The sequence below is a fragment of the Neolamprologus multifasciatus genome, chromosome 18 (assembly GCF_963576455.1).
Source record: "Neolamprologus multifasciatus chromosome 18, fNeoMul1.2, whole genome shotgun sequence".
In the NCBI taxonomy this organism is placed as follows: domain Eukaryota; kingdom Metazoa; phylum Chordata; class Actinopteri; order Cichliformes; family Cichlidae; genus Neolamprologus; species Neolamprologus multifasciatus.
In genome coordinates this window covers 26,857,580-26,929,668 of record NC_140456.1, presented here as the reverse complement: position 1 = coordinate 26,929,668, position 72,089 = coordinate 26,857,580, and the positions used below count along the sequence as shown (strand labels likewise).

The following is a 72,089-nucleotide window of genomic DNA, read 5'->3' as shown; positions in this document are numbered from 1 at the left end:
CATAATGGATTGACGATTAAAGTTAAAGATAATGATTAGTGAGCTTTGGAGGTGCTGCTGCTCAGTCTGACAGCCTTTAGACCAGGGGTGGCTAATTTATTCCCCCACAGGGCCTTGTGAGAAACTGGGACTGTTGTGGAGGGCCTCGGCAATAAGCTGAACACATTCTGTTCAACATTGATTTAATCTCTTATTAAACCACTACCAGTAAGAGAAGATGTTATAATTAGGCTCTAATTGTGGCCCCTTTGGGAAAATTAATTGCACATCCATACTTTGGATGATTGCCGCAAAGCAGGAACGAGATGATGATGATTTCTGTTTCTACATTACTGCTGACTGTGAACCAACTGTGTAGGTTCATGAGACTAGTACAAATAACGCTTTTAAACACATTTCCAATAACTTTTCCAAGGTGTACTGACACTGTGTGTTACTGCATAAATATTAAACTGTGTTTAAGACAGTCTAATACAACCACTGTGGGGAGTGAGGCAGACAAACTGATAATATAATGATCATGAAGATGGAGTGTTTGCATGTGTATGTGTGTAAATGGGAAAACTGACTGCAGCCAGCAAACACTGGAATACAAATAATGCTTAAACGCTTTAACGTCAGTGATTCGGCTTAATCGATGGCACAGGTGTCTGAACATTATTCTTTTGCTTTTAGGCTTGAGCTCATTAATAAAGTGGCAGGTGCACGGTGGCGTCAAAGTTCTACAAAAACCTACACGATACACGAGCAGACAGGAAATTATAAAAGAGAAAACGTTGCAGTTTGATTGGTCCTTTAGTCAAGAACGACAAATATTTAAAGAACTTGTTTGCAGGGGATTTATATTAAAATGTTTGTCACCGTCAGCTTTCATTAGAGCTGAGTAATTATTGTTGGTTTGATCGTGATAATCATAAACACGATCACTACCGAGAACTTCACATACTACATTAGAACAGGCACGTGCAGGGGGGGGGGCTAGAGGGGTTTGAGCATCCGCCCCTTTCCTGATGGGTGCCCAAAGTGCCCTTTTGTTGAGGCAACTTTTTTTTTTTTTTAAAAAATGTATTTTTTTTTTTAATTTGTGTGTGTGTGCGGAGTCCTGTCTGTGCCCCTCAACAATAATATTTAACTATTAATCACAGTTTTGCTAAATAAAAGGATCTGGCTTGCATCAGTCACATGATCACATTTAACCAATGATCGCCCTGATGGCAGAACGCGCTGGTTACGAGCCGGGAACGAGCTCACAAAGAGCACGCGCATTTTTTGCGGTCCGGAGCTGAAGGAGAAACACAAGTTAACTCAGAGACACAGACTGATGCGACAAAACCAGTAAGTAGGTGTACAGCGTACACTGTAGTGTATAGCACACAGGAGTATTAGCTTATTATGTACATGTTGGTATGTTGAAACAAACGAGCGTGCTGCGTGTGCAACAGCGTGACAAACATTACCTGTCCTTTTATTAACTGCAGAAGTAGTGCTGGTCATAGCTGCTGGCTACCTGTGTATGGCTGTCATGGGTCTGTAGCTCTGTCCACCGTTTTAGGGAACATATTAAGTTTTAAAGTACGTTTCTGGGCTTTTCCTGCCTTTCTGGGGGGATTATATTTCACTAAAAAACGATCTAATATGCATGTCCACATAATTATGCATTATTATAATTATAATATATTAAAAAACACACGCTGTATTTTAAAGAACATACATTAAGAAGCAGCAAATTATTGTATCTCTACAGTTTAAAAATGTAATAAGCTTTGCCCCTGCACAGAGTGGATAGTGAAACAAATGGAATCATCATAAATACATTATTTCATATTTATTACTTCCCCCTCCTCATTGCTTTATTATTGTAGCTCTAGTAATAAATAATAATGTAAGGATTCTGGATCAGCACCATGATGCCCATAGTATATACAGTATTCTGAAGAAGGTCTAAAATGTCACTGTGTGTACATGCATGTGTGTGTTTTATTTAGATGGATTAAAAAAATATATATTACTCATGATATAACAATATCCAGACATGGCTGGTAAGGACATGAGGAGGAAACAGTAGGAGCTGTGTGAGGCTACTAAAGGCAGGGCTATAACATTTTTCTGTCATCATTAAATGCAAGAGTTGTTAGGTGTGGATAATTAGATTATAGTTAATTGCAATAGCAAGTTGTGCCTTGTTCTCAGATAGACAGCAAGTGGAGAGTGATATATGAAATGATGGGATGGAAGGAAGAAGAGAAGCAAAGAGTGATTCACAGGCAGAGCCTAAATTATTTCTCACAGTTTTTTGTTGCCTTATGGTTCCAAGCGCTGTCACCAATCTTTGCATTTTGTTATTATCCCATGACACTTGTTTAATCAGCTACCATCTCTCCTATGGACTTTTTAATGTCTACAGTCTCAGATCAACACAGCCCTGCCCTCCAGCACTATCCACAGCAACCCCTCTACAGCAACATTGTACCCATCAGGTAAAACATCGGCTACGTTTGCTTTGCCTTGTTGCCCATATTAGATTCTTGATGAATGTGTGTTGTTGTTATTCAGCCTGGTTCAATGTGCCCCTTTTTAACTTTGAGCACCCGCCCCTTTAAACCTCTCTGCACGGCCCTGCGCAACACCTATATGTAGTATTTCAAAAGTTTCCTTAATCTTTTAGATGTTCAACATCTTTGTTTGGTGTCTATTTTAATAGTTTGGATTGCTTTTTTCTTATAAACTCATAGGAGCAGATTAATTCTTCCTCAAAAGAAGTTAAAATAAAAAATTAACTTTTTTATCAATGTTATGTTTATTTTCCATATATTAGCTGTACAGTCCTTATACTAGCTTTTACAACTTCAGCTTTGTCTGAAGAAACAATACAGGAGGTTATTACTTCCTGCCGTTATCAAACTCTTGAACTCATCTACTTTGGTTTGAACCAGACGATACACAGCTCACTGTTCTCTGTCACGCCACGGTGTGTATTTGCATACCTACCAGCATCTTTTACCTGTTAATGTCTCAGAAGCATTAGTCTTAATACTAGTGTCCCTTTACATTTGTATCTCTATTTCTACACTTCTTGCTTTGTTGTCTGTGGTATCTCTGCTGCTCTGACAACTCAATTTCTCTTTAGTACTAATAAAGTTTCTCTGATCTGACAAGACTAAAAGTATGTGTCATACTATGATTTACTTATAAAACTAGCTTAATTTTGCATGGATGAATGGAAATCACAGTTGCTTCAGTTATACTTACGGTACGGCAGAAAGAAAAGAAAAGCAGTAAGGATCTCAGCCACCTTGTTAGGATGCACACTGCCTCTCGCTCAGTAACAGTAGAATGAGACTTCTTCTATGTCTTTTTCTTATTGGCGTACATCTGACAAGAATCATGGGTGAGAATCTTTTCAAAGTAATGTCACCTTAGAAATGATTTTTCTTTTAAACACACATCAAATGTAACATTTCTGTCCTCTCCCCCCACTGTACCTGTGAGGGAGAAATCTCAAATCAAATTTGAGTTTTTGCAGCTCCCTACAAGGTGAACAAACTATCGACTCTTTTCTATCAAAAAATGTTTTAAGACTCTTCACTTCTGAAAGCAGCAAAACTCTCTCTCTTCATAAAATGTCATTTTCTCCTCTGCACTTGTTACTTCCTGCACCAGCGGTCTATAATGGCTTATTTTTGAAAGGCTTTTCTGTGCTAATGTACTGTAGCTTGGTTTGGACCACATTTCTAAATCACTGAAGGGTCAGTTTCTAAAACAGTGGCCTCGAGGGCTCCGTTTCCCTCTTTTACTGAAGCATTTTCCCATTTCTCTTCCCACCATCCAAGTCCTCACATCTCCCCAATCAGCTGCTCCTCCTCATTTCTCCAGTTTTTAAAGGAAAAAAAGCTCCCATTTCTTCCTCTTACCCTTCACCACCTTCTCCTGCAAACTCCATTATCACGCTCCCTCCTCCTCCCATATCCTCTCCTGTCATTTCTTTTTCTTTACAATGTGATCTTCTGTAAGGCTTTTTTCCCCCGTGCCTTGACAAAAATTGCAGTGCGTTTGCTAAAGTTTTCTCTTTTTCTCCACTATTAATACACGTCTTAACTAATTACAGTCAAGAATTTGCCATTAGGGAAATCCTTTTTTCTCCATTTTGTAAATTAGTATGTAGAAATTGCTGTCAAAATGCTTGGCTGACAGAAAGTGTAATGACATATAAAAGAGCTTTGTGAGAGGTTTTATTGGCACAGGAATATCATTAAAGCAACTATGCAGGAAGACAGGATACGCATGAATGTCACTGCCTTCTTATATTAAGGCACAATTGCTTTTCAAAAACATGGAGCCGACCTGTTTAATTTACATGAACAGACAGCAGTCGCTGTAGCACAAAAGAAAAACGTAGACAGTGTGGTCTTTTTAACCTGCAGCTGTGTGACTGTAATAACATCACACCCCTTCGTCTTCCTTCCTTGAAGCCACCGCTCCTGCACATTTCACATGAGCACCTGCTCCATACAATATATGCCTACAGAAATCCAATTACATCCATGACTGGAGGTCGGCAGTGGGAGCGTGCACGTAACGTACAAATGTTAGTCATTCATGCGCCCTATAACGGGTCCCTGAAAATTTCACAGCTGATGTTCCCATATTTATGTCTCATTATGCCAAATGACAGGACATACCGCTCGGCATAATTGATTGCATCATGTGATGTTCAAAGCAGTATTGGGTTTAATTTCAGTGTGAGTCAGTATTATGATTTAAAAGGTGAAGCTTTAAACAGCACGTATTGAACTAAGCTAAAAGGGCATTAGTTGTAAAAGGTTAGATAATCCTATAATGACCTACAAGGTCACGGGGACATTGAACACAAGGCTACCTATGGCCATGATTAATTGCTCTTGTGGGCGTCGAAGTTCATTATTGTGTCCACACTCTCAATGGCAAAACACGCTCTGTGTTTTCACTCAGCCACCCAAGTAGACTTGGGAGTCAGTTTCATATACTCCCCCTATGCTTTACTAATCGGTCCATCTAAGGACAGGACACAGTTTACTGCACTGTTACTGAAAATTCCAGAAAACAAATCTGTTTTTCTTTAAAGACTGTCTTCAAGTGAATCCAAATTTTATATTACCAATACTCTAAATCTAGTTCTGCACTGCTCCTCATTGCTATCTGGCATTTTAGCCTCTTTCAGTCCAACTTTTTGTGCTGATTTGCCTGTATTCATGCTGTTATTTGTTTGACCTTACTGTTTTTATATTTTATAGAGTGCCTAAAAAAATCAAAGTATAGCATCAAGTCAGTTAAACTTCTGGGATATTGATCTGGTCATTTAAGTAGCAGAGGCTGTTGTTAAACAGTTTCAGCTGCTTTGGTGTTAATGAAATAATGCCGTGCAGAGAGGTTTAAAGGGGCAGGTGCTCAAAGTTAAAAAGGGGCACATTGAACCAGGGTGAATAACAACAACACACATTCATCATGAATCTAATATGGGATGGGCAGGGCTGTGTTGATCTGAGACTGTAGACATTAAAAAGTCCATAGGAGAGATGGTAGCTGATTAAACAAGTCGCATGAGATAATAACAAAATGCAAAGATTGGTGACAGCGCTTGGAACCATAAGGCAACAAAAAACTGTGAGAAATAAATTAGGCTCTGCCTGTGAATCACTCTTTGCTTCTTCCTTCCATCCCATCATTTCATATATCACTCTCCACTTGCTGTCTATGTGAGAACAAGGCACAACTTGCTATTGCAATAAACTATAATCTAATTATCCACACCTAACAACTCTTACACTTAATCTATAATAAAATGATGACAGAAAAATGTTATAGCACTGCCTTTAGTAGCCTCACACAGCTCCTACTGTTTCCTCCTCATGTCCTTACCAGCCATGTCTGGACAATGTTATATCATGAGTAATATTTTTTTTAAAAATGCATCTAAATAAAACACACACATGCACACACACACAGTGACATTTTAGACCTTCTTCAGAATACTGTATATACTATAGGCATCATGGTGCTGATCCAGAATCCTTACATTATTATTTATTACTAGAGCTACAATAATAAAGCAATGAGGAGGGGGAAGTAATAAATATGAAATAATGTATTTATGATGATTCCATTTGTTTCACTATCCACTCTGTGTAGGGGCAAAGCTTATTACATTTTTAAACTGTAGAGATACAATAATTTTAGTGCAGTAAAATCCAAACTTTGTCTTATTTAAAATATAAATCTAATATAATCTGCTTTTTAATGTATGTTCTTTAAAATACAGCATGTGTTTTTTTAATATATTATAATTATAATACTGCATAATTATGTGGACATGCATATTAGATCGTTTTTTAGTGAAATATAATCCCCCCAGAAAGGCAGGAAAAGCCCGGAAACTTACTTTAAAACTAAATATGTTCTAAATACTTTAAAACTTAATATGTTCCCTAAAACGGTGGACAGAGCTACAGACCCATGACAGCCTTACACAGGTAGCCAGCAGCTATGACCAGCACTACTTGTGCAGTTAATAAAAGGACAGGTAATGTTTGTCTCGCTGTTGCAAACACAGCACGCTCGTTTGTTTCAGTTCGTCAGTTGCCACAAGACAGCTTACCAACGTGTCCATAATAAGCTAATACTCCTGTGTGCTATACACTACAGTGTACGCTGTACACCTACTTACTGGTTTTGTCGCATCAGTCTGTGTCTCTGAGTTAACTTGTGTTTCTCCTTCAGCTCCGGACCGCAAAAAATGCGCGTGCTCTTTGTGAGCTCGTTCCCGGCTCGTAACCAGCGCGTTCTGCCATCAGGGCGATCATTGGTTAAATGTGATCATGTGACTGATGCAAGCCAGATCCTTTTATTTAGCAAAACTGTGATTAATAGTTAAATATTATTGTTGAGGGGCACAGACAGGACTCCACACACACACACAAATTAAAAAAAAGAAATACATTTTTTTTTTTTTTTTTAAAAAGTTGCCTCAACAAAAGGGCACTTTGGGCACCCATCAGGAAAGGGGCGGGTGCTCAAACCCCTCTAGCCCCCCCCCTCTGCACGTGCCTGGTGCAGATCAACAATGGATAATATATCGAGTGCGGAGAGAGTATGAGCGTGCAGCGTTTAAAGCGTGGAAGTACTGACCTTACTTTGAGTTTAATTCCATAAAAAGTGAAAAAAACATTAGTATCCGCTGTGCGTGGGAAGAAAACTTCTTTTTAAAGCGAAAAAAAACCCTAAACTTCCAAGCAAGCACCGAGTGTGCAACAACGTAATGGGAAATTCACAGACACGCTGCCGTATCCTTCCACTGACCGCTGCGGCACACCTGCACCAGGTTAAGCCTCCGCCTGCCCTACTCCTGCTTTACAGGTGAAAATAGAGCAACAGCACCGCTAGTCTTTGATTTTATTTATTTTCTGCTGTGTTTTACTTGCATCTATTTGAAAGAGTGAGTGTAAACACAAAAAAATATATATATTTTATGTGCTGGAATGTGCAGAAAATAAGTTTAAATGTTAAACAAATTTCTTCCAGTCAGAGAATGTTGCATATAATTTAATTTTTACTTGATGCATAAAGTTAAAAGATTAAAACTGATAAAACAAGTTTTAAAAAGAGACTTTTTCATTTGATTACATTTTGTATGATGGATTATGCAGAAAAAGTAGAATTGGGCTGAAAGATCTATCGCTTTATCACCTATTCAGGTTGTAAAGCGTGTTTTAAAAAAGTAACTAAGTAATTAATTACTTTCAAAAATAAGTAATCAGTAAATTAACAGGATTACTTTTTGGGGAAGTAATCAGTAATTAGTTACTGATTACTTTTTTCAAGTAACTTGACCAACACTGGTGGTGGGAGTATGTAGGCAGTTCCTAATGAACTGATACTATTGACCGCACCCACGCTCACCTGACCTTAATCCAGCAGAACACCTCTGGGACCTTATGTTACACCACTCGGTTGCACCTCAGACTATCCAGGAGCTCAGTGATGCCTGATGTGTTTTTGCAAAGTGTTCTTTTAATTTTTTTGAGAAGTACAATTTCCAGTGAGCTAAATGGGCAACTTTTTTTAACTGCAGAAGAAGACCTAAAAATATTCACAACTGAAGTGTTAATTACAAACCAGTTTGCATTTGTCCATTGCTGTTTCACACTTCTTGGTCTAGAGCAAGCCAGGAGTCAATTTACAAACTAACTGCAGAAGTGACAACTTGTTATTGTCACCATGACTTTCTCTATCTCCCAATAAGAGTTTAAAAAAGACAGCACTCACATGTCGTAAATAAAGGAAAATGACCTCATCATTAAGAGAAAACGTACTACATGGGGAGAGGAATAAAGGGGCAAGAACTCTTCATAATGTGGCTGAGAAACGTGAGGTTTTTAAAGACGTCCTCACCATCAAAGTAATTCAGTAAGAGTCGTCAGTATCATTTGTAGAAGTCAGGACCCATTAGTTTTTCTTAGTATCCTCGTGATAGCAAAACTAGGTATCAGTAAGCAAATGACAAGTGTGTGTTTGTGTGTCAGAGACAGAAATAGGAAGGAAAGAAAAGAAATAGAGGGATCCATGTAGGTAGTGCACCTCCATTTCTCCCTCAGTCCAGTCTCCAGTCCCTCCATCTTTTGTGATGTTTTTCATCTCTCCTGTGCATCTCTCTTTACCCTGTCATCCTGTCACTACTCTCGCTGCTCCACAGCCAGCCGATCCATCGCACACTCAAGGTTCATTCCTGTGCTACAGTGTGTGTGCTCAGCTCCGAGCTAAAGTTTCAACTCCGAACTACAAAGGAGATGGCGAGGAGCGAAAACGACAGGTTTCAAGGAGAAAAATATACCTTTTCTTAAGAAAGAAAAAAGAAAAAGGGGGGGAAGAAAGCAAAGGCAGATACTGGAATCATATTCTCTAAAGCAAACGGTACACAAACACACACTGACACATATATAAATGCACATTCCTGAGGATTGTTTTTTCCTTTGGCAAAAGTTACATTCTTTATCTGCTCTTTTGGAGGCTTCCCAGCTGGGTTTACTTTGTCTCTCTTCCCTTTTTATTTACCCTCTTCTATTGAGATAATTTCTCAGGGGAGTCCTCTCTGAACCCTCTGCTACTGTGACCAACACAACTGGAACACCAGACATAGGGACTGAGAAACAATAATGTACACGCACACACAAACACACCGCTAAGATGAATAGAGGGCACACAGGGCCAGCTCTCATTAGCAAGCAGGACTTCTCTGTGTGCAGCAGTAAAGCAGAGCGTATTTCAAGAAACATGACAGTAAATGATGTAGAAGGAAAAAAGATCAAATATGCTTTTTTATTTAATTTGTGACAGTGTATCCTATAGGCAACTTTGTTCCATTATATTCTGTAGTCCAGTTTCATTGCCCATGAGACAGCCACAACATCAATAAACAAATGAGCCAGTTATATGCACTTTTAAACCCTAACGCACTGGAAACAGATTGTAAACCCTCAGTCACCAAGTGCTCTGCGCTGCAGCTCCTGACACGAATATACAAGATGAAGGTGAATTGATAGGTTTGTGTGATGGATCAATACGGTCAACACGTCCAACGCCTGGGATTTATTTTCTCGCGGCATTGCATTGTCAGAACATCTATAATCACGGTCATAAACATGGCCTCAATGACTCAGATTGATCCGCCACATGTAACAGGGCTGAGGGAAGAGAATATTAATCCACAGCACAGCTGATTAACTTAGATTTACATTGTCTTTATTGATTGGAACCTATATTTAGTTATTTTAGCCCCCAAAACGTTGATAAATACTAAACCTGGAGATCAATTCAACAATAGCAGCTAGTGTCCACCAACTATTTAACTGTCGTTCAGAAATGTGAAGACTGAAGAGTGGCTCAAACCAGCTCTTTGGCATTGCAGTCACACCTCTATTGGCTCAGTAATCCCTGACTTTTTCTTTTAGCATGCTGATGTTTTTGTGTAACGTTTCTCTGCACCTATCGACCGATTTTTCTTTGGTAATCTCATTTGTTTTCTTCATAGAAATAATTTCAGTCAAATTAGGTTCAGGATTTTTAACACTTATTACAGTAATATACCAAAAAATATTGGGCTTACAACCAAATGTAGCTTTTAAAATTTGATGATTCAAAGTAACTAGATACAGTGCATAAAGTACAAAGAAAAAGTCATCATGAGACATCCTGTGGAAAATGCTTTGCAGTCTGTCACACTCTTGAGTTCTTTGACTCACGGTTATCAGCGGAGGCTTTGTGTCTTTTCCCTGGTGAGGCTCTCCTGTTCACTTCACACAGCCTTGGCTCTTGTTTGATGTGGCGTCTCTGCCACTGATCTGCAAGTCGATGCATTGCGATCAGCTGATTGACTCACCCAATTGACCGTGCTTCACTTCTTCAACATTAAAAGCTCTTTGTTTGCACTGGGTAAGACAGTAAGGTGCTCGACGAAATGTTGTAAAATAAGTTTGGGGTTTTCGACTTACCTACTGTCCTAGTGAAGTTTTTTTCATCCTCTCTCTCTCTCTTTCTCTCTCTCTTTCTCCTTCACACACACACACACACACACACACACACAAAGCTGTTTCCTTCATAGACATTACCTGCTCCAAAGGCACAATTTTAAGCAATTTAACGCCTTTCTCTACTGCCAACAGACCGGATGTTGTGCTTCATTTGAAACACTCCCCTCATCCCTTGAAGTGTTTGCTGGGATGTGGTTTCACCTTACCTGCTCAGCGTAGTGATTTCTTCCATTTCCACTGGCTTTGTCCAACCTCTCATGGAAAAGATTATCCTTAATCGTGCTGTTTACAATAAACACAACTCAGGTTTCAAACTACTGTTTACACTCAAAACCTCAGAAAAAGGCAGCGTCTGAAATGTCTCTCACATAAACATATTTTGTCTGTGAAATATGTAATCAGTTTTTGTATGTCTGTATATGTTAGGTGGGGATGACATTTTATTATGAATACCGTACTAGTACTTGGTTGAACCCTGGTTTGCCCTCAGAACTGCCATAATTTCTTGCAGGCAAAGATCCAAAAAGGTGGTGAGAGCTTTCCTCTGAGGTTTCGGGCCATATTGAAATGACAGCATCATGCAGTTGCTGCAGATTTCTCATCTTCAGCTCTGTGATGTGAATTTCCTGTTCCACCACATCCCAGAGGTGCTGAATTGGATTGGTGACGACCAGAGATGGGCAGTAACGCGTTACTGTAATCTGATTACTTTTGTCAAGTAACGAGTAAAGTAAGGGATTACCATTGCAAAAACGGTAATTAGATTACCGTTACTTTCCCGTAGGAACGCTGCGTTACTGCGTTACTAAAACCGTGATTTTTTTTTGCGAGAATGTCTCATGACAGTGTTAGTGAGTGCGATGTTCGTGACAACAGCTGTGTGCAGATCAACAGTGGATAATATATCGAGTGCGGGAGAGAGTATAGAGCGTGCAGCGTTTAAAGCGTGGAAGTACTGACCTTACTTTGAGTTTGATTCCATAAAAAGTGACAAAAATATTAGCGTCCGTTGTGCGTGGGAAGAAAACGTCTTTTTACACCGAAAAAAACCCCTAAACAAGGGTAAACAGAGGAACTCGCGGATTCTTCCACTGACCGCTGCGGCACACCTGCACCAGGGCAAACCTCCGCCTACGACACTGCTGCTTTACAGGTGAAAATAGAGCAACAGGATCGCTAGTCTTTGACTTTATTTATTTTCTGCTGTGTTTTACTTGCATCTATTTGAAAGACTGAGTGTAAACACAAAAAATATTTTATTTTATGTGCTGGAATGTGCAGAAAATAGGTTTAAATGTTAAACTAATTTCTTCAAGTCAGAGAATGTTGCATATAATTTAATTTTTGCTTGATGCTTAACGTTAAAACTGATAAAACAAGTTTAAAAAAAAGAGACTTTTCCATTTGATTACATTTTGTATGATGGATTGTAGAAAAAGTAGAATTGAGCTGAAAGATCTATCGCTTTATCACCTATTCAGGTTGTAAATCGTGTTTTTTAAAAAGTAACTAAGTAACTAAGTAATTAATTACTTTTGAAAATAAGTAATCAGTAAAGTAACGGGATTACTTTTTTGGGGAAGTAATCAGTAATTAGTTACTGATTACTTTTTTCAAGTAACTTGACCAACACTGGTGACGACTTGGTAGATGCCATTTAAATACAGTGGACTGACCGTCATGTTGAGCAAATCGGTTTGATTTCAGTTTTGTTTTTTTGGTGAGTATATGAATTGTAGTCTCAGCTTCCTGTTCTAAGCTGACACGAGTGGCACCCAGTGTGGTCAGCTACTGCTTCATGGCTTGATGTGTTTCTTCAGAGATGCTCTTCTGCATACCTTGGTGGCATATGAGTTGTTGGTTATATGAGTTACTGTTCCTATCAGCTCAAAGTAGTTTGGCCATTCTCCTCTGACATCAACAAGGCATTTGCACTTACACAACTGCCAGTCAATAGATGCCTTGACCATGTTGGCATGGATTTTCTTAATGAACTGAGTAGGTGCCGTGGGATTCACTTGAATTAGATTAACAAGCAGATGAATAGATGCACCCAATGAAATTGCCAGTGTATATATACCAATAGGGCGCAAGGGGTAACTGAATGGTTTGATGAAAATAAAATGAAAGAATTTATTATGGCTTTGCAGTCTCCAGATCTCAAATGGAACACATATGGGAAATTGTTTTTCCTGGTGTAACATCAAATGTGCAAATATCTTTTGGTAGAGCCACAGACATCCCACCTACAGCAGAAGCATCACTGCAACCTTTCTCCAATCCAGCTCTTACAGCTGTGTCTGACTTAATGTCATATCTGTTGTCATGAATGCCTGCTCTGTTCTCTTCAAAGTTCGTAGTCCAACTGTAATATCACATGCTCTTTGGCTACCAACTTGTGATTTATGAGTCATTAGTCAACAAGTACATCCTGGATAATCTTCCGTGAAGAGTGAATGACTGTAATTTACCAGACTAATTGTTCTGATCAATATACCAAACCCATAAAATAAGTTATGTTCATCTGTTGTACCTTCTGTTGTTCTGTGCTTTAAGCTTGCTGTCACTTTAGCGATTACGAGTTCACCATTGTGACGATTTTAGTAAACACATAGTTTGTAGTTTGGGCAAGATTAGGTGACCCTGAATCCTGCAATAGGCCAAGGTTTCTGGGGGCCTCCCGTAATGCACTGAGCATGTCTTTTTCATTCACCTTTTGTCACTCTCTCTGTTTATATACCACTCTGCATTTCACATTATGCTGTTTGTACCATCTGTCATCTGCTGTGACCACCCCCAGACGGTCACAGCAGATGACCGTCCCCTCTCTGACCCTGGTTCTGCTGGAGGTTTCATCTTGTTAAAAAGTCGTTTTTCCTTCCCACTGTCACCAAATGTTTTCTCATAGTGGGTTCTCTGATTGTTGGGGCTTTCTCTGTATTATTGTAGGGTCTCTACCATACATTACAATGTGCCTTCAGGTGGCCGTTGTTGTGATTTGGTGCTATATAAATGAAGCTAAACTGAATTGAATCTTGCTGCTGCTCACCTCCCCTTAGCTATTGTGAGCTCACTATATGGATTTCAGTAAAAACAATGAACAAAACAAGTTAAAAAATAGTTAATTCTTTAGTAAAAAATACATTTATAAATTCCGCAGCATGATCTTCATTTCCATCCATGACAATAACAACCAACTGTACAGTAGGCATTTACAATGAAACACATTCTGGGAAGGCAAATACATCAAAATGAGGAAAAAATATGGCCATTTGAAGGAGAAACAGCAAAACCAATAAAAAATAACGATTTTAAATGAACACAGATTCAGGAAAAAAAACCAAACACATCTGACTGTTTAACAGAAACAGAACATCAGAGTTTCAACACCCCAACAGGAGAACTTTGCTTTGGGTTCACCAAAACACCACAAGGTTAACTTCAGTCCTTCTAATACAACTACAGCAGCTCGGTATGAAGACAAACAACACGTGAACAGACTATGGAGGCAGCACTCACATGCAGCTGTCCTTATGCACTGCTTTCACAGTCAGCTTCACCGCGTGACTTTAAAGGGAAAATGGCAAAACTGGCCCCGAATCAGTGCTTAAGGACAACTTTATCTCACTTTGGGTCAGAAAAACAGTCAACAAACATTTTACACTGAAACACAGCTTTTCTTTTGATTTTTCTTATTCAATTAACAGGATAGATTATAACAGATAAAATCTCTGCTTTTGCTACTGGATGGTACTGACGGACAGGCTGGGAGGTTAGAGGATTGACAGCAGCCCTATTGCACATGGGAGAAAGCTTTTACTGGAAGTTTCTACAATCAGTCCTGTACATCCTTTAAAAAATATATTTCAAAACTTATTTCAAAGCCTCTTAATTTTTCAGGTTGTTATGACTCTATGTTAGCTTTTTAATTCTTTTTTTTTTTTTCTTTCAGTCGCATCCTTGGAGATTTGTAGACATATTAAGCTCTGGTTTGGACCAAAGCCAGAGCATATGTGCAGTCTCACACATGAACACACATATTATGTGTTTTACATGTAATATAATGTAATTCAGAAAGAAAAATAGATATTTTGGCAAAGACAGTTTAAAGAGGAGCACCACAGAGATCACGGGAGTTAACTAAAAACTATGTAAAGCACTGCTTTCCAGCATTGGTTACTTTTGTAACCAATACTTTTGTGTGGTTGGCCACACAAAAGTATTCAGTCTACCTTACTGTAGATTTTCCTTCCTTTCACTGGCATCATCCCCACATACTAAGAATAAATATCAGGAGGAGCCCAACTGTTCCCTGTTAACTGGCTCTGCTGAAGTGACAATACAGTCAAAAAAAAAGAGTGCCATATCATCGAGCAGTCAGTTCACCCAGAGCAGACGCGTCCTCTCAGTTTTAAATTATTACCCCTAAAGCTGCTGACCAAAATATCACAGTTGTGGTCTTAAGTGATGATTATGGGATGGGATCTGCGCCTTGGGGTAAATTTCACAACACCGCTGATATTAGCTGCCGGTGTATTCTGGGTGCACGGAGAAAACCGCACGCTGGCAGGACTTTTCGGTTGATGCGCAGGATTCTGTGTAGGCAAAGTGCTTAGAGGGAAGAAATGAGGAAAGACTAAACCTGCAGTGAAGGAAGTTTCCACTGGATGGGTATTTTTGTTTTTTGCCACATGTGGCAATAGAGACAGAAGAGAATGAAATATTTTTAAAAAGATGGTGTCACAAGTAATGGAAATAACAGTCTCATCTCTGAGGACTATGTTCAAGATATATTAAACAATATCATACACACATGCATGCCTCCTCATAAAGAGCATATTGTATATACCCTTGAATGTAGGTGTACAAGTGTACAAACTTTTTGTCTTGAATTGTCTTGATTCAATGCTTATCTCCATATTTTCACTTTCCTTTAATGGGCAGAATAATCTCCTGTACAATATAGAGTTGTCAGCCAATTAAATGGCTTATTTTATTGTGCTTGGATGTTTCAGAGGTACTGTGTGAGCTTTCACAAATTATTTTCCAAGTGATGCAATAGCTGCTAATACAGGAGGTTTAGCTTTAAAGAACTGTACGCACACGGTACAGTTCTTAGGTTCAGTGCTGATATTGTACATCATGTGAGCTCTCCAGTAAACTGTGCATTGCTTTGAGACAACACAAAGACTTTTTTTGTTTTTGAAAGTGCTCCTATGTATATTGCGCTAGCCATCTCATTTTGGCCTCTTTACATTTCCTTTCAAACCATTTCTTTTTCTATGCAAGTAACTCACAAGACGACGTCTGAGTGCGGCAGCACCCAGAATCTGTGAGACATTTCAGGCTAACCCGCTGGTCCTGAAAATGCAAGTACAGTCATTTCTTGCCCTTGGGTGGGCACACCAAAGTAAAAATATGACCCTACACATCCATGTTAAGTACAAACACAGCCATAATGAAGTTTGGTATTTTGTGCTCCGTTCTCTAATACAGTCTTGATTGGAAGTGTGACTGAACCAACAGACAAAAAAGGTCAGGAGATGATTCATCTCTGATGATGTTTTACTGCGGATGAAGTTCCAGTCAGAGCTCAGCAGCTTGAGATTTCTGTCACCGTCTGCAAACAGAAAGAACTTTAGAGGTGGCGAAAAATGATGAATCATGAAATGTTAAGACAAGACTTCACCTTTTTTGGGGCTTTTAAGTGAGATGAACACTGTGCTGGCATTAAGGACAAGAGTGACAAGCAGGCGGGAGATTTATCTAAATAATGCAACACAAAGAGCTATTGCCGTTGGCTCCCACTTCTTTCACAAAGCCCCCCAAAATACTACATATTTGAAGCAAATGTAGACAAATATAGAGCACCATTTGAAATCATGTAAATAAACCATTTCAGTTTGTCTCGTCCTATCTATTAGATGTGTTTAAATCAGCATAAAAAAATTATAAATCAATGTTTGAACAGCGAGCATCCGTAGATCAGTCTGATTGATCTCAAAAAGCACTTCAGTGCCTGTTGCACACAGCTCCTTTATCAGGCATGAAATGCTTCCCTGCTGAGGGAAACCGAGCACACATGTTGATAAACCTGCGGGACGTGCAAATGTCCCGCAGATAAATTATCTTTATGTTTGTTTGACTTTGAAAAAAAACAAACAAACAAACAAAACACAAAAAAAACCCCAATTATCTTTATCAAATCACATTCAAATGATGAACGGACTGCTACAAAATAGCTCCCTCTGCTGTTGTGAAGTCATGTTATTGCCGCTCAACTCATGCGTCGTTATTTTTTTTAAAGGGCTTACACCCCCTCGCTCTCCCCCCTTCCAACACCTCCTAAATCTAGAAGCCACATATGAGCCTCTCATTAACGGCACATCAGCATTGCATCACAATACTGCCTGCTTACATTTTCCATATATATACTAAATAAATCTGCAGTAACAATCTCAGCAGCTCCACTAGGAAGCAGATTTTAATTATACGTTTTACAAAGAGATTCGAAAAATAGCATTATGTCAGCATGAAGTTCCTATTAAAATTCTAGTAGCAATGTCTAGAAACTATTAAATGAGCATCAATGTCAAATTGAATGAAGGGAACTTTTTTCCCCCTCCAGTGTAGATAGGGTCAAGGAAGATGAATAGTAATTGCTGGGCAGTAATATAAGAGTACGGTCCATTCAAAGTAATATATGCATTCTGGGAAGTCACAATCATTGCAAAATCGTAGGAAACACTACCTTTGCCTCGTTGTAGATCCATAGTTATCCAGCATGTGAGTGCTGGCCACCTCCAGGTTCCAGTCACACATCTCCAGCAGCTTTAGACACTCTGATCTGCTCCTCAGGCCCAAACAGAACAACTGTTCTACCTGTAGAGAGGCAGGTCACACGACATTGTTCAAGTGACCAAAGAGTTATCAAGAGGGAAAAAGATGGGACTGTTAAAGAGAGTTCAAGGTGAACAACTTTCATCTTTTTTACTGATTGGAGTGGCAGTGAGTGTAAAATTATTTCTGTCTTCGTCCAAGCTCAGCTTGTTCAAACACATTCCTGTAGCTTAGCAGAATCTGAACCACGTGGTTTTTTCTGTGTGCCCACCACCATCAAGGAACACTCAAGTGTTCCCTTGAGTCTACTGAAGTCCTCACAAATTGTCCATCCTGCCACGTTGGGCAAAACCACAGCCAGTTAAGACGGTGTTAAAACCCACCCTAAAGTGTCTACATGCTTTTTCATTTGTAGCTGCTTGCTGCAACTTTTCCTCAAGGATGAATAAAGTTCTCTTATCACATCTCGATATGAGCCTATAGGGTAAAAGTGTAACTGACTGTATTCATTTGCAGATATACCCTGTTATTACACAAACGATAGACCTGAGACTTGATGAAACAGATCTGGTAAGCACTGAAGTGTTTACTGCTGAGGTAACGGATTTTCACGCAATCTTTGTTTTGATGGCCTGAGCCGTAAAATGTTTTGTTCCTTTTATTTGTGCAGTTTTATTTTATAAAGGTGTTTCTGCCAGTTGTGTGTATGCAGTACTTTAAGACTATGGAACCTGACCTTAAAAACAAACTACATCCCTTTTGCTATTGAGCTTTTTTACTTTTGTTATTTAAAATTAGTTTGAAACTTTATACGGACTTTTTTCCATCGTATGACAAAGTAAAGATTTAAATAAACACCATTAAAAATAAACACCGAACAGAATTTTCCATTTAGGGTTTGTAGCCATACTTATTACTGATGATCCATACATGCAGTTATTACACTTTACATGCATATAGTCATGTGCAAATTGGAAATAACGCCTTTCAAAAATAACATTTCAATATGCAACAACACTAGAAAAGGGGAATAAACAAAAATTAATAAAAAGTCAGTAAAAGTATCTCAAAAAACTAAAAATGACTGAAGCTTAAAGGAGCATTTTTCCTATAATTTCTGAAACAACTCAACAGTCATAGTGTGCCAACTATGGCAGGAAATGCATTAGCTTTCAGTAAATGCACAAACCTTTAGATAATGCACAGCTTGCTGAACATTCCAGTTGTGGTTCTGGAGGGCGGCCTGGCACTCCTCCATCGTCACACCGTGAACCGCCTCCTGCACCTGAGACACACAACAACACTGAAATTTAAACCCCTGATTCCTCACTTCTTCTTTTTTTGGGGGTCTCAATAATCTTTTGGTATCTTTTTCTGATGATGAAATCATCTAAGAATAAAGCTCCATGTACATCCTTTAGGTGGACAGTGGATTTACTGCTACAGCTGGATTTAAGCATCGCTGCACAGATCAAGTTTTAAACGTTCGCATCTCTTTTCAAAAACCACCTTAAGCCTGCTCAAATTTCAAGAAGATAAGTCTGACACAGTGTTTCTGTGTGTACCGAGACTGTGGCAGCATAATCACCAATTTCTTTTTGTCAGTGCTTCTCTTCACATGAACTTGATTGAAACCCATGTTAACAATTTCATGTTACCAACCACTGCAGTTTTACGCAGATATTACGGCTAGTAAACTCATAAGGTGCTATATACATTATATTATTATAATACTCTGTCTTGCACTGAACTCCTCTGCAATGCAGTTGAGATATCTCACATTCTTGCTGCACTACTTTTTGCAGCTGTATCAACTACAAAATGTCAAGTGCCTGAGCCTTCAGAGTTCACAGCGTTTCTGACTCCAGCCAAACTCGAACAGTGCTAGAAACAATTGACCAACCTAAAGAAACAAATGAAACTTTTAAGTTTCTTCAATCTGATTCTCACCAAATATTTATATGGCCTTTGTCTTATAATGAATGCCAGTGTATTTTTAATAAGTTATGAGTAAATTTGAGAGAATGCGAATGAGAATGGAAAAGAAAAAGCTAAAACATGTATCCTAACAATTTTTCTACTAAAAGTCATATAAAACATTCAATTTCCAATTTAATTAGTTAAATTTGATGCATAACACATTAATAAAGATTGCCTCCAGTTGTAAAATTACACCGTTTCTTAATTTGGTTGTCACAATGATTTGAAGGTGAAATAGAAATTTGATCTTTTCAGAATTGTGTCATTAAAAGCTGCTGTATCACCTTTAATTCCTCACTCTTGCTGTCAGTGCAACAGGAAAGGAAACACACCGCCGTACACCCACCATGCTCTTCCTTACAGACAGCATTTACACATTGAATATGGAGCTCCAGAAAACAGCATTACAACTGAGAGGAATCAAGCAAGCCATTCATGAAATATGCACTGCAGACTATTTAAAGCCTGCTTCTTAGACCGACGCTAATGAATTACACCGAACAATGGGCTCATATTTTAGTTCTCTGATGTTTGATAAGGGATTTAGGATAAGGAACCGATGCTTTTATTGCCTTAACACCAGTGATACTGAACTACAAACAGATGATTATCTGCTTAATACTTCTTACCAAATGACAAAAAGTAGCATTAAGAAGAACAAGGACAAGTATATGTAGCAAGCAGCACATCTTCCTGCAGGGGTTTCATATCAATCATGGCCAACCTCTGCACTTTCAATACAGATGTAAATCATTAATAACTTTCAGTGTTTTAAGTACTTTGCAGTTCAAATAACATTTTCTTAGAGGCACTTCGTCCATCTTAGACCTTACCATCTTGACCCTATCAGCTGAGTTCCCTCCTCCGTCTGTCCTGGTACAGAAAGCAGTGACTGCTGGTGCTGTCAGCCCGTCTGAAGAGACGCGAGGAAGACTAACTGAACTCTTCATCCCTGACCGTGGCCAACCCAGATTGCTGTTATTATTGGAGGAGAAATTGGCTTTCAGGTCACCACCCGGCTGTACCAGCCCCTGCACCTGGGTGTGCCCCTGCAGCGTGTGACTGCTGACCACCATCGGTCTGACTGTGGCTGTGTTGGCTTGCCGTACATGCTTTTCTTCCACATCGTTGGCAGGAAGGCTTTCAGCCTCCCTGAAGAAGCGATCGAATCGATCGAGATACGGTGGCCTCTCTGGCAGAAGGTAATAGTGGGTGTTACTGACTTTACGCCCGTCACGGACGATGGGCAGGATACAGGGGCCCTTGCTAGCAGCATCCCTCCCCTGCACCTGGGCCTGGATCACTTTGGGTGCAGCATATTTGGGGTCCGAAGCAAAGCTGTGTGTAGTAGGCATGAGTTTACCCGGAGAGGTAGAGAGGTAGGAGCTGTAGGTGTGTGTGGGTGGGCAGGTTGTAATGGCAGCCTGCATTGTGTTGGGGCTGACAGAGTAGAGCCTCTGCTGGGGGGAACCCACTACCAGACCCATTGGGCTTGGAGTTCTTGATCCAGGCTGAGACAAAGGGTCTCTGGGAGGGATTTGAGGTGGTCGTTCCTGTCCTGCGCCTGAAACGTTTTCCGTGGCTTCAGTCGGCACTGGAGAAAGGGAAAGGTCCCTTGACCAGCGGCCAGAGGTGTAGTCACCCTTCTTTATGGGGCGAGGGGGGATGGGAACTCGTGGGGGGATCTGGGGTCGGTCCTCGTTACAGGAGAGGACACTCTGCTGTTGTCCCTCATGGGTTTGAAGACTTTGAGGAGTCTGGGGACACAAGACTGAGCTCTGCAATGGCGAGCACGAACGAGGAGCACTTGCTGCCGGTACATTGAGCCTCCTCATGCACTCTTGTTGAAGTTCTTGAAAGATCTCTACAGACTGTGAAAAAGAGGTGGACAGGCCCTGGCTGTGCTTGCTGGGGAGAAACAGGTTGTCTTCCAGACCTGGTCTGTCTGAACCTCTGGAGACTAGAGCCTCATCATCGACCTTTTGCCCTGAGAACAGAGTTTCTTCTGGATTGCGACCATCACTATGCTCTGCCTCATTCTGCTGCTCCGAGCTGTTGATGGAGCTCACCTTTCAGAGAAAGAAACAAACTCGCTGTAATATTACTTCAGGCAACAGAAAGACAAAATAATTCCACTTTTATAAAATTTTGACATAGTGTTAAATGCATTCTGTAGCCCTACCTCCATATCATCCTCATCTTGTGCTACATCGTCATAAGCTGGGGGTGGGGGTAATGGCCGTGCATCCCAGTCCACTACTGGCGTAGGGTGAAGGGGGCGGGGCAATGATTTGGATGGGCTTTGAGGTGGAGTCCTGTCCAGGAGATTTTCTGCTTCCAAAGCCAACTTGGCCAATAGAGGAATCGGAATTTCAACCACGGGAGAGGGGGACGGTATGGATATTGGGTACTCTTCCCCAAAGTCAATGAGGGATACTTCACTGTTAGTGTTCTGGCATGAGCCTAAAGTCCTGCAACCTCCCTGTTTGGAAGCAGAGACCCACACGGCCGGTTTAAGTTTGAGGCCTTTGACAGAACCCGTTTTCCGAAGTGATAATCTCTTTAGTCCCGCAGAGGTCAGATCCTCCTCCTCATTTACTGGGTCATAGGAAGGTTCTGGAGATGGAAACACAACATATTCTTGATGCAGTTTAGAGATCATTGACACCAAGATCACTTTAAGATCACTTAATACCACTAAATGCAAGACAGCTCCAAAAAATAAACCCCAACTTGCCAGGTGTGACTGGAGAATACAATGCACAGCAAGGACACTGCACACCTTTTAGAGGGACAAAGGTGTAGAAAAGAACAGGGTGTGGGGGGAGGGGGGGGCACTGCAAAGACAGGCAAGGAAAAGATGAAAAACTCTGAGATGTACCTTTGAGGAGTGGAACTAGGAGGGAACAGAGGGGGCAGGAGCAATGGGTGAAGAGCTGCTGAGAGAAACCAGACTTACTCTTGATTAACACTGCTGGTTGAGGAGGGCGGGGAGGAGGCTCCTCTGGGGAAAAATAATAACAGATGCCACCAGCGCAAAGGACAAACAAAGAGGGGAAGAAATGACAGCAGTAAAAGATATTAAGATAAGAATAAAAACAGCAAGCGCCATTACATCTGAAAGCTCTGTTAGGATAAAAGCAAAGCGAGCTCTTCAGTGTCTTTTTGCACAGCAGCAGCAGATCTTGAAATTTCAACCAGCAATGCATAATGGAAATAAGAAGAAGAAAGAAGCACTCTATACAAATCAGGAACATGATCATCTGCTCAGTCTGTCACTGAACTGAAAAGGTATTGAGGCAAGCTTTTTGGTAACAGTTATACATCATACAGGTATACATTTCTATAAGAAGCTCTTTCACTCACTTTTAGCTCGTCCTGCTAGCTGTGTGGGCTGTGCAGCACTGAGGTCCAAGCCCAGAACGTCAGGAGGATCCATGGGATTCCCGAGGTACAAACTGTCGGCAAGAATGAGACATGTTAATGCAGGAAACATCAGTGGACTGCATATAACTAACCCACAGCAGGTGCTGCACAATCACGTTGCAAAAGCAGCTTAAGCAGCCCGCTAGTGCCATCTATTGGTGAGTGCTTACTATCACTACAGCCCAACCGAAAGATCATTTAAAACATTTCTAGATGCATGATATGAATGCCATTTTACGTTCATTAAATAATCAAACTCAGCTTGAAAAGTTAATAAACAAAAGCTGTCCCTTACTCATCGATCCTGTCAGGGAAGCCCCAGCAGCGATGGGGGTTGGTGTCTCCATGTCCTGTGTGGATGAAGCTGTTCTTGAGTGGACGACTGATGTCGTGTGCAGACAACCCTGCTACAGAAGTCACCACATTCCTGGGGAACTGCCCGACCTTAAGGGTGCGCTTATTTTGACCTCGCCACCAATAATTCTCTGCCCTGAAACGTATTAGGACAGATAATTATATTGGGTATGAAAGCAGACTGCCACTTTTTGACATTGAGAGTCAAGGATGTGTTTTTTCCAGCCCATACCATCCTTGCATTAGCTACGGGCCCATCTGTTGGAGGTAAATGTGGGGGTTGCAGCTGGTACCAGCTGACACTGAGTGGCAGATGGGGTAAAACCTTGAATTCCCGCTCACATTCACACCCGCGAGCAATGTAAACTTGCTGATAAACAAACACATCTTTGGACTGTGGGAGGACTCTGAAGTGCAGCCTTGCACACTTCTCTGCACTGCACTGTGTTTGCATTCAAGACAATATTTATCAGTAGTGGGGTTGGTATGTTGCAGAGGAGAGTTTACACCCATTTTGGGGGTCCTCACTCATACCCGAATTTAATCAGAGCACCCCTAAAAATATTAATCGTACTAATAACAGCGCATTTTAGTATTATTTTCTGTCTATGTCTATCTGTCTATTTATAACAGTACAGGATAGAATAAAAACAGTAGTCTGCTGGTATATCAGGAGCTGCCAACCAAGGAGCTGTTGTACTTTATTATTTTACTTTGGTAAATATTTATTTTCCTATTCTAGTCAAATTGGGCTCCAGTGTTTGTTTACAGTACAGCATCAGATCCAGGTGACAGCAAGTCAAAAGGAGATTACCTGTCTATGTCCAGAAGCCTGTATTCACTTTGAATATTGCTACAAACTGATATGGATCATGTAGATCAGTTTGTCTTTTATTCACTGTAACATTTAACTTTTGGGTGACGGCACAAAGACTGACAGAGGATAGAGAGGGAGAGACGAAGACAGCAAAGAGAGCAAAAAGAAACAGGTAAGAGTGGACATGTAGTCGAATTCACCAGAAATGATAACGCTGTAGCTTCTCTTTTACCCACATTCATTAATAATGAGTTCATATATCTAAGCAGTGTGTTTTCCTGTTGTCTGTACCTGATGTAATAATTATTATAAGATTATATTTTTGTCATTTTCTAGTCGAGTGAGGAGGCTAGGGAGAGAAAAGACAGATTGTAGAAGAACTGCAAGAATGAGGGAGCAATATCAAATGCTATTATTCACAAAGTCGCACTTAAAACATGCCAGTGGACATTCTAAAGAGAGCATATTGATATATGATGCTGTGTGCTGAGTCTGCTTAATAAATGAGGGTTTGTATTAATATAAAATAGCTATTAGCAGTTTGCTTCGTTTGCAGGTCTATGGACTGGCAGTGTGATTTTCCAGTGTCTGTACTGAGTGAGTGCTTGATGAGCTGGTGGACTGCCTCTATGTTGTTAAGAGGCTGAAATTTTTTTTGCATGTTTTTCATCTTTTCTGCTTTGCCACAAATGGTTCTTTAACAACTGAGCCTTTTTATCGAGTTTGATAACTAAAGGCTTCACCCTAAAACGTGTGGAAAAGATTGAAAACTCTCATTGTTGACACTGAATTATTGTCACACATAACAACACATCCCCCAACTAATTAGGTTGCCTTTGAAGATCCCATTGTAACGTTTATCCAATTGAACTGAGGCCTGCACATGCGAAAAGGGTTGATTAAATTTGTCTGATCCTAGAATCGCCTGATGTGTCAGTTTAATTACTATTTTAAGACCTTTTATCACCCACCTCCCCTCTATGATGGTGATAATGTCATCGACCTGGATCTGGAGTTTGTCAGGCTCATCAAAGTCCTGGAGAGCACACATGTCTGTAGGCATAGACTGAAAAAAGAGACAAAGACAGAAAAATATAACAGATTTAATAAGCAGCCTGTTCACTTTTTTCTTTGAAATGGCACCACTAGGTGGAGCTAATGGTAAATTTATATAATAACAACATGATGTCAGCAGAGAAGTTAAATGAATGTAGAAAACATGCATGTTTAAATCCTAGAGCAATGGTTAAAGGACTGCTAACGCTACCTCGAGCAGGAACTCGCGTAGAGCAACAAAAGTTGGTCTGTCATCAGGTTTCTGAGCCCAGCACTGCAGCATGACGTTATAGATATCCTGTGGACAATCCTCTGGCTTAGGGAGGCGCTCACCCTCTTTATCAATCTTATGGAGAATCTAAAGACAAAGGAGTACAGCTACAGTATATAAATCACTGTATATATGAGCAAATTTATGTATTTTGGCTTCAGAAGTTTGGTTTTTGTTGATCCTTTTTGTGCGTTTACCTGACTACCATTAAGACCCAGCCAAGGCTCCTGACCGTGTGTGAACATCTCCCAGAGGGTGACTCCAAACATCCAAGTGTCTGTTGCATGGGAGAAGGTTCTGGTCTTTAAACTCTCTGGGGCACACCTGTAACATGAAAAACAATACACTACAGTCTATAAACCAGCTGTGCACAGTCTGAGCATAAGTGTGGTGCGGGGATTTAAATGGGGTGTTTCCCTGGTGTAAGGATTTGTTTTGAAAAAACGATTTCTAAACTCTGCCTTGGCTGATAGTTTTAACAACAAAGCAGCAATGAAATGAGTTCATTCCACCCACCACGCAAAGGGGACCTTGCGATGCTCCTGCATGACATAGTGCTCGTGGTTGTTAGGCAGCGCTCTCATCAGGCCAAAGTCACCAATCTTCACTCTGTGAGCCGAGGCCAGCAGGATGTTCCTGCAGACAGGGTGGTGATGTTAACAATTAGCTGGAAATCCTAAACTGAACCTTCAAGCTGGAAAACACTAAATGAACGAACTCTTCTACATGTAGAACTAATGTTCTTAATAATAACTATTTCAATAATAATTGTAGAGGAGACTTGGTCCATATGCATTTTACTGATAGGCCAAGCACAAGACTGCAGATGTAGATCTATTGAAACTGAGCATGACTAAAAAGATTAAACTCAGTAAATAAATATTTTACCGTAATTTTCAGGTCATAAGCCGCTACTTTTTCCCCACACTGTGAACACTGCGGCTTATACTGACGTGCGGCTAATGCATATTTTTTTTCATGCGGCCAAAAACATTTTGCCTGGTAACAGTAGACCAATAAAATTGATAAGTAGAATATATACGGTATATATTTTTACTGGTTGTTAAGGGACGTTGTAATGTTGTTTGTGCACTGTTCCGTAAAAAAACCATAAGCAACGTAATTTGTGTGTTACCGATACGTACGTATACTTAAAGGTAGCTGTGTTACAGGCGCTGTTCGAGGAAAAAATGCATTTGCAGTATGTATTTTTGTATGTTACCATAACGTTTATGTTACCATGTTTATGTTACCTTACGGATTAAATTAAACGTTAAAAATCCTCACGTGTAATATTTCTGTGTAAATATCTGATATTACAAGTGAAACGCATACGGCTTAAAATCCGGTGCGGCCTGTACAAGTACAAAATTGATTTTCTTTCTAAAATTAGAGCATGCGGCTTTTAATCAGGTGCGCTCTGTAGTCCGGGATTTACGGTAGTTAGATCTACTAATATGTAAAGAGAACTATTATTTCTAGTAGTTTGGGTCTGTTCAGCTCCCTGTCTTTCCATGTGCAGACATGAAAGCCAGAGGCAGGAAGAGAAACAGCAAGGCATTAGTGACAGATATGACAAGTCACTGATTAGGTCTTGTGGACAGGCTAAAGCAGCTTAAATGGTGTGCCATAACAGATAAAGAGATTTATCTGTTATGAACTTTTTGGCGTGTTAGAAAGTCAGCAGATCTTTATCTCAGAAAGCTTCCAGCGTACAGGATACAGTGCATGCCCAGAGAGCTCAGCAAACCTTAACGCAGCAGCTGTGTGTAGTCATTACCCTTTTATTACAGCTTTAACTGGTAAAGTGACTCACTTGTACCGGCCATTAAGGTTTTTCCCCAGACCTCTACATAGTGTCAGCACTTAAGTGAAAGTGTCTAATTTTGGCAAGACCAAGAACTTGGACCACCCAGTGCTTCCAGCCAGTGACTCATTGTACTTATGGGCCAAGTCTCCTGTTAATGGCCTGTAAATTTCTGGGTGGAGGAATAGGAGAGGCAATATAAATAATTCACCACAGCAGAAAAATGATTCCTGAATGTGAGCAATGTATTTTTACCTTTTTTTGCCTCTACCAAAGCTCTGCACCCTACCTCGCTGCCAGGTCCCTGTGGATGAACCTCCTCTGCTCCAGATAAGCCATGCCGCAAGCCACCTGCACAGCATACTGACACAGAGTGTGGATCAACACTGGGCCTTGAGGACGAACGCAGCGCAAACGCTCCAGCAGAGAACCGAGAGGTGCCAGTTCAGTCACCTACAGCATGCAGGTGAAAAAGAGAAATAGAGCATGGGTGAAAAGAACGGACAAACTCAAAGCTTCTTTTGTCCTTTCGCATTTGCATATGTGGCAAGTATACACAGAGAATATCGGCCCCGAGTTAAAGCAGCTACTGTAAACTGTTACGTGCGCTCGCATTTATCTGTCTGTATATTTCTCCCTGTGCGTGTGCATTTCTGTGTGTCCACTACCATCTTCATTGGGTGTGTAAGCACCACACCGTAGAGGCGGATCAGGTTTTGATGGTCCAGCGAGTGCATGACATTGACCTCACAGATGAAATCCTCCAGAGCGTCGGGCTGGCTGAGCACATCTGTCTTCAGACACTTCACAGCCACGTTCAGCTATAAAAATGATGAGTTCAAACATCAGATTCTGCTTCTCCTCATACTCAAAGTGTCTAAAAAGTTCTCATAAAAATCCCATTAAAAAACAAAAGAAAAAAAACATTCATGCACCTGCTTTTATCTGTTCCTAGACAAGATGCAAACAAGCAACATGTTTCATGCAAAAGAACTGTGTGAGCACACTCCAGTTATTTCATATTTCCAACATGTTTTTGTTTTGTTTTTTAAATTGTGGATAAATTGCATAACAATATGCATCCTCACCACCTTCCCCGCAGGTGTCAACCACTCTCCCCTCTTCACGACGCCAAATGAGCCGTCGCCCAGCTTCTCAAACAGCGTCAAGTCCTTCTCTGGGATGAGGCAGGTCAGACTCTGCTGCTGCCCGTCGAGGAGAGTGCCACCACTGGGCTGCGTGGCTAGGACTCCCTCCCCGACGCCCAGAGGTGGTGTGGGAGACAGCTTACGAAACGAGGAAGCCGGTTGACCCTGCTGGGGTATGTCTCCTCCATCTGGACGTTTACCACTAAAAACCTGGAGAGAAACAGACAAAAATGAAGACGTGTGAAAGCAGAGAGAGGGGCACTAGAACATAAAAATATGAGCATAATTTAACATTTTGCATAAACAGCAACATTCTACATCCTGGTTCCCCCTTTTTCTATTTATGTATAATAGCAGGTGGTTGAAAAACACACTCATGATTGTATCATATCTATCTAATAGACTCCAATTTGTGCATGGAGAGTCCTCTTCACACACTGAGGTTAATTATGGAGTTCCACAGGGTTCAGTGCTAGGACCAATTCTGTTTACATTATACATGCTTCCCCTAGGCAGCATCATTAGAAGACATAGCATACATTTTCACTGCTATGCTGATGACACCCAGCTCTATCTGTCCATGAAGCCAGATAACACACACCAATTAGTTAAACTGCAGGAATGTCTTAAAGACATAAAGACTTGGATGGCCACTAACTTTCTGCTTCTTAACTCAGATAAAACTGAGGTCATTGTACTCGGTGCTGAAAAGCTTAGAAATATGGTGTCTAACCAGATTCTTACTCTGGATGGCATTACCTTGGCCTCCAGTAACACTGTGAGGAACCTTGGAGTCATTTTTGACCAGGATATGTCCTTCAACGCACATATTAAACAAATATGTAAGACTGCGTTCTTCCATTTGCGCAACATCTCTAAAATTAGAAATATCCTGTCTCAGAGTGACGCTGAAAAACTAGTTCATGCATTTATTACTTCCAGGCTGGACTACTGCAATTCATTATTATCAGGATGTCCAAAAAACTCACTGAAAAGCCTTCAGCTAATCCAAAATGTTGCAGCAAGAGTCCTGACAGGGACTAGAAAGAGAGAGCATATTTCTCCTGTTTTGGCTTCCCTTCATTGGCTTCCTGTTAAATCCAGAATTGAATTCAAAATCCTGCTCCTCACATACAAGGTCTTAAATAATCAGGCCCCATCTTATCTTAATGACCTTGTAGTACCATATCACCCTATTAGAGCACTTCGCTCCCGCTCTGCAGGCCTACTTGTTGTTCCTAGAGTATTTAAAAGTAGAATGGGAGGGAGAGCCTTCAGTTTTCAGGCCCCTCTTCTGTGGAACCAGCTTCCAGTTTGGATTCGGGAGACAGACACTATCTCTACTTTTAAGATTAGGCTTAAAACTTTCCTTTTTGCTAAAGCATATAGTTAGGGCTGGACCAGGTGACCCTGAATCCTCCCTTAGTTATGCTGCAATAGATGTAGGCTGCCGGGGGATTCCCATGATGCATTGAGTTTTTCCTTTCCAGTCACCTTTCTCACTCACTATGTATTAACAGACCTCTCTGTATTGAATCATATCTGTTATTAATCTCTGTCTCTCTTCCACAGCATGTCTTTTATCCTGTCTTCCTTCTCTCACCCCAACCGGTCGCAGCAGATGGCCGCCCCTCCCTGAGCCTGGTTCTGCCGGAGGTTTCTTCCTGTTAAAAGGGAGTTTTTCCTTCCCACTGTCGCCAAAGTGCTTGCTCATAGGGGGTCATATGATTGTTGGGCTTTTCTCTGTATCTATGAAGTGCCTTGAGGCGACATTTGTTGTGATTTGGCGCTATATAAATAAAATTGAATTGAATTGAATTGAATTGAATTGAATTGAATTGAATTGAATTGAATTCATGCCATGGTGAGAGTCTGACAAGCAGTCTCAAAACCATTACTGCAAGTTCTTGTGTGTGCAGCGAGGTCTTTTAATGGCTTAAATTTTAAAAATGAAGCTTACACATAAAGAAAACATCATGAAGTTTGTGGAAAAAGTAAATAAAATTCCATGCACGTGTACTAACATGAGCACACATGTTTTTGCACACACACAAAATACTTAGACATTTCCTGCCTCTTGGCTTAAGTACTAACAACACAGCAGGAATAACTTAGCTGTTAGGAAGTACTCATTAAGAAGCCCTATTAGATTAAGTGACCTGAATGGCTCTGTGTGCTTATGTTTGTATGCCTGCATTTGTGTGTGTGTGTGTCCGTGTGTGTTAATGATTCATTCCCAGTCTCCTAAATCCGAACCCATAAATATATGTGTGCCGTTTGGCGCCACCAAGGGAAGCCTTTGTTTAGAGGACTTGAATTAGACTGTTTACCAAAATAGGAGTTCACAGAAACTGGTGGTGATATTAGCTAGCAGGGATGAAATCAAGCCGATAACATGTCAGATAAAACACTAGAAGAGCCTCTCCTACGGTGGTAACACAAATACTACATTACATATCAAATCAGTGATGTCGGATTCACTTAAAAACATCTCTTATTGGCTCATGAACATAAGGTCAGTACTCAGAAATTATGTCATCAGTAAAAAAGAGGTGTCAATGAATATCTAGTGCAAAACATATTTGACTGGCTGGATATAAACAGTAGCGAGCGGTATGTGGTTTCACATTCACACTGGACCAGACATGACATAATGCTGCAGACCTTTTTTGAAAGACACCACCTCTGTGTGGTCACGGTGTGGTTAGTTCGTTTCAAATAGAGGGCTGGATATTTAAATAATTCTGACTATGGCGCACACACACAGACCCATAAACACACACACACACACAATCACACACGAGTGGAGTCATAAGAGTTGGTGACACACAGATTCGGCTCAAGCTGCATTCACAAAATGCTGTCTTATTAAATTCCCCTTAAAGAGACAGAGCTTTTTTGCCTTAAGTTACTTCTTCACTTTCCTTTAATAAAAGACTCAAAGGGTAATTAAAAGACACAAAACCTGTGAGGTATGTAATACACTAACTGACGCAAATAATTAACCATCGAGAAGGATACTGAGGAGAAGCCGTCACAGTTGTGTGGGTGCGCATGTGTTGGACGAGTGTAGCCGTGGTTCTCACAGGACGGTGTTTGCCATCTATAATTACACCTGTCTGCTTCCGCCTCTGGCACTATCCTCAGATAGAGTAATCTGCTTCCTCAGCTGGCTGTGACAGGATGTGTGTGTGTGTGTGTGTGTGTATGTGTGTGTGTGTGTGTGTGTGTGTGTGTCCCACTATCTTTATGAGAACTACTTTGAGTTTGGGAGCCTTACACTGAGGACATTTTGGAAAATGAGGTCTTTTTAGCTGGTCCTTGCTTAAAAAGCCCTTTTTATGGGCCAGCACTTAAATTAGGATTAGGTTAGGCTAAGGCAGTTAAGCTGGCATGGTTCAGTTTAGGATTAGGAGCTAGGGAATGCAATGTCAATGAATGTCCTAGCAAAAATAGCCTTGCAAATGTGTGTATGTTTATATCTGAATATGGACTCACTGGCCCTCCTCGTGTGTCCTCTGGAGAAAAATTACTCTTTATATAAAAAATAAAAAACTCTCCTATAATCATCGCAGGTCTAAAAAAATGTGCTAATTGAAAGGAAAGTTTCTCTTAGCGACACCTCACCACAATCACGAATGTTTGTGGTCGATTTAAAGCCTCTGCACTACTAACAGGCAGTATTAAGTTAAAGGCTGCTTTTAAGCACATACGACTATGTTAACATCTTTCCCTCAGATTACAACGTACTGATGCCAGAATTCATTCAGGGGGTGCTGATCATATCTGCGCGGAGGGCGCAGGTTACTGTGGTCATGTATCCACACTGTTACACCCAGACGGATTCCACAGTGGCGACATCCTGCCAAATATACCGTGCCACCATACTGAGTTCTGATGTGCGCTGTGCTCGTCTATGTCTGTCACCTTGCTCATCCAGGACTTGCGCTTGCACATGGCTTTCCTCCTTTTCACGGCCTCCCACAGCCTTCTCTGCCCTGCGGTCAAGAAGAAACAATAGGCAATAGGTCAGTGGCAAGGCATTCAAATGAGGACTGCAACTGCTTAAGGATCCATCAGGAGGAATCTGAGTGAAAGTGAAAATGAAAATGAATTTCAACACATTTACCACAACAGGAAGAAAACCAAACACCCAGCTTTGATATGAAATGACACAAAGAGCAAAAAACAAAGGGAAGGAGGAAGAAGAAAAGATAATAAAACCCCAGAGAGCAGTGAGCTGTGCAGTGGAGAGACATGTGAGGGAATATATGAGCATGTGAAGTGGGTGTAATTAGTCTTAAGCGGCTGTGAAGCACAGGCCCTGAGGGCTTCAGTAACTGGATTTAGAACAATTCTGCTGTGATCCACTTTATACACACTGCAGACAAAAGATCTGACAGTTTAATATCCACTCTCACTGTACCTAATTACAAATTGTGACTTTGTAATGACATTAAATGCATTAGTGACGCAGGATTTGTTCAAGCAACATCAAGGGTGAGCCAAATGACACAATGCCATTACTGAACACAAGAGTCATACTCAAGGCTATGTATAGATGCATACAGAGAATAAAAGTAATCATAAATATAAAAATTGCTCATTAAGCTATGAAAGGCCAGTACTGCTTTATTAGGAAATAAAACACATGAGCAGAGAAGATAGTAAATGACGATTTTATGAAGTCATAGTTTGGAATCAGAAATTCTGTGTCTCGCGCTCATTTCCAGTCTTGAAAGAGTTGATAAAAACAAGCCAATAAACAACAGCCATGCTTTCAGATATCTAGCTACACTAAACCACCGCTCTGAGCTAAAAGCTAATATCTACTTCTACAGTCTACAGTCTGGTAACAAAGGCAGTGCCAACATCAATATTTTAAGACTTATAATGTATGTTAAATATATTCAGCATCTGAATTTAGCATGAAAGAGTTGCAACATTTGCTAATTAGCACTAAAACTACAGGACAAACTGAAGCTGATGGGGATGTAGTTCATTTTTAGGTCACAAATTATTGGAAAAAGAGCACAGGAGATAAACCGTAGGATTTTTCCTTTGAATAAGGAACATTTATACTAAGTATCTAACACTGGAAGCCACTAGCAGGACTACAAATTTAAACACACAAGAGAGACATGCCAAATGAACATCTGGATGAGATTCTTTGGCACAACAAAACTGCGGTTCTCTCATTCACTCACTGACAAAAACACACACATACACGCAGGTACTGTGTCTCACCAGGTCGACCCATGCCGATTTTCTCCAGGTCTTCATTCTTTACGTAGTCAAAGTGCGACAGCCGTGTGACGTTAAGGTCATCTCGGATCCGTAAGAAGTACTGCTGCAGCTGCACTTCCATCAGCAGTTCCAGCAACCATTCCGTCCCTTCCTCACATTGCATGCTGCTGCCCAGTTTCTGATAAAAATACAAAGACACACAGAGAGGAGTTAAGCCCATTCAATAGTCATTCAACACCTCTCCCAATGCATGCTCCAAAATCCGTAAAATACACTCAAAAAGGAAGTCAGCCAGCAACAAACAGAGAAAGAAAGGAAACTGAGCTCGGAGCCAGTTCCCTCTTAACTAAATCATTAACAGCCTATTGCTTATAAAAATCAAGTCACAAACTCAAGATCAAGGGGGCTAAAGCGGCAAACATACTGTAGCATAAGCTACTTATCAAAGGATAAAAACAATAAAAACAGTCATTTTCACTGCAATTTGATGTCACTGTGGTGTCAACAAACCACTTAGTCTTCAATTAAGTGAAGCTCAAAACAAAGAAAGTTGTTTTTGGCTGACTTGCTGCAGACTGCTCAGACATAGAGCGATACAAGAAATATATTATGCAAAACTGATGTCCAAACGTGTCAGTGAAAAACCAGACGTGGCCCCGAAACGGTTTCACCGCAATTCCTCACGCAACACCGAGTCAGCCCATCAATCTTTAACGTAAAACAAAAATCATCCATTTAACATAACCAGGAACCTAAATCTTGATGGGCTTCTTCACAAGGCTATCGTCTCAAACTGATGCAAGTTCAATTCAAGACAGCAAACAGCTTTGCTGGAGAACAGCTACACCTGCTCAGAACTTTAAGTAAACTTGTAAACCAAGCTTAACAACACATGGAAAAGAGAAACATTCCTAATCCGCACATAAAGGCAGGCAAAACTTTACGATGGGTGCTTTGGCTGAAGGGGTCACTCCACTGATCAGTATTTAGACTTGGCGAATGAGGAACTTCCTGTGCTGGCAAAGGCGAGGTTACGAGGTCCAGAGAACAGTGTCACAAAGGTCACTGCTTCCTTGCTCGCTGCCATTTAAACTTCCTGAGGGACTTGCTTAGAGGCCATTTCCTATTATTTAATGACTCTGGCATTAGAAGCTCAAGATCACACACACACACATACACACACTTCTAATGGTGGGCCATAAAATAAAGCCCGTATGTGACCAATCCCTAAATCTATCCCTAAATCTACTATGTCTTTTCAGAGATAGCTGTTCTGTATTTTACAGGAATTTTAGATGTGAGGTCTGACTGAGGTCAACTTACTGGGAGGGCTCAGTCCCCAATGGTTATGGCAGATGTTTGTATCCTGATACAGATTCGTTCCTATAACCATAAAAATGGGTCAGCTGTCTTTTTGAAATCACAGGAGTCCTCTTATTTTTGTAAAAAAGTCCCACTGTCAGAACATTCTTTGAAGTTATCTTTGAAATCCTCCTGTTTGTTGAAAACAAGAAGTAAAATGGTACACTGGTAAGCCAGGAAACATTCTCGCGTGATCCAGTGACAGTAGTGCCTGTGGTTTTAGGATTAACTAGAGCCGCTGTCATTTGAATCCATCTCCATATTTTGCATTTTGCTACATCATGCCTGACTCTTATCCTGAGAAAGACGATCCAACGGCCCTTTTGGCTGGTCCACTGCGGGTTAAGCTGTGCCAGTGGCAGACATGCTATTAAGAGTTTGACGCAAATGTTTTCCCAAACAAGAAACAAATGATTTTTCATTTTCATTTAATCCTTTCATTTTTCCATGAAAACAAGCCCAACTCATCCTTTACAATCTTCCCCAGCAGCAGTCAACACTGAAGAAAGAATGCTATTTCTCTGGATGGTGCCAAAGACGCAAGTCAGCTTTCTCTTGGGCCTCATTTCATGGCAGTGTCATTTGAGGCATGAGGGGTCAAAATCAAGGAGATGAAGCGCTTCTACTTCTTGGCCCACTAGCAACCAAATTATAAACCCATTAAGGCATGTTGAGTTTGTTTTTTCCTAAGACACGTTCATAGAAATAAGCTTTGATACAATTAATTTAGGTGGTTAAGAAAGAGCTTTATACAGGGTGTATCAAAAAGAAACATCTGACTTTAAAGTGCTTTAAATCCGCAGCTGTTTACTGGTAACAGTCGAAACATGTACTGGTAGAAAGCGAGAATTTAAAAGATTCATGTGGTGGTTGGGACGAGTTATCGTATTGATGTGTGCCATGTATCTGGTTGGGGACACACTGAGCATGTGTAAACGAAGCAAGTTTTGTATGTAAAACTTAACATGCAAGCTTCTATGCTTTTTTTGAATTAAGGTGATTCTTTTTGATACACCCTGAATCTTCACCAGCTGAGACCATCAAATTATACTTTCTCCAAACAAAACAGGGTCCTTCCTTTATTTAGTTTATGTAAAACGTCATCAGGGGCTTAACTTCTCCTAAAGTAGGAAGTAGAAAATGTACATTTTGAAGATGTGAGGTTAAACTTGAAAGAAATGCTGCATCCCAACCGTTAGAAATGACACTGAAGAATCCAACCAGGGCTAGAAATCCAGAACTAACTAGTGATCTATATACTTTCCTTCATTTCACCATATTTTAAAGAAGCATCATGAAATGCTGACAGATTAAGAAGCTAAGCCTGTTTGCACTAAACTGTCCAAGCTTAGCATTTACTTCAAAAAATATTGTAAATGACCAAACAGGGAGGAAAACAAAGAGAAATAAATGAGGGATGCAGGAATTTAGATGGAGAGAAATAACATGGTGTCATTGCTGAGAAATGCTTTTGGCCTGAACGAATTCCTCAAGGTGGTGCTGATATTCACACAGGCGCATGTACACATACACACACACACACACACACACACACACACACACACACACACACACACACAAACCTACACCTTCTGGCCAAAATCATGTCCTGTGTTAAATCGGTTCTGCTCTCACATCCTGCTGCAATAACAACCCTCCCTGGGGAGAGCCTCAGACCAGCTGGAGAGTCCACACACACACACACACACACACACACACACACACACACACACACACACACACACACGCACACGCAGAGTTACAGACAACTGACCTCCACCATACCATATTCATGATTCATGTATTCTAACAACTAATTAAACCACATGACTCTGACTATAGTTACAAGTATCCATGTCATTGCTAAAGAAGATATCCCCTCAATGGAATATGGAGAGTAGACAATCCAGCAGAGCAGACTTACTCGATATACGTGAAAGCGTGCCAGGAAGGGGAATGTCTTTTTCAGCTTGTCAAAGCGTCGCATCCTGAATTCCTTCGTCTGGGATGAATGTAGGTGCAAATAAAGTGCATACACGTTTAAATGGCCCGTGGTTGTTGCTTGTCCTTTAAACCATTACCAGAGCCACAGCACCCTTGGTTTGAGTCTCTGAGGGAATTCTAAGAAGCGCACACAGTTTTTGGATCTGGACCCAAACCTATGAACCCGAGAAGGGGAAGAAAAACTTCCTGAAACCCTGCACGCAAATCTACAGCATTCCATGGCGGGGCAATCCTCCTCTAAGCCCCTTCTACTGCTTCAGCTCCCCACAAGAAGTCAAAGAGGCATTTATGTAGCACTTGAGAATGCAGACGAGAACTCAAACTGGCTTGTAATATTAGGAAAGAAGGCTGGAGAGCGAATGGAAGCTGCTGCTTCTAGCAGAGAAAGCCTCCCAGCTCTGCCCTCTGCCCAAGTCCAGCCATGTGCCCTCCTCAGTCAGCAATGAGCCAGTCATCCAAACTTGCAGAACTTCACAAATAAGTCACTCCTTCTTCCTCCCTTCCTTTCACTGCCTCTGTCTCTCTCTCCCTCTCTCTCTCCCTGCTTTGCCTGTGCATATACTGTCTGTTTGCTTTTCGATCCCTCCATCGCGCATGGGACTAAAAATAGGAGCGTCTTCTGCCCGATTCAATCCCCTCAGCAGCACAAACAGACGAGCCAGAGTCGGCGTCTCCGGCTCCACTTTTTAGGCTTTAAAAACATGCATGTCTGCCAGCGGGGGGAGGGGAGGGGGGCCAGTCTGCATTTGTTTACAGGTAGCATATGTGCTTGAGCTTCATGTTGACTGCTTATAATTCTCACTTCTGCATCAGCCAAATTTTCTCTACCCCTTTTATCCTGCCCCCTCCTGCAACTCCACTCCTCACCCTATCTGTCCTGACCCCCGAACCCCCCACCCACCCTCCTCCTCCTGCCGTCCGTGCAGTGCAGAGCAGAGCGTGGTGCAGAGGACAGAGGCTTCATGGTATTCAGCCCGGAGGAGCATTTGATCCAGGGCCAAAGGGTCACATTCAACTGCAGGAGGGGGAGCTTGTTTCCTGTGATGCAACCTCCCAAAGAGACACACACACACACACACACACACCCCAAGCGCTCTTTCAGCTTCTCCCTCTGTTGCCTTGCAGAATTTCCCAACCTGCTTAGTGTAATATTTTCTCAACTGAAATGTATTGTTGAATGGCAATCAATATCTCTATGATTTACGAGTAGATTTTCCTACTATATATTTTTTCAAGTTTCATTTCACATCTATTTGTTATGATCTTTAATCACTTATAACCAGCGCATTGCGTAAGAGTATCTGCTTAACAAACCCAGAAGCATACTCGAAGCACCAATCATTAACCACCAGGATCATTCAGACAATGAAATAGTGTATGAATAATTTCTGAGGTATGAACCACACAATGTGCAAAACAGGTTTACAGATATCTGTTAGTGGATGACTAATAGTTTACTGTAATAGTGAAGAAAAAAGCCACATGATTATAATTATGATTACATAAGACCTGCTCAGGTCACTTAACCGCGGTAAACTCGCACACTCCTTTTCTGTCACTGTGACGTCTTTTTTGCGCCGACTAAAACTCCTGCCATCTCCCTTCTCCTCCCCATCCTTCACTCCTTCATTAATCCCTTCTCTTTCCCTCCCATGCCTCCTTCTGTCCCTCCTCTTTATCCCTGAGGATCTGGCCAAACTCTTGCATTTTCTTCTTTATTTGGTACTGCCTTTTATTTCCTGCCTCTAATCCTCTAAAAATGTTATCTCTCTTCCACTACGCTGACTATAAACAAACCCGTAGCGGCTGTTTTTCTGACCAATGGTGGCAATAAGCCACATCTGCCTCCGCGGGCAGATATTATTAAACTTTTGCCTTTCTGATTTCACCACTCCTCCTCCCCCTTCTTTTGCTCGCTGTGCTGTTTTTCATGAGTCTACCTCATCAACCCACACTTTGACTTAGCTGTTCCCTTTTCACTAGATTTAGTTTTTTATAATGCTCCCTCTGTCTCACTCTCTCTTCCATTTACTACCACACACTTCTGCTTTGAATTAGGAAGTTTTGTGTTTACTAGTCTGAGGGTGGACAGAAGGCGAGCAGGCAGAGGTGTTATGGGGTGGAAATAAAAACTACAAATGGTGTTTGATCATGAAGTATTGGAGTTTAATCAGAGACGGGAAAACAGGCATTTGTCAGAGGCGGGTGATGCTGTGCAGCGTGAGTTTGCATACCAATTTATTTGTGTAGTTTGTGTGCTTTAATGAGCTGTCTAAATGGCAGACTTTATTTGAATGTTTTGATTTATAAAAAATATTATTTTTAACTGTAATGTGTAAGTGAACAAATTGTCTCACTTTAGAGTGACGTTATAATAGATTCAACGAAGTCAGCCAGGCAAAGGCAGGCGTCCATACTGTCATCAACACAGGGAAGAGTGTGCTAGCTGATGATATCCACATTGGAGTTTCTTTGCTGTGCCCCTTGCCCACATGGAGAGGGATCCGAATGACATCAGCCAAAACTTTAAGAGAACATGGCCTACTGTATCCTGCTGGAAATTCGGATGTAACGTGAAGTGTAATTAAATAAATCCACAAGGCCCTCACACAGGTGGAAAGTCACAGCTCATGGTCATCACCTTAACACAAGCCGACTAAGGATACCAAACTTTTTTATATAAAACAGCCTAAAAATTCCAACGCCTTCCGTTTGGATTTCTTAGATACAGAGTCTCTATTGCTTTTGTTTGACAGCATTGCATTAAAGTATATTATAGTTACTATATGAGTCAAGCATCCAGAATCATAAGGATCACGTAGACCAATTAATATCATAACTACCTCCCTAGACTATTCAGATTTTTGCATCAGCCGTATTTTAATAGATGCCAATATAGAATTTGTCACAGTAAAGTTAGCTTCAGTGATATGATAAATAAGGAAGTTTTGTTTGCTTTGGAGCACTTATGTAACTCACAAGACTGTGAAACAGATGCTATGAAATAGCCCACATTCCTGAAAATCAGCAGCAGGACAAAGAAGGACATTACTAACATAACTGGATTTTTACAAAATGTTGTCCATTAATTCATCAAAACAAACAACACTGAACAATTATCAGTTCCTTGTGTGTGTGTGTGTGTGTGTGTGTGTGTGTGTGTGTGTGTTGGATTGATTAATCAACATGATTCAACAGTAATGAAGGTGAAAAAAGCAATAGCTTTAAACCACTTCAAACAGAACTCATTATTTTTTAATTAATGGCGACACCAGTGTGGCAGTTTAGTGAAACGGGAAGCTGTGTGTGTGATAATGCAGCGTTTGTGTAGAGTACCATCAAATGCAATTTCATCTGATGTTTTGTTAGAAATCAGTGGAAGGAATGTGTCAGAGAGCCGTCAGCTGCCTCCCGACTAAGGAGATTAGAGCGATACGATTAACATAAGTCAATATGTATTGTTGCTATATGAACACTAGGGGGCACCAAATCTTAATATGATGGGTTTTCATTGCTCTGTGTGTGACAAGCATTTGTTTTTCCACTCTAAAAAGACTTTGGGATTACACAGGTCACACAAACTTTTATCAGTTGCCATTCTGGTTATGTGGGGCCAGTTTATGACCAGTGGCAACAAAACCCAACTAAAGAAAAACAGCCCATTTTACCATGCCTCGAGGTGTCTTGACAACTAGTGGCTGGTGATTAAGACAAAAAATTATTATCAATTTTTTTATTGCTTGCTGAAATAACGAGAAACGTCCTAATAAGTTCAAGAGTTAATTAGGATTCAAATGCTGAAAGTGAAGAAAATTTTGATTCAAAATTGTAAATATCTTGAAATTTCAAGTTAACAAACTGAAATCTCAGTTTGGATGAATTGGATGAAAACGATGGTCATTTTTTAAATCAGAACCAGATAGCTTCTAAAACCATTGCTCTATCTGGCATTACCATGTAGTTACAGTAAGTCACAATATGACTATAGTGACAGCATTTGTGTCAAACAACACCAATATTTAGTGACTTAAACATGTGATGTTTTGATATATTGGCCAGTATTTTTTTCCTTTATAAAAACAAAACAAACAGATTTCCATAACACCTATTTTGTGTAGTTGCTTACTCATTTACACTGCTCAGATCAGCTGGTTGGTTGGGCGTCCATACATGCGTGGTGCCATAGCGAAGTTGCAGAGTGCCCTCTGGTGAACAAGCTATGCAACATCAACACTCATCAGATGGTTTTTCTCCCATCTCTTCTTTATCTTTTTTAATTTTCATTCATCAGTTGATATAAAAGCAGTTGCTGATAGTTTAGTAAACACCTAATTTCAGTTGATAATTGGTTGATTTTCTTGATTTTTTTTCCTTTTTCTCAGTTTTCACTGTGTTTGGTTTGAATGAGGTTTGGTTTACGCCCTAGTTTGGTTCAAAATACACCACTGTGCAATGTTCATGGTAATAAAGTTAAAGTAGAAAGCTAAAGTAAGCTAAATAAACTTTTTCATGCCGTCTTTTTCCACACAAGTTCTATATATATCACATCACAATAACCTGATCACCTGTGGTGACGACCCTGGAGGAAGCTAAATGTGACCCATTTATCAAGATCAATGAAATTATTCAATTAGATAAAACTGTTTGCATTTTAAAATCTAAGTAGTCTGACTGAGTGGCTTTACAAAAGGACACTAATACTATAGAGCCCAAGTTAAATGTTTGACCGTGAAGATTACATTATCATGACCAGACATCAGATTAGGACCTTTCTAGCTAATAAGATTATGAAGAACAAAAGGCTGTGAGCTCTATTAAGTTACAGTACTGAAACACACATGCACATACACGCACACACGCATTCTCGTGTTGATATCTTAGTGAGGACATCTAGTTGACATAATGTTTCTCTAGCCGCTTACTTAACTCTAACCATCAAAAATGTTTGCCTAACACTAGCCTCCATCCAACCACAACCTAATTGTAACTCTGACACTAAAACTACATTTTGAGTCTTAAAAATGCCATCGAACTTGTGAGGACAGGCACTTTAGTGCTGACTAGTGGCTGTTGGTCCCCACACAGATGTCTAAACAGGTACACACACACACACACACACACACACTTCTAGATTCTGTAATATGATGCTCACTGTACACAGGAAGGCATGCAAAGGCATGCACACCGACTAGATTCATCCTGAGGCACTATGTTGGGAATTAAGTTAGCTTACTGGGCACCAGTGTATTTCTAAACTAAGTTCCAACATTTTGGTAACAAAACATCAAACTGCGTTTTGGGGGCCGGGTGCCAAAAATGCAGAGTGAAGAAGGAGTAGTAGAACTACATTAATCACTCACTCACTTACTGTAACTGTGCTAGAACAATATCTACACAAACACACAAAAACCTCTGACAGAGGACAGCATGCACAGACATACAGAGATCCATCATTCCTAATGTCACAGACAGCAACTATCTCCCAAGGTCTGGCTTTTACGTTTTCCTTAAATCCCTTTACCGTCCACAGGAACTCATTACTCAAAAAGCCAGGAGGGGAGAGGCGGTATGAGGCTGTGAGCGTTAATGTGCCCATGAACCGATTATGAGAAAGATGAGAGCTCTGGATGCCAGTGGCCTGCTTCCAGGTCATCACTTCCAGTTTTCAGGAACATATGTGCTGTGTTTTGTCAACAAATCTTGTTTTGGTAGCTTGACCTAATATGCATAATGCCAGACTGTAAAAAACAACCCCCACAAAACAATGAAAAACACCCGTACTGAGCAATCCTTTCTTTGATCCCTTAAAGCAGGTTAAGAGGGAGAAGGAGGGGCCATTAAAATAAATATCAAATATCATGAATAAAATGATTGAACTCAAAATCTATCACAGCAGGTAGCTCAATCAAAAGAAATTACTTATTACATTCATATTATCCCAAACACAGTGGATGCCCAGCCATACTCACGGCCGACACAAATTCATCATTTTCAGATAAGGCTTGCCCGCTAATCCCTTCATCCTCCACAGGGGGAAAAACATCCATAAGATATCTGTGTGGAGAATAAAATGGTCACTCTAATAACACAATAAGTATTTCTAGTATTTCCCATACACCTACATTTTCCGTACATCTACATCTCTAAGTGTTTTTCACTCAGTTTCAGAATAAGATGAGGCAGCTGCAGGCTGTGGCGCTGAAAGCTAACCCTAGAAAAACCGCTGTACTCAGCACAAAGCTGCAGCTGTGGAAGGAGACTGATCTGATTCAGCCCCAAACAGAGCACAACAGCTGCAGCGTCCATCGGTTCAACTCTGCTCAACTAGCACACAGATCCTCAACACACAGGACAGTATTACATTTAAACTGCCGCACACATCTACACATTCATTTATCTTCTCCCTATATTTGCTTATCAATAGCAGATCCCAGTACATGTCGGGGAAGACCAGCGCAGGGCATTGCTTGAAGTAGCAGCGGTAGTGAGTCAAATTTGAACCCAATTCAATTTAAACACAAGTCACCATAAAATGTTTAAACAAACATAATAAATAAAAAATAACATCCTTCATTTTGAAAAAGTTCAAACTGTAATTCTCACCAATAGTGAAATCACTCTGTTCAGGCAATTTTTTACATATTTCCAGTTTGTGTTTAGTTTTTTGTTTAAATTGAGATTTTTTGTTTTTAAATTTTGAATTAATTTCTTATTTTCTTGTTTCATTTTTACATTTAATGGTAGAAATTACACATTTCAGTTAAGCTTTTATTAGTTTTTGATATTTATTTTGTTTACTTTGTTACAGAATAACTTCATAAAGTTTAGGATACACATTACAGTAAAAAATTGTATAAAAAGAAATACAAAAAGAAACATTGTGCAGGCAGCTTACATATCACAATTTCAAATATTTTATATATAAATAGTTACAAAGAACAAATTTGACCAAATGAACAAAGACTTAACATTTCCCGTGTGTTTTAGACCTAAGTTTAGACTGAAGAGCAGAGGCGATCGTGCCTTTGCCTCAGCTGCACCCAATCTTTGGAAAAGCCTCCCTGCTTCTATTCGTGCCTCGGACTCTGTCCAATCCTTTAAATCAAGATTGAAAGCATACTTATTTAACCTGGCTTTCCTGACCAGTTAATACCCTTTTTATTAAATTTATTATTTTATTATTAATTTTACTGCTGTTTTTATCTTCTTAGTAGATATTTTTGTATTCACGATCTGACCTTCCTCCTGTATTGAGGTTTGATACCTATTTTACTTAACTCTTCTGGTCTATTAGTGCCTCCATTCTGTCTGTGCCTGATCTGTACTCTGTTATTGACTTATGTTGTTTCTCCGTATTACTGTGAAGCACTTTGGCATGCCTTGGGGTTTTTAAATGTGCTATATAAATAAAACTGTATTGTTTTTGTTTATTTCTTATTATTCACAATTATTTATTGTTATTTTTACCTTTATTGTACTTTTCGTTTTCGTTACCAGTAATAACTGCTTTAGCCACATCTTAATCGCATTGAAAATACAGTAAAGACCAAACTATCAACACTGTATATTTCACACCAGACAGTTTTTTCTTGTTTTTTAAGCCAACTCTGAATTTTAAATAATCTATTCCAGCCTAAACATGTTGAAAACATTTTTTAAAAAGGCAACAGAGATGCTTCACAATGGTTTGATGTGGAAATTAAACGGCCAGCCTAAAAGCCAAACAAAACAAAACAAAAAAAGAGTCGGGCCTTCACAGCATTTGTGAAATAGTGTGTGTGTGTTTGTGTGTGGCTTTGCAGAATAGGTGGGAGGGTATAAAATGTCATAGTTTGCCTCTCACCAACCTCATTCTGCAGCACTTCATCAGTGACCTCATGGCTCTGCATGCAATAACTCGGCCTCGTGTGTGGGCGAGAAGTGCCGTGTGTTGTGCGTGGGTACGTGGTGGCTGAGCAGGGCGCTACTGACATACATGGGTAAAAGAGCTAGTACTGTCTGACAGATGAATGAGCACTTTGGGAGATCTATGAAGTGGAGTTATGTTCACACAATCCAACCAGACTTTTTTCCCTCAGCAGACGTATGTCTTGCCACAGGTGCTACTAAGAACAATGGCCGTTGTAATATTGTGTTTCAGCAAGCCGGGATAGTGTGACAATGAACACGCACAAGCAATGCCACTGAAAATAAAGTAAACTTAGTGGCATCCAGTATTTACACCTGTCTTTGTTTACCCCTTATGCTCTGACGTGTTTGGGGAAGAAAAAAGAAAAAGCTTATAAATTTTCCACATTATTTAACACTAAAAATGATGGACAACCTTGATCACCTGATCAGGTGCTGCTAATCCATCAGTACGCAAACTGACACGAAGGGAAAAAGGATGCTTAAATGTCGGGAAACCCGGCCCGACACTGACTGAGGAGTGAAAGCCATGTCACAGGAAAACAGCTGTGTACATTCACCAAAGTGTTTTGGACATGACACCGAACAAGACAAGATACATGCTCACAATGGCAATGATTTGAAATACAGAGACACCTACGAAAGCATAAATCATCATTTAATTTCCCTTTGACAGGTTCATACTGCTGGCTGAAATTAGTCCATTACCTACTATTACTTACTACTGTAAAATAAAGGGAACTGCACAGGTCTACCTCTTCATCATCGCTAGGCAGCCTTTGGTAATCCGACTCTGTCGTCTCCTGCAGTCTCTGGTATTCTGCAGTCTCCCCCATGGTGGAGTTCTGAGACCCAGCCGGTACCTGTTCGGGTGCTACGTGTCCTCAAATAGCTGCTGCTCCAGCCCAGTGAGCAACCCACACACTCAGTCGGTCAGTCAGCTCGCTTCGACATCCATGCAGGAAGACAAGTGCGATATTCTGGGCGTCGTTCACGGAGCGGCGTAGCATTATTCCGCAACGCCTGGCACAATACGTCTTATTACTCTGCTAACTCTGCTGTCACTCCTGCATCCAGTAATACCACCTTCATTGTCTTCATCGTTTAGGTTGAGTCAGCATTTGTTTAAAAATGGCCGGACAATGAGTTCTTCATTTTCACACCTTTGTGACAGGAACTGACTAGTCTCTGAAAACAAAGCTGCTGATCCTCATGGAAACAGTTTTCAGAAGTGTAATTGTGCTGATAATCTGCAAACAATACTTCTTAATACAGAATGAATAACTCAATTCAGTTCGTGCAGGCAGGAGTAGCTCCGCTTTTGAGAAGATATACAGAATGCAATCCTCTTGAACAGTCTGTCCTTTTCATATGTCAGCAGCATTAAGAAGCTTCTGGGGTGTGAAAATGATCATTCAGAAGTCATTCAGCGAGGATTATTGTCCCTCAGACAATGAAATTCCAGCCTGGGTCCTTGGAGCTGCTGCAGTCAAGAGGTGGGAGTGTTAGGAGGATGAAGCCAAGGTGTGGCACAGGAGGTGAAAAGTCTAACAGGCTCCACTTGTATCTTCACATCAGCTTCTAACCTCAATCTCTCTCTTGTGCTCAGTTGTGCTCATCTCTGCTGTCACTGCCTGCCTCTCTCTCTCTCTCCGACTCTTGCTCACCCTTCCTTAATGCTGACGCATGCTCCTCATATCCAGCGACGGCTCTCCCCGTTTCCATTTCCATGCCCCAGGCACTACCATGACCACCTTACCTCCTCTTACTCATCGGCAGTGAAAAATCACAGCGAGCAGTGGCAGCGGTCGTCCGGGTGACGTCTTTCATTTTTCACCTGAATTCCTTCCTTCTTTGTGTGGTTTTTTATTCATTCCGGCGGCTCGGCTCTAACGATGCCGACTGAAGTCTGGGAGCATTTTGGACTCTGCTTTGTCCTAAATTGACTTACTGATTGCTCGGTCGATGCCTAATCCCTCGCCTGTTGTTATTGTTTTTCCCCCCTCCTGTCCTTTCGAGCCCTAACCCTATAACCCGCTTTCCACACGCTTCCACTTTTTTTTCCCCACTCGATGATTTGGCGAGTGGTCGCCTCTTCTATTACCGTGGCAACATCAACCCATCCCACCTCCTCCCCGCTCCCGTGTCTTGTAGCCACGGTGATCCACTCAGCAGTGGTCCTGATAAAAGCAGCCAATGAAAATAAGTCAAGCCAACAGGAAAGGGAGGGGGAGGAGAGTGTCAGGCGAGAGGTGGAGAGGCGGAGGGAGCCCTAATGAGGAGAGTTAATCTCCCCTCTGAGAGGGAGAAAAACATGGCCATGCTGCTTTGTCTGTGTTTGTGTGTGTAAAGCTCTCCAGTATAGAGGACATCCAAGCCATCTGGACCTCGCTGTGTGGACATCTGGGTGAAGAGGAAAATAGAATAAAAGAACAACGCATGTGCGTCTGCGTACGCACACACGACACTTCCCCATCGCTCCAACTGATGCCATTGAGGAAAAAAAAAATCTTTAAAGCACTCTGGGACAGCACAGAGTATTTGTTTACGCATGCATGATCTCCTCCTCCCCTCAGTCCATGTCACTCTTTATTCCTTCCACTTTCATATCCTTAACACTCACCCTTCTTTTGTTTTGCCTCCTCTCGCTCTCTTCTCCATCTCCGACTCCACTCCAGTCCTGTTGATGTCCTCAGGCCAGTTATTTGCGGCCCACTGCACAACATTCATTTTTTGCTCTCATTCCTCCACCTCTTCCTCTGTTCTGTGATCTGGTCCTCCGGAAGCAGACTTCCACAAATTTGAGAGGCACGCAACGCAACACAGCAGTGGAACAAAAGCAGCAAGACTGCGTAATTAAAGTTAAAAAATTATTATTTTGGTCAATATTGACGTCACCATGACGTCACCACTTTTTAAAGTTAGAATTTGTCAATTTTCTTGTTTCTCGCTCAAAATCGAAATCCAAAATGTCGTGGTTTACCTTACTTGCATTAGAAAAAAAAATTGCAGAATAAACCTTTTATCTCGATGATGTCATTTCCATTATTGCTGGAAGAGTAGAACTGAATATAAAATCAATTATCAGCCGTGATATGCGTACGCCTCCACATGGTTGCGCATAATTATTTCTGCAAATGTAAGTGATACGATGTGGATGCACACATTCATAATACACAGTTACACACACTGTAGGTCAGCAATTCTGCATTTACTATAAATTAGGTCCTCAGACACCTACTGTGTCCAGGTTTTAGTGTATTTATAGGGCAGTAATATCAACTCATACTCTAGCAGTACATGCTGACCTCTCCTCTTTTACCCCTGTTATGGATTCGTGTTTCGTGTTTTATTATTCCATCCCTCTTACTGCTCAATCTTAAATGAAACCTCTTTATATGAATTTACTTTTTTAGTGGAGTAACCAGGATCTGATTTTTAGACGCAAATCTCAAGAGCTTTCAACCTTAATGGCCAACAACATTTCTTAAAAATAGTCATGAGGGGTGGGATTCACAGTGTTGCCTATGACCTTAACAACATTCTGCACGTATTTGAGAACTGAGGTTACCAGCTGCTGTAGTTTTGAAAGTGAGGATTTTAACTGCTTAGCAGTTCAGAGCCTGGGAATTGGTCTGGAATGGATGGAGGTTAATTCAGCATCCAGATGCCAACTCCTGCAATAAATGCGGGTGTGTTTGTTTTCCTAAAGTAAGGAAAGTCTGCCCTGAAAGAAAGATGTATGGCAGCACAGGCTTCTCTAAAACTGTGCTTCAATGGTGTTTTCATAGAAGTTAAACTAAGCAACGCAGTATCCACTGATTAATACCCACTCTGGGTATTGGATTTTCAAACTGTGGGTTGATAACAAGCAGGCATCCATAGTTTCCACAAGAAACTCAGACTGCAGATACCATTTAGTTATGAATGTGATTTTTTTAAGCATGTTTTACTTTGATACACATTTTTCTAAAATTCCTAAACAATTTTTCCATGCAGACTTTCACAGAGCGCTGAAGTGCAATGGGGTCACACAGCGAGCCCTCCATCAGTGTATTTCTCTCTTTAAAGTGTCTAATGATACATTTGTCCATTCAGTTTCTAACTTTCTCGAATCATGTAAAACGTGTAGGCATACAGAACGAAAAAAAAAAAAAAAAACATAAAGTGCAGTATAAACAACACAGCACTGCTGAGTAACAGCAGATACCTTTCCTGTTTATCTGAAATGTTTAACTGCATAAACTGTCCAAAGTAAGAGACAGTGAAAGAAAAGTTGAGCCGCAGGAGAGACGAGAAAACAGAAGGGATCTGCGGTGAATTGAGGCCATGATAAATGGAGCGGTGCTGAGCTGCGGTGTTACGCCGGGTCACTGCTGCCCACCAGCTGCCCCCTGATGAAGTTAACACACTCAGTTCTAGGCTGCTCCACAGACTGATAAGCGCGAAGGGCAACGGTGAAGGACGCTGTGAAAATATTTTTCCGCACCAACCTGAATTTTTAAAAAAATCGGTTTGTAGCCGATGATAAGCACCCGTCAACCTTAAAAGTAGAGCTTTTGTTTTGCAGGAAAAGACTGCATTTTTACTGGACATGTGGATAATATAAAGTGCATTGCTCATTCACCAGCATCATCAGAATACTCTCATCTTGTGTGTGTGTGTGTGTGCGTGTATGTGTCTGTGTGCACGTGTCGAGGGGGGACAGAGCTGAGCCTGTTAAAACATGTAAACGCCTTCTCTGTCCCCGTGATGGAGAGCACAGCAGACAAGCTGTGGGTGTAATGATAAAGTGTTCCCAGCCCAGGCATCGCAGCCTGTTTAAACCTACCTTTAAGAGACTGTTAAGCATCCTGAAAGACTAAAACGACTGCAAATCCTGGGTCCCTCCTCTCTTTATGACTGTTGGTGGGTAGGCTGCAGGCTCTGGGGGCAACACTAAGCTTTTCAACAGGAGCTGGATGAAATCCCCGATGTCTACTCCCGATTGTGGGGCTTGTATGGTGGAAACATAATCAGGGTAGTAACTGGACAGTATAGCTCTGGTGCACTGTATGAGTGTGTGAGCAATATAGTGGAAAGTATTACATTTCTTTTGAATTTGTATTATATTTATTATTTGCATGAACAGATGTCCAATGATAGTATCTATCCAAGTCATAGATAAGCTAATCTGCAGAATAGTTTCTGAATTAGTTGCAGATTCTAAAAAGAACGACAGGTCATCAGCTATCAAAACTAAATGTATGGCTTCAGCGTGTCTGCATCTTATCATTAAAAAAAATCCATGGGACTCATAAAACCACTTTTACTGTCAGACTAAGATTTATCAATTATCCGGCAGCCTTGACCTGAAAGGAAACTTTCATTAGGGAAAAAAATAAAGAATGACTTACACTGTGTCGAGGAATTAAAGCTTGAAATCTTCACTCTAACAAAACAAAACACACTTGTCTCTAAAAGTTTAATCTCCTTAATGTATCTACCTGCGGTTCAATGAAAGGGATACTTCTACTTCTCCCTCTACCTCAGCCTATTGCTAGCATCCTCCTCAGCTTGTCCTCCTTCACTACAACAACAGCTTCTCTCTGTGGTCTTCCTCTTTCACTTCTGCCTGGCTGCTCATTCTTCAACATATTTAAATGTTCACACTATCTTGGTTTGGATGACCCCAGGTATTTAAACTGACCTACCTTCACCACCTCTGCTGCTTCCATCTTCACCTTCCCATCCTCACTCTCATTCACACACATGTATTCTATCTTGCTTCTATTAACTTTCATTCCTCTTTTCTCCATAGCATACTCCACCTCTCCAGGCTCTCTTTTACTTCAGCCCATCACCATCGCAAACAAGAAGGTGCCCAGAGCTCATTCCTGATGTAATCGCACCCCCACCTTCAACTCATCCGTCACATCTACTGCACACCTCACCACTGTCTCGCTCTCCTGACACATGTTCTGCACCAATTTCACATACTTTCTCTGCCACTCTTGACTTCCTCTTTCAATAACACGGTTCCTTTTTCTACGACAGTGCAGCGCCTTCACATTACCTCTCTTTTACCACTCTGAAAGAAATTTTTGTCTTTTCAGAATCACCGGCAAACAGCTCAGACAAAACATGACCCCTTATTTCTATTCCTCACGATTAATTAACTGCCGGTTAAAAACAATCAATGCAAGACAAATAAATGAATGATCACATGCAGCAAAAATAAATAAATTAATTAAAAAAATTAAAAGAACACAGGCTAACAAGATCTTCTCTGCTGGCTTAATTCCCTAATATCAGTATATTTTTCCATCAACAGACCTATTGTCTGTCAAATGGTCCGTGTGATTTCTATTCTTCCACAATAAAACACTGAGTCCTGACAAAGAAGGCTTTTACCTGTAAAGGAAAACTAATATTATAATAATGAAGTACCATTTCAAAGTTAATTCTATAGACATGCAACGTGGGTTTCTACAGGTTAGTGTTACATTGTATTACAGACCTGTTTCTTCTTAAGGTCCCAGATCAATTCTGCTTACAGCTAATTTGGGTTCCCAGCACTAAGAAGCACCCATGTAAGAAGACATTTCTCCTTACAGTAAATGGCAGCGACGTCCACCCACCCACAACTTCTCATCAGAGACCAAATCTTTTCCCCTTAAGAGATGACTTCAGCTCACTGACTGTGAAAACCACTGTAAATCCTACGGTATGATTCACTACTCCACGATACTAAAGAAGAACTTTGACTGCTGGCTCTGCTGCTGCAATGCTGAGTTCACTGCTGCTTGGAAAATGTTGATTCAGCAAGGACCGGAGAGGAAGCTGATGAAGCTATGGTCTGGGGTGTCGACAGTGGATATGTGGCACAGTGGCTCCCTTAGCATTTTTATTGTTTTATAGTACAATCTTTACCTGTAACACTGGTTTAGATCAACCTGGTTATTAGGGGTGGGAAAAAAAAGAAGTTTGAAGGCATAATTTGCTAAATTGCAACACATGTTATCACAATACTCAGCATATTGCAAAATATTAAAAATTGCAACAATATCATATTGTCAGTGAAGTGTCGTGATAACATCATATTATTGTGCGTCTAGTGATTCCCACCTGGTTTCTCCCATCTATGAACAAAAGCAACATCTCTTCTCTCTCAGTAAGCCGTCACCACCGGCCGCTAACTTGAGTTTCGAGCAGTAAAAGTCTAAAAGTGGAAACTTAATGAAAATGGTGTTCTTGAAATATGGCCTGTCCCATGGCCTTGACCCAGCAAACTCACTGTTAGGATCAATCGCAGCTGGGCGCTGATTCAAGCCCTTTAATGATTTCCATTCACTCACAATATTTCATAGCTGTCATGAGAAATATTATCCTCAACAAATCCTTTCTAATCACCCCTTTCGTAGAAAGATTTCCATTTCACCTGAATCACGGGTGAGCAGGCACGCTCAGTAAATCCACTGCGGACAGAGGTGTGTGCATGTGTGTGTGGGAGAGCGATGAGGAGACAAAGACTGAACGTGTGTGTGTGAGTGTGACTGAGACTAAGAGACAGATAGACCTCCAAGCTTTATAATCCTGGGCTCTCATGTTGTCTTTCTAGGAAGTGTTAAAGGGGCACGCGAGTGCACGTGGTGTTTGCTTTCCACTGTCCCATCAACCCAAACAGCTGGGATTTAAGAGGGTCATTTAAAACGTGCAGAACAACACTGAAGGCCAGATAAACCATGTGTATCCTGTTCTCTACTTCATGCATACTTCTGACCAGGCATACACACATGTTTATAGTAACTCAAGCTGATAAGGATGCTAGGTTAGGACGATAAATAAGGTGTGATAGAATTTAACATGAAGCAAATACATATTGCTTTCACAGAGCCTCCAATTCTTTTGAAAAAAAAAAAAAAAAAAAAGATCAGTTTTACTCCCACAAACACGCACGTTATATTTTGCCTTGTGAACATTTGACATGATACTGAAACTCATAACTTTAACCTCCTTCAATAGTTTTTCCCCTTCCTCTTTTTCCCCCTAATTCCATGCCGCATGTCTTAGTTTCACATTGTGCAAATCTGAGCTTCCTCTTCACTGTTGTTTTTCAAAAATAATGTTACTACCAATATTACAATCAGCATTTTTAATCAAATAAAAACGCTGCTGCAAATAATCATTTAAGGAAACGTCGACATATTCACAACTTAAGATCAGAATTCAGGTTTGTGAATGTAAGTAAGAATCCATGATGACTGAGATTTAGCTGTAAATCTTCATGGGTGTGACTGGGACACACAAAAATAAAAAGGAAATAAAAAGGAGGACAGGATCAGAGGGAGCAGAGAATGGGTCGAGGTTCTCGGGTCTCACTTAATCTGCATGTGCGCATTTGTGCCAAGGTCATAGGTGAGGAAGTATGCATACCACCAGAGGCTGAAGCGCTCAGTGCCATCTGGATGCCTGGCCATACATCATGCCAGGGGCTTTGACAGTGTGTGTGTGTGTGACATTGAAATGACACCAAACATACCAGCTCATTCACAGCCTCAGCTCACATGCCAGACGAGCCGTTCACAGAATGCAGTTCCTAAGTTTTAGTTTAAGCTGAGCCGTAACGTTAGACAACACGGAAGATGATTAAATCCATCTTTCTGTTACGGAAACTACAGTACAAAGTACAGAGTTTCAAAATTGACTGCTTTGAATGCACTTGACACACTGTAACAATTATCCTTGGCTAATAATTAAGTGACAATTTATTATTACTTAATCCATTTGTTTTTGTTTTCATGAAAATGTGATCGTTTCCAATAAACAAAGGTATTAAATGTATTTAATTTATGCATTTTATGGTGAGAAGAGTTCAGAAGAATTAATAAATTCTCACTTAATGAGAGCCTGAAGTCAACAAATGTCATCTTAAAAGAAAAACATTTAATTAGCTGCATATCCACTGAGTATTCATCTATCAATTCTTTAATAAATGTCCTACAACATTTAAAAATGCATTAATCCAAACTAAATGTCCTCTTTTTAAGCACGACATGCTGGCGCTGACGTCACTTTTCTACTTCTAACGTGTAACAAAGTGCTTGGATGAAGCCATTCGGTTAACTGAAACCATACGGTCTGCTTATCATTTCTTCCTCAGGCCACAGGGGGGCAGTGTGAGACAGTGACGGAAGTCACCCTCAAAGCATTTTTGTTTAATTTGAGTTGTTGTACCTGAAAGTTCTTCTTTTAAAGACAGTGTGAGGAAGAAAAACAATATTGACATGACTTAATTCATATTTAGTCATCCATATATTTCAAATGCTGCTTAAGTACAGACAAAACAGAAATACATACAATAAAAATTACATATACAGTTTTCATCGAGACGATGATTTTCAGGATATTTCTGACGACAGCAAAGACAATAACTAAACTACAGCAGTAGAAACAACAGTAGATGACAGACTATTGCTCAAACGCAGATGTTAATCATTCTTAGTAATGTCTGTCTGCAGCTGTGAAGGATGCAATGTCTTCTATTTTTAGAAAAACAAAACCTCCCAGCCTAGAACGGATGTCATGCTTATCCTTTAAGTTGGTAAAGATCACAGGTAAAATACCAGCTTAATGATTTCAACTGATACACTCACCAAGGCCTCATAAACAAGCTCACACTAAGGTCTGCAACATTACCACAACATTACACCTCTAACATTAAAATAAATATATAAAGATTTTTTACAAAATATCAAACTGTCATCTCTGTAAAAATACTTAACAAGAATATTTAAGCATTGTGGAGAGAAAAAAGCTGAATATCGTGTTCTCTGCATACGTTGTACACGTGTGTGTGTGTGTGTGTGTGTGTGTGTGTGTGTGTGAGTGAGTGTGTGCGAAGATGTAGGCTTTGTCAAGGACCTGTCAGAAGAATTGCATCATCACTCCGTGCAATGAGTGTGGGTGTGTGTGGTCAATATGTAAGTTACTCTTCCAGTCCCTCTGATCAGGAGAGTGAAAGATAAGGAACACAACACACTCTATACACTGCAGCCATGTGTGTGTTTCTGTGTGTGACGACAATGTGAATTCTTCAGTTCGTATTATCACATGCAGACTGAACTATGTATGCCTCAGCTGAAACTAATACAAACTTTGGATCCTGTGTAAAATGTAAATAAAACCTAAATAAAAACTTGCAAATCTCATAAACTCATATTTTATTCCACGCAGAACATGTCAAATGTTTAAACTTAAAAAATTTACTATCACTTTGAATTTGATGGCAGCATCACGTTCCAACTTTTTTGAGACAGGCCCATGTTTACCCCTGTGTAGCATCCTGTCTTCTTTTACCAGGAGTCTGTAAACCGAGGAGACCATCTGCTGGACTTTTGGGAGACGAATGTTTCCCGTTCTTGTCTGTTCAACAGTCCTGTGTCTTCTTTGTCATATTTTAGATGATAATAATTTTTTGATTTTCTCTCAGCTCTTGGCTGCACTTCAGCACCCAGACTCTTCTACCACGCTGCGGGAATAGCTGCAGTATATGAGGGTCGGGATTGTCTTGCTGAAACATGCGAGACCTTCCTCGCAAAATACATTGATTGGAGCTTTGTTGTTTTAAAACCTGTATATAGCTTTCAATACTGATGGTGTCTTCCCAGATTTTCAAGCTGCCAGTTCTATGGGCACGTTTTTAATGCAGTGTTTTATAAAAAATCTCCAGATTCTCTGAATTTCTTTGTGACATCATGTACTGTAGATGATGAGATATTCAAAGTCTTCATAATTTTTTGTGGAGGAACTTTATTATGAAAATGTTCTACAATTTCACGTTTTGGAGGATATTTTTTCAGATTTTCCTTTGCTCATATTTACATAAGAGAAACTCCAAACATGCTATTTATACCCAATTATGTTACTGCTTTGTTCACAAATAAACTAATTAGTTCTAAAAGGTGCTTTTGTTTCTTTTTAGTACCACTTCCTTTCCCAGCTTTTTGGAGTCCTGTTGCTGCTGTCAAATTCCAAACACTCAAAATTTTCTTAAAAAGGTAAATTTTTTATGTTCTTCATGTTCTATTGTGAAATTTGGACTTGAGATTTACAAATGATTGCAATTTGCTTTTATTTACATTTTACACATCATCCAAATATTTTTGGAATTGGGGTTGCAGGTTTTTCCACAGTCGTGCATACACTGTTAAAATGCTAAAATACACATGACCACAGATTCAAATAAACATATGTGAAAGCCCACAGTTCCTGCTGTGAGCATAGCATCCCCCAACCACTAACTGAGGACAACCAATCAGCAGAAAGATGGCTTCAAGGGAGCAGAAATGGCTCGTCTCAGACGGTGGATGAATAGAGGGGCTAGTGGACAGCATGGCAACCCTTGCACTGATACTAGTGCATAAACTCCTGATCAATGGACCAAACAAAAGAAACTGGCAATGCTAAAACTTTCCTTCATTGTTACTTTCCATTGGCAGGATGTGAAAGGTTATATGATATGCAACAAGCCACCAGTTAGTCACGCCATAAACAAGCTATTATCCTATAGAAGTCGACTTCTTGGTTCCGGGTTGCCCTGAAACTTCAGTGATTAATCCTGTCACAGGTATGAAGAAGACGAATCAAAAGAAGATGCAGGTCAGCACCCTGACGTTTATCTTTTAGAGATTTATTTTAGAGTATAAGAGGCTCAAGTCTTCTACCCCAGAGCTGTGTGACTATGTTTCCAGTGTCACAAGGTGATCTATTACAGGGACACTTAGTCAGGAAACCCGACGCACTGACAACAGGCCGGACATACAATACACCAGGAAGTCACAGACAGCACGCACCCTCAGGGGGTCTGGTAATGTAATACTTGTAGATCAGGAGAAGAGAAGGGATTATAAAAAGAGCGAATGGTGAAAGGAAAAGGAAAAGCCAGAGGAGGAATGAAACCAACAGCAGGTCATGTGACAACTCGCCTGCAGGTAGTTGGACTGAAAAGTGGAGCGGGGGTGGGAGTGTATGGAGTGCCAGCCGGATGTAAGTTCATGGTTAGAATAACACTGTCTCACACCCACACGCGCACACACTTTGACTCCCAGAGGCTCCCTTTCCTCCAAGTTCTCCTCTGTCAGTCTGGGCCCCAAAAGGCCCTTCAAGCATTCAGAGACACTCCACAAAAAGCACACTCACTGATCACTGCTTCTATTCTGGGAGCTTCCGCTTTACCTCTCTGCTCCAGAATAGAGCAGAATATCCATTTCTAGACGTCCACATGCTTACTCCATCTCTGTCCACGTCTCCTCTGTCCCTCAGTCGAGTTTGTTAATCAAATCAGGGCCACAGAATCACTTTTTTGTCAGGAACTATAGGATACTTTCTTAAGAGCATCACAAGCTATCTCTCCTCCACCTCTCATTCTCTTTAAACAGATATGGGATCAAAAACCTCATTAACTTCAGGCCTCTTTGTTGTTCCATTAGACATTTTACTATGTAAATAACAATCAGTGTTAAGAGAAGATCAGTTTAGTAACCCTTGAATAAAGCACTCATTAACTACACCTACTACAGTCAAAGGAGCTTGCAAAGAAAAGCGTCTGGACTTCTTTAAGTTACTTGAAGACGTTTCACCTCTCATCCGAGAAGCTTCTTCAGTTCTAAGGTCAAATGGTGGAGAGTCCCAGATATAAACCTGGTGGGAGTTTCCCCCCACAGAGGGACAAAAGGACCCCCTGATGATCCTCTAATCGCCTGAGCCAAGGTGTGAAACTGGGTGTGGGTCCCAATCAGCCAGAGTTTCCGGTGAGTTCATTGTGAAACCTGGCCCCACCTTATCATGCGAATTCCTGAGGTCAGATGGTCCAGGGTGTGAGTGGGCGTTAAGGCGTCTGGGAAGGGATCTCAAAACTGGATTATAGACGGCAGAGAGTTGGTGTCGTAAACCACCGCCTCTGTTCAAAGATGGTCGCTCACAGTGGACATAGATGGCTTCTTTCACTCCTCTTTCAAACCATCTGTCCTCTCTGTCCAAAATGTGAACATTGGCATCCTCGAAAGAGTGTCCTTTATCCTTAAGATGCAGATGGACAGCTGAGTCTTGTCCTGTGGAGGTGGCTCTTCTGTGTTGTGCCATGCGCTTGTGAAGTGCAGTACACCTACTACAACTACTACTTTTAATTGTTTTGCAGATGCCAGGAAACCTAAGGTAGGTGATGGTTTGTTACACAGAAACATCTGGAACACGACAAAAAGATCCGTTGTGGAATCTTTTTTTTCCTTGTAGGTGACGGTATTAACCATCTATTTACTGTCACACTAAAACACATCCACCGACTGGTCCAAACTGGCCAGTAGGCCTGGCCAGACAGATTCTTTCATGACATGAACTCGCCAATCTCAGCAGAACCCAAGTGACTCGCAAAATAAGGCACCAAGTGGAGTTTTAGACAAGGAAATGTGATGTTTTCAATCAGTTTTACAATCAGAATTCATCTTCTCTCCTTATCCATGAACAGGACTCGAAACAGTGCAGTGCTGTTCTACAAGCACGAGCCAAGAAAGTGATCAAGAGAGTGTGAATGCACATGTGTCATCTTAATTGTGCATACAGTCTGCATTGCTTATAGTCTGCCTCTGATAAAGAAATGCCAAACCTGACAGCAACATCCAGTTGTTTGGCTTGTTTTCATTAAAGCAAAGAACAACTCAAACATAAGCAGTATTATTATTTCTCTTTCTACTGAGTTCTGCAGACACCTGCTTGGGAGTGTCTGGCAGGCATCCTGTGCGTGGGTCTGTGTTTGTGGCAGTGGAATACAAGGGTTTCTATTAAAGCCACCAGTGTGACTCTCACTTCCTCCTAACTCTACCTCATCAGCTAAGAATTCTTATTCAGTGGCTGCGACCAGAAAAACAAACTAAGCTGGGACGTGACCGATCCCTTGTGGTTACACAAACAAAAGCATTACGAAACAGGAAATGGTCAGCCACATCTATCTTCAACTAAAACACACACGCACACTTAAAATCAACATTATGACCACTGATGACATTATCTGAGGAATTTGATCCTTTTCAAAAGGTGAATAGTTCAATTTTAGACCTCCATGAGTTGGTGACCAAAGCAGAGTCAATGTTTGACATGACCTCATGTTTGCATAGTGAGCACATACACACAGATACAGTGTGTCAAAAAGACACAAACATGTGAAGTGTTTAAGCAATGTACACTATGATGAAAACGACGCATAAAAACAGTCACACCCAAATGCAATGGGCACTGCAATAGTGCTATAGTCTAAGATACTGGAGGTATGAGCAAACACGTGCACTGAAGTTTCTTACCTGCACTATTTGACCCACAGAAACACGGTTTTCTTTCCAGTGTTGGCTCTGTCGTTGTAGATCCTTCTCTCAAGTTGACGAAAGAAGGTCAAACGCATACAGACGAGGGCCCCAATCCATTGAGGTGAGATTATGCTGAGCTACAACTCTGTGGCACTGCAGGGTTAGCGCGTCCCTACATGATTTCATCTCCATCCATTGACGAAACCAGACCTTGGAGTTTCTTCCTTACTGAAGTAGCCTAAAACATATATATAAACAAACAAAAAATGGGATATGCTTTAACAAGTTTTGACTTCATTAAGCATTACAAAGAGTCTGAATGTTGCTTCAATGCAGATGTGCTATATTTGCATGAAATGTTACTAGCACTAGCACCGTGGATGTTTGTGTACCCTCAGAGCTCCCTAATGTAGCAATGCCAGAAATAGTTGTTAGCCGAGTTGTGAAAACTCAGAAAATTACTTCATTACTTACTTAAAAATTTCTAGGTATACAGCATGAAACAAAGGTTCTTTCATAACTAACAAGTAATTTATTTCAGAGTTCGTTTTTGCATCATTACGCTGCCCTGTGTCCCGTCTAGAGCTGGTTCCACAGTTCTTCTATTGGCTGCTCCCTTTAGTGGTCGTCACAGCGGATCATCTGGCTCCATCTCACCCTACTCCTAGTACTCTCCAGGCAGCTCCATATTTAACATCCTCTGGCCAATATCCCCTGTCCCTCCTCTGCACATGTCCAAACCATCTCAGCCTTAACTGTTTAACTTTGTCTCCAACCTAAGCTGTCCCTCTGACGTGGTCACTTCTGATCTTTCCACACATTTCTACCACCCAAGGATCCAAACCTTGACACCACCATCAACCTAGGTCTCTCTCTAGCTCACTCTCTCTCTCTCCACTGTAATTCATCACTATAGCTATGACGAGGAATTATATGTGGGCCAAGATTTTACATTTGTGGGTAATAATAAACCTTTACATTAAGAATTAGCATTAGCCTTATGTTTTAATTTTGAAAACATAATACTTAATGACAACTTTGTGGTTGACTTGATTTATGTAATGGCAAATTTAAAACACATTTATTACCACTCAGTCTATTTCACTGAAAATGAAACATCTTCTAAGGTGAAGCTGAAGTCAAACTCTTTCCAACAAATCCACCCACTCACATACATGACCAAACAGAGTGCTGGCACCAACCTGAACTGAGTTAACATTCCCTGATTGCAAAACACCGCACGCGGTCAGACGAATTAGATTTTCTTTAATGACTCTGCAAAAATACTAATGAGCACAATTCTGGATCTATCAGAAAGGATTTAATGGAACTCCAAAACAGAAGCATGAGCTTCTTCCCCGCTGAATCAATACCTAGAGCAGTCTACTACCGGAAGCAACTTCCAATGTTTGACATGACTTGGCATTTTTCCAGACCAGGTCTGGGGGCTGGGGTAGGAATGCCAGAGGGGCCCTCTGCAGGAGAAGGCAGTATGAATGAATAAAATGCGATTCACACAGACACATGAGGACACAGTCCACCCACCACCTAGTAAAGTAGCTGACTGGAGCCTACAGTGTCAGAGGAGGAACACCAGGCTATTCTTTTTGCCTGCATGCGCCCGACAAACAACTCCTTTGTCTCTGAGAAAACAGACCCCGTATGTAACTGTGGACACTGCAACAGAAAAGTAACACACACTAACCACATACAAGCTCATAGGCGTGAATTGTAAACAAATACACACACTCAACAGTCTGGCAGCTTTTAAGTGATAAATAGCCACGGGAAGGTCAATTATTTATCGACATGAATCTTTCATGCTTTGGTGTCAGGGGCTTGAAACAGTTAGCCACTCATTTTTCTATTGACAAAAAAAAATGTAAAGTGCCAGAGGGCAACATCGCACCATCCCAGGGGACTTTACATTTTTGTTACGCAATAGGGAGAAGCTAGTTTATGGCTGTGGCCCTCACCCTGGCATATAAAGTCACACAACCACCACCCAGTCTCTAGAGGGTGCGGGAACGGCCAGAAATAAACTGCGCACACACAGCCGAGCACAGAGGCCACTTATAACACCACAAATGCACAAGAGCAGCAGTTCTTGTGCCTAACTGAGGTGAGAGGACCAACTACAGAAGCTACTAGTATAAACAAAAGAGGTTTGCTGTTCACTACCCAATGACAGTCAATTTAAGTTGATTTGAAGGTATAGTTAGAATTTTTTGAGATTATTCTAAAGAAAAACTGGATATTGTACTCGTAAATATACTTTGTTTAGTGTGTAATTACATCTTTCAACAAATTGATGCATTGTTATGAACTTGGAATTAATCCATTAAAAATGCATTGGAGCGGGCTCTGGTTTGTGGAAGCCGCCATGTTGCACCACCATCTTGAATACACTGGTCCCTGCTGTACCAATAGCATTTTATTTATGTATCTAGAGACTGGGTACATACGTAGTACGCCTTATAAAGAGCTAACAACAAGCCAGTTAAAAACAGCAGCAACTGGTTATAAGCTAGCATTATACCAGCTAAGCTAATATTAGGCTTATCCTAAAAATCACATTTCTAGTTTTTTGTCCTACAGCGGCCACCGTAACTAGGACAACACACTCTAATTAGGAGCAGTAAGAAAACAGAACTGAAGCTGAATGCAATCTACTGACATCTAATAGTGATTTATTTTTATTTTATTTTTTTTACACACTGTACCTTCAAGTTACCAAATTAATGACTGCCTGAAACAGAAACACCTTTAACTTTTACAGCTGACAGAAATTTGTCTTTTTAAAATCACTAGGTCAGATATTTTAACTGACATTGTAACCAAATACATGAAAAAGTAACATACTTATTCAAATTAGCTGTTAGCAAATATTCGCATGCCAACACAAAACTAGGACGTTACACAACAAAATCATTCCTGCTAGCCTGGACATTTTCCACAGTGATTTATTAGCACAGTGATGACAGCGTCTGGTTCAAAGTAGCTCTACTGCTAACCCTATTGAAATCTTCTTAGAAATGCTAGAATGGCTAAATACTCTTAATCGTTTATAAAATTTGACTTATGACCCGAGAACGCTCACTCAAACATTCTGAGATAGTGACTAACTGGTGAGTTGAACATCTGATTGACCACAAGTTTAGGCAGCTATCATTTTTGGGTAGTGTTTTGAAAAAAGTTTATTTTTTGTTTTATGTAATGGAAGTTAGCATTGTGGATGAAATTGTATATCAAGTTAATACTTCTGACTCCAATGGAACAAATCTTTTGATCCATTTAGGCACAAACAATTAAATAGCAGAATGTAAAAGTAAGCAGAAAAAATGAGCTAAAATGTTGTTGTAGCACTTAACTTTCGTACATAAATCTTCCCATTTAATAACTCTGTGTTTTTACATAAGCTCATAATTAACTGGGATTCGTCAGGCTGAATAGAAACGCTGCTTCTCCTGTCCTTTTAAAGCAGAGTCAGTGCTGATTCATGCTTTATACTGTCAACAGTAAAGCCTTTCTTTCATGCAGACTCCCCCGACTGATGCAGTCAAAATGTCACCACTCACCAAACAAGTGTTTTGAACTGCATCATTTATACAGACTCTGACACACTGACAATAGAAGCCTTTAGTTTTTATATACATACAACCTAAAAATGTAATTATACTCCTGATACAAGTTTCACGTAAACTACATTAAAATGTAATTTAATTTAAATGAAATTAAGCTATAGAATTCAGCAGCAAAGCTCACACACTTGGACTTTTTGGTTGAGAGGATGGAGCAGAAAGAGCCTGAGCCAACTAGCATATATACTCCCCTCTGGACAGAGCTAAGCTGCAGTTGGGGGTCATGTGATACAACACGGGAGGGCAACACTTTCTCTGGCAGACAGTGAGGAAGAGGAAACACTATGAGGGGTTTGGAGAATTGAAACCATTCTATCTTTGCTATAGGAGACACTACAGCAAACCCAATACTCTCTATTGCTGTCACACGCACATACATATCTTTAGTGGGTTTTGGAACATATGCTATAGTAAATCAGTCTCCTCCCTATGAATAGAACTGATTAAAGCATGTTCATGTTTAATATTTCTGTTATTTATGGGCTGAATTAATAGTTAGTCATTTGGATTTAGATTGTTTTTTAGATTATAAAGATTATAAAAACTTTTAAATAAATGGAATTTTTCCAAAGAGTCAGTGTTTACAGTGTTGACCCTTCTTCATAACCTGTGCAACTCTGGCATGCTGAATATCAGCTTCTGGGCCAAACCCTGATTGATCGCAATCATTTCCCTACAGCGCTCCAAGTTGATCGCAATTTGTGGGCTTCTGGTTCTCCATCGACTTTTCAAGGACTGACCACAGATTCTCAATCAGATTAACATCTGAGGACTTTCCTGGCCATGAACCTAAAAATGTCAATTAACATTAATTAGATTCCGGGTCTTATGACATAGCCCTCCACCATGTTGGAAAGTGTGCAGATTGTCACCATACTGGTCCTGGGTTGTCAAAGGTGTTTTCTGCATGGTCAATTCTTAAAAAGCGGGTGGACAAGGAAAAGCTGATGTACTTCAAGTGCTGAACAGCAAAGTGTAGTGAAAGTGAAACACAATTTGTGCTACTGTCCAAACTTTTGCAGGACACTTACCAACTTAGACAACCACAGTGACTCCTACCTTTGCTGACTAACATCTTATACATTGGCATTAGTACTTTGTTACTAACAAGCATAATAAAGAGCCCAAATTCAACTCACTTTCAACATCCCTCACACCTAGCCCTGTCTTATGCTAACATTAATCTGTTAGCAGTGGAGTATGTTACAGCACCGGGACAGTATATGAGAACCAGACTAACAACAAACTGCATACCCCATGATTACTGAAGAAAAAAAAATGCATTTCAGTTGAACACTGTGCCCTCTTCATGTGTTCCTCATTTCTGGCACATTAGACTAAGACGTGACGCACTTTTGCTACTAAATACTTTCACACCAATTCTGCTTTTTCTGTTTGCGATGATCAGTGTTACCCTTTAGCACCAGTCACTATAAAAGTCATATGATTGAAAAAAGAAATGGAACAATTCAAATTCAACAAGCTTTGTTGTCCGTGAGCTGAGAAACGGCTGAACAATCAAGCTGACTTGAAACACCTCCCTGCAGAAAACTTCTGGCTCACTGCCTCCGGTATCTTATCCCCACCTGCCATTCTTAATTACCGACTCGGACGTGCAGTCTAAACTATACCTTGCGCTACTCTGAGTCATCAAGTATTTACTGAGATTTTTTATTACTCATGCAGGAAGGTGGCACAACACCCATGTAGACTCTAACATCCTGTCAGGGAGCTGGCACTGAACACATCTGGCACTGTTCCTGCACTAACTGCTCGCTCGGCATCGAGCCAGTACTGACAACAGCTTCCTCTTAATCTATTTTACCCATCCAGTCCTCCGCAGCCATGCCCTCTCTGAGCAGCGATGACCGATTCAATGCAAACATCATTAGTTTAAACACGTCAACAAGACCCCGTGTAGAGATTTCAGTCCAAGCAGTGAATTTGTTACATCATTAAGCAGGTGTTTCTTTGACACATACACACAGATATTCAGTGACAAAGCGTGGGACTGGATGCTGCCGAGATCAGTTACAGCTTAATTACATCTACAATCGTTGCATAATTAAATATTAAACTAAATTTATTATATTTTATAATTAAATGTCATTCTGGAACTAGCAATTAAGATAAACACTTACTTCTGACCTGGCAAATTAAAAGTTAAACAGGACCCATTATGCTTATTTTTAATTACATAGTTCTAGTCTTGAGGTCTATTACAGTACCTCTGCATGATCCGTAGGGGTTGGAAAAAACCATAAAGTGTTTTGTGTGGCGATATTGTATCATTACAGAGACACCAAATGTTGATATCAATATTTTTTTTAAATAAATTATTCTGTGAATATTATGAACGCAAAGGCTCACCACATGCTCAGATCCTTGGATAACGTTAGCCAAACGAACCGACACTAAATCAGCTCAACTAAAAAACAACACTGGACACATTTAGCGTGACAAAACGATCTCCTTATTCAGAGCAAGGTAATGACTCAGTCACACAAGTGAAAATAGGACAGCAACCCTTGGACTCTCAAAGAGATTATCAAAGGTTTGCAAATAATTGCCATCTAATTTATAAATGCAGACAGACTGCCAACATGTTGCCATTAGTCTGAATGAGTCTTAAAGCACAACTTTAGGGGACTCGGATCAACTGGTTGCCATCTGGTTGTATTCCGGTTATACTCCTATAGAACAGGAAGGTTGCTCAGTGTAATTGTAACTGTGAAATGTGAATTTCTGTCTATGTAGACACCAGCAAACGTGATTGTCGGCCAATTATCAAACTTAATTGCTTTATTATCAGAAACAGATTGCTTGTAATTGCCAATTTGACTTAGCAGGCTGACTTTGTCTTATGGCAACATTTATGGCAGGTTTCAGCGACAGTGTTCCCATATGGAAAAGAAATACAAAAAACTTATAAAAGACTTGCATCAGATTTGGCTTGGTTCATATAGTGAATCATATAAGGCTCATATGATTTACTCATGAAAGTGGCCACTTTCTCATTACTTTCACATATTGTTTTAGTAAGTATCCAAAACATACAAGTTTCATTTATATAATTTTTCAAGGGATTTTATATCTGTTTTCACTCTTGTATGCTTTTCATACAAATTTCACACAAGACAGATACAAAATTTATAAGATTTATATATATCTTTTCCATAAAGGTTGGTATGTTTCACAATCTCATTTTGCAACAAAGCATAATTTTATTGGATAAAATGGATATTGACAAGGTTCAACTTTGAGGACATAATTTGCAGTTGATAACAGGCGATAAATTGCAATATGTTATACGTATTGTGACAATATTGAACTATGGGGTGTGTAGTGTTTCCCACCACAATACATTTTCTTATACTTGATGTAGATGCAGCTCGTCAATGCTTCCAAAGCCTGAAACTAGCCATTTTGGCTCCTCTGCTGTTAAGCAACTTCATTCTGATTAGCTACCCTGAAAAATAGTAACTTACAACATCCCATCAAATGCCCATATATAACCAAATATATGTAAGTGTTGTTTATTTATAAAACACCTTTCACAAACAAGGGGTCACAAAATGCTGTGCACTAGAGTAAGGAGAATTAAATGCAATAAAAATAACATAAAATCAAGTTGAGATACAGAACACAAAAAAAAAAGATTAAACAAATAAGGTAAATGGCATCAAAACCTCACATTTGAGAGACCAGCCACGTTCTCTTTAGTTATTTCAATTTCTACGCCCAGGCAGCTGTACAAATGTGTCCTGTCTGTTACTAGATCAGCCCCGAGGGAGAAGAGCATGACTGATTTTATGTCAGTTAAAGGTATTCGTGTCATATGACTCCCATCCACGTCCTACTAGTTTAGTAACTAACGGAACATCCTCCAAGTAATTAGATGAGAAACTTAACAAATAACAACACAACATGATACAAAAGGAAACTAAAAGGAAAAAAACAATTTGTTCATAAATATTTAAGGTTATCAGCTGCTGAGAGCATGTGGATCTGCAAAGCACAAGGACTTTCTCATCAGCAGAGCATAAAACAATATCAACTTATGTGACAGCACGTACATAAGTGACACCATAGAGTAAAAAGGTACACTCAGTGGGAGCCAGGGTTTGATAATATCAAACAGTGTGTGATGCTACAGAGTTGCCTGCAAGTTTGAGCATGTTAAAAGTGAAAGCAGCTGTAGCCAAATTTAAGCCAGAGGAGTGAGGAGGTCAAGGTCCAGGCAGGAGATACGAGGAATCATAATCTTCTCTACGCAAATTATAGTGTTAAAGCATAACTGCTTTTTTTAACTCAGTTTTTGGAGTTAATGTGGTTTTTCTTCATACAAATGTAACTGAATATGTTATAGTACGTGTACTGTAATCAACTGCACTTATAACTGCAAATAGCAACCACTGAGCAGTGCTATGGAAAATGTGCAAGCCATACTGCTAACACCAGTCAGGGTGCATTAATGGAAAGGCTTTACAGAACTAGCTGGAGTTGGATTTTTATACCCAATCAGCTGTGCATCTCCTTCAGAAAAACCTCAACTTTCACATCAACAAGAATCAAACAGGTGCTTTGTGCAGTAACAGACTCAGTGTGTTGAAAAGCTACACATATGCGGCGGGTAAAAAAAAAGAGCCTCAGCTTGTTGTATAATAACAATGTGTGAAGTCCACAGTTATACTGATCAAGCAACAGTTGTACAGGAAGTCTGACTGAAACTGCAAGGGTGACTCTAATCACATCTTCTCTGTGTTGAACAAATGCATCTACTGTCTAAAAAAAAAAAAAAAAGCAGTTTTCGCACCATCGCCACTCCTTTTGAGTCACCTTTATTCTGACTGGCTGCCTGCCGCAAACAGGATGTAGTCACAGCCAAAGCATCCAGGCCAGTCTGAAAGTCTAGCTTCTTGGCTCACTGGAAACTGAACATTTTAATGCTTTTTTTCTGATAAATTTTCATTTACCAGCGGATGAATGAAAATTTTAAAAGCAAAAAAAGAAACACCCTTCAACCATGTTATTAATGGTTTGTCCACCAGAGGGAGCTTTTTCCTGTTGGCAGCAGGTTTAGAACAAGAAGTTGAACCATGCATAAACAAGTAATACGTGACAACAGGACAAGTTGGTTTTTTAACCTAAATTGTGTTACATTGTTTCAGTAAGGACTGAATAACTATCCCTAACAAATTTTAGCAAAACTGTTTCATGTGTCTGAAAGAAAAAGAAAAATCCCCAGATATTGCTACCAGTCTTATGTATCAATCACATATCACCTGTGAGAAAATAAGAAAAACCATAAAAAGGTTAACACGTTTTTATAGTCAGATGTATATTAAATAAGAGTTCACACTCATGATTGATGTGACATCCAATGACAACAATAACAGATGTCAAAACCTGACCTGGACTTTGTCAGCAGATAGAGGCTCATTTTGATTTTACTGTCAAACCATTAAAATCAATTGGCCACTAAAAAAAAAAAAAAAAAAAAAAAAAAAAATCACTTATGTGCAAATGCCTTGCATAATGCTAAGCATAAAGCTATAAACCCTCCTCACAGGCTACAAAGATAATGACAGCTATTACAGCAGAATGTGTGCGATGTGACAGGCGTGTGTGAGCAGTGCAGACATGAAGCCTGCAGAGTGCATCTGCAGTGAAAGGACACATAATGGAGGTATCGCGTGTATGCTTTTTGTGGTATGCAGAGGCCGGGTCAGCTGAGGTTAGATTTACAGTGTAGAGGGTAGTGAGCTTTGTTCTGCTGCCCTCAGGCCTCCTATCCAACACCGGGGTTTGTCATGTGTGCACGCATGTGGGTGAGAGAAAGAAGCGGAAGACGGGGAGATAACGTACAGCAAGTGGGAACAAGAGCTGAGGCTGAGCTGCATAGTTTCACTCTGTGAAGTTCAATGCATTTTTTTCCTTTTTTACTCTTGAGGGTTGGTTTGATTGACGAGACGAGAGAAGCCGTTTCAACATCCCATAATAAAACTGTTCTGTCTTGATGGGATGACAAGACCACCATCCGTATGGCAGGAGGTGGCACTGAATGATTTTAGGCAGGGGTGTCAAACCTAAGGCCAGAATTGGCCCGACAAAGAAGACATGAATCTGGCCCACTGGATAGCTTTCGGCAATGTGAAGGAGGGCATGAAATTTTAACTGTATTTTCATGGGTTTTACAGCTTTTCCTACTAAAGATAAGGATAAAGACATCCATATTACACCAAAGTAATTAAATAAATGATAAATAATGACAGAAGTGTTATTGTTTTTTCACTATGGACCAGCAAAGGCACACACAGCTCACTGTGATCTTAAGTGGGCCAGACTAGTGAAACCCTCCTTTACCTCAGATATCTTAATATATAGAAAAAGAATTAAAAGTTCAAACATGCATCTCACTTTTTCTACACATTTAATCCCCGAGTTTAAACCTGTAGAAAATAAATACTGCTGTAATAAATCAAGGAAATGTGTCAGCACAGCTCCTCACACGTAAATCATAAGAAATAAATGTGAAAATTCATGAAAAAGTTCAGGCAGCTCTGTATGCCTATTACTTCATTACTTTATTTTAGTAAGAATGGCTATGAGAGATGTATTTATCAGAAGGAAAAGTTATGAAAATACAGTTAAAAGTCAAAAATGTATGCTCTGTTGTTGAAATTGCACTTCTTTGTCTTACATTTAAATATCTTAGGGATTCAATGTGTAATTAAAGGTCTTTACACTGACTGAAAGGGGTGTGTCAGTGGTTCGGCCCACTTAAGATCAAAGTGGGCTGTATGGGACCCTCAATGTAAAACGATTTAAGGACCTATGGGTGTCATGAAAACACTAAATTATGGAACATCTTTTGGAAGAATGGTGTTCCACTTCTTGGGAGCATCAATGCCAATGTGTCTCAAAGCTGAAACAACTTACTAAAGACACTTTATCACCATTTTTCCTTTAATTTGCCTTATATACAAGCAAAGGGCTGGAGGATGTTTGCGGATCTTATTTAACTATTTGAATGCATTGGCTGAAATCCCTACACAGACTCCTCATTCTGGACTGTGTAATTATACATTTGCAGTGAGTGCAGGCATTGATATCATCTGTCGTTCTCTCTTGTTATGCGAGTGTTGCGTGACTCCTTCACTGCTCAGGTGTGCTGTATTTATCCAAGTCAGAGCCTAAACAGAAATGTTTGTATCGCTGTGTGAGCAAGTTAAAGAGGCAGAAACAGGTCAAGTGCGCGTTTAGAAACGCACTACCTTTTTTAAAAAAAATAGACATTTTATAGACACTTGACATCACCTTTTGCCCTTTTCATACTTCTGTGTGACTTGCTTCGGTAAAGAGGACCTGTTAGGCTAACTAAGCACACCTGGGTGCCCTCCTCGTCTGCCTGAGCCTCTGCCCGGACCCTGAGACAGCTATCCGCATATAAAACTCACGTACATGTACAAGATGGTCAGGTTGGCCCCCTCTGTGACCTGCGTTGTTGCAACTAAAGTGCTCCGGTCTTTCACAACAGAGACACGGTGACAGCAGCTCTCACCTGCTGCCTCCTTCCCGCCACCAAGCCTATTTAACCGGCTCGCGTTGCATTTGAGGACCTGGACAAGTGGCCGTCTGACAACTACGTACTTGAACTTTAACTGCAAAGCTAACATTTCCACAACTAAATGAAGACTGCAAGTAAAGTTTACTACTCTGTTAGTAACTTCTGTTTAAAGAGTGCACCTACCTGTCAGTCTCGGTTCCTGTCACCTTACGCTCCTGTAGCCCTCTCTTTAATAGTACTATTATTTCATTGATTAGGCCTCCAAAAAACTTTCTACAAATGAACAGGTGCTAGCATCCCCGAGAGCTCCTTGTCCTGTGGAGTGGATGAAGCTGATGAAAGTTTGCTGAATGCTTACACAGCAGCAGTATCCGAAATACTGCCCGGGTATGAGTGCAGAGGCTGCTGGCGTCGGTTCTGTCCGTGTACAACACAAAGATCTTCTATACATTTACCGATGGATAACACCATTAAAGAGCAGTCATTGTTTAATTTATCTGAATTTATGTGTATTTATGTATTTATTTTATTTGTATTTGGATAAGAAGGCATTTAAAATATATATTAAAATAAAAAAAAACATGCAAAAATACGGAAGGCTTTATTAAAAAAATAAATAAGGTCCAATTAGTCAACTGATTTTCTCATTCATGATATTTTAATTATAGAACTGAGGAAATAGTCACCTTGCTTGCTCACTCATTAATTAGCTGATAAGTATCGCTTCATAACACCGTCATGCTTTACATTATTATGACATACAATTAAAAATGGCAAAGCCACTAAAGGCACAGTGAGTAGTGCCTGATCTATCTATCTATCTATCTATCTATCTATCTATCTATCTATCTATCTATCTATCTATCTATCTATCTATCTAGTTATGTTTCAAGTTTCAAGCGATGTGCCAGTCATTTCCCTTTTTTACTAAAGCACTACATAGTGTTTCATTTTTGTAGGTTGGTTTGTTTTACCACAGGAATAAGTAGCGAAGTGAGACGTCTTTTATTTTCTCACATCTCTGTTGCGCATTCAATCTGTCAGCCCACTCTTAAAGAAATATTCTCCCATTTAGATTTTTCATGCTACCACCTTGCTGACAGTTGTCTCTGCAAACTGAAATGAAGCCGCTGTTCAGATATTTCACATACAGAGATTCCTACAAAGTGGGTGTATTTAAAGAGAACAACATAATTAGGGATAGGGAATGAGGTAGGACCTATAGTTCATGTTCCCCTTGATTTTATATCTGATTCAATTAAAAGCTGCTCAAGTCATCAGAAGAATGCGCTATAATTTGGTGGTGGTGCACGCACTCTGTGAGCTAACACAGATGGTAGGTTTTTATGACAAATCAGCTCATTTATAACAAAAAATCTTTTTCGGACGTACGTTATTCCGAAAGTCATTGAGAATAAAACGTTTACGAGCCGCTGACGGTCCGATTTGAATTAGATTCACCTGCCTGAGCACGCTGGAAAAAGCACAAATGCCAAACGATGCACTAACAATTTCTTTACTTTGTGTCCATCTTCTGGTCAAATTGTGTCACATCAGCTTTTTGTTTTTACGGGATCATTTTGAAAAAGGACACTAAATGAATGGGCTTTAATACAGACAAAAAGGAAACGAAAAACGAATTAATCATTGACATGAATACTTATTAACTATTAAGTTGCATAAAGTCAGACTTCGCAAATTCACATTTAAATGGAACATATTCAGCCAATTTCAAGCTTTACTTTATCTGTCTATGCCATCGA

At 40.4% G+C, this 72,089-nt stretch overlaps 1 protein-coding gene across 12 annotated transcripts; it reads right to left on the bottom strand.

Annotated features, from left to right (window-relative positions):
- Nucleotides 1-15,290: 15,290 nt before the first annotated feature.
- Nucleotides 15,291-70,753, bottom strand: tnk2b (tyrosine kinase, non-receptor, 2b). Of its 12 annotated transcripts, none has more exons than XM_085140268.1 (19): nt 70,510-70,753; nt 59,113-59,353; nt 33,506-33,683; nt 32,186-32,256; nt 28,199-28,468; nt 27,779-27,931; nt 27,400-27,563; nt 25,820-25,939; nt 25,501-25,627; nt 25,244-25,390; nt 24,948-25,042; nt 23,101-23,295; nt 22,746-22,837; nt 22,339-22,383; nt 21,562-21,995; nt 20,213-21,448; nt 18,589-18,684; nt 17,311-17,441; nt 15,291-16,179 (listed from the first exon to the last, which is right to left on the bottom strand). In XM_085140268.1, exons 3-19 carry the CDS (start codon nt 33,666-33,668, stop codon nt 16,173-16,175), a joined length of 3,546 nt encoding a protein of 1,181 aa, XP_084996394.1. In that variant the 5' UTR covers nt 33,669-33,683; nt 59,113-59,353; nt 70,510-70,753; the 3' UTR covers nt 15,291-16,172. The 12 variants fall into 12 exon arrangements, with proteins under 12 accessions (XP_084996394.1, XP_084996395.1, XP_084996387.1 ...); XM_085140269.1 differs by lacking the exon at nt 70,510-70,753 and adding an exon at nt 70,221-70,497; XM_085140261.1 differs by lacking the exons at nt 59,113-59,353; nt 70,510-70,753 and adding exons at nt 42,841-42,925; nt 45,535-59,087.
- Between the last annotated feature and the right edge of the window lie 1,336 nt (nt 70,754-72,089).

Excerpts from the sequence above, each read along its gene's own strand:
- tnk2b (XM_085140258.1), bottom strand. The coding sequence starts at position 45,615 with ATGGGGGAGACTGCAGAATACCAGAGACTGCAGGAGACGACAGAGTCG. Across the intron at positions 28,469-32,185 it reads GCAAGTCCTGGATGAGCAAG|GTTTTTAGTGGTAAACGTCC; the intron begins GTGACAGACATA and ends GTTTCTCTCCAG. Across the intron at positions 27,564-27,778 it reads TTACACACCCAATGAAGATG|GTGACTGAACTGGCACCTCT; the intron begins GTAGTGGACACA and ends TGCATGCTGTAG.